We start from the raw sequence: 72,089 nt of genomic DNA, 5'->3' as shown, positions 1-72,089 counted from the left end.
CTTAATGAATTACATGTATAAGGTTGCACTACACTAATATTGTATTACCGTTATGGTATATAGACAAATACTTCATCTTTCCCTTTCTAAGATAAAATGTTAATTATCAAAACAATTCTACTTTATAGAAATACTTAAAAGAGTCTTCTATTGAAAATGTCATGTATTTTAACTAGATCTGAGTATTGAAATCTGTGGATATAAACTGTTATGAAAAATGAACACAACATTAACTGTCAATAAATGATTACATAATTATATCTGTCTTTTAGCACAATGTCTATTCCTTGCGCACAACAAAGTCCTCGAGAGCTTTCGGTGGTCTACAGTCGCGAATCGGACGCAGACTTCGCGGTGGAACCTGCCCGACTGTTTCTGGTTCCTGAGGAACTTCCAAAGGGTCTGGTTCCTCGATCGGATCGGTCGGAACTTCGATTTCGGGTCGTGACGAGTGATACTTTTTCACAAATGTACTGTTCCTCCGGTACCTAACACCTTGGTCACTCTCGACGGTACAACTGTTTCCTTCTTTGCGAACGAGCGTGTATGGAGTCAGTTTGAATGGTGTTGTAAATTTGTCGGTCTGTCTTTGCTTCATTAACACCATATCTCCTAGTTCCAAATCAGATTCTTTCGCACCGCGTTTAGTGTCGACATACAATTTGTTCATATGTTTCATGTACGCATCGCGATCCCGTACTCCTTCGTCCACTCGACTCGAACTCAGTTCCTCAACTTGTGGTAGGTTCGTTCTGAGTTGACGACCAAACATCAATTCCGCTGGTGAAATTCCAGTCGTGCTGTGTGGCGTGGTCCTGTAAGTCAACAAATACGTTTTTCCAATCCTTGGATTCCGCATGTGCTATTTTTATCCGTTTTAGTAACGATCTGTTTTGACGTTCAACTTCACCGTTTGCGGCCGGATGTAGCGGCGTTACACGTCGGTGGTGTATCCCACTGTCTCGCAAGTATTCTTTGAATCGGTCTGAGATGAACTGCGGTCCATTGTCGGACGTTATGGACTGTGGCAACCCGTGCCTACAAAACATGTTTTCAAGGGTTTCGATAATCTTTTCGGTCGAAATATGCTTTGTGATCTCGATTTCGTAGTATCGACTATAATAATCCACTGCGACGAATACATAGTGACCAGATGGGAGCGGACCCATCAGATCAATAGCAAGATCCTGCCAGGGTTTCGTTGGGAGTGGTGTTGGAGATATCGGCTCAGGCCTAGTGGTTCCGTCCACTAGTTGACATCCATGACATGATTTAACATATTTCTCCACATCCCTGTCCATTTTAGGCCACCATACTTTTGTTCTGAGCTGTTGTTTGGTGCCTACCATGCCCAAATGTCCCTGGTGTGCTAAGTCAATACATTTCCCTCTGAGCCCTTCCGGAATAACTAATCGTGTACCGCGTAGTACCAAATATCCCAACTGACTCAGTTCATCTTTCACCGGAAAGAATGCCGTGCTCGTTTTGTCCCATTGCTTCATTTTTAAACATTCACGCACGTCACTCAACTCCTCGTCGATTTTGGAAGCTTCCTCAACCTCACGTGTAGATAGGGCTGACGGAGTAGCCTCCCTTGCAACGAATGTGATGAAATCCTCGGTTTCGCGCTCGAATTTACTCCTGGGTTCTAAATTCCTGGTGTCGACTAGTCGCGATAAGGCATCTGCCTTACCCGGCGCGTACCGAATTGTAAAGTCGTAAGGCATCAGTTTCATGATCCAGCGTTCGATTCTAGCATTCGGTCAAGACTTGGGTCCGTACAGAATCTCTAGTGGTTTGTGGTCGGTCACAAGTTCAAATTTAACACCGTACAAATAGAGTTTAAATTTTTCAGAAGCCCACACGACACCTAACGCTTCCTTCTCTGTTGTAGAGTATCGTCGTTCAACTTGCGATAATGCTCGACTCGCATAACTGATTACCTTCGCATTTCCATCGCGATCTTCCTGGAGTAGAACCGCACCTACCCCAACATTACACGCATCAGTGACCACGATTGTTTTTTCAGCATCTAGTCTGAGGTGACCCAAGGTTTCCGCGTTTGCAAGACACTCTTTCAGCTTTGCGAAGCTCCTTTGTTGTTCGATACCCCATTCAAAAGTTACACCTTTCCTAGTCAGCTTTCGTAATGGCTCCGATAATGCGGCGAGATTCGGTATGTAGCGTGCACTGAAGTTAACCAATCCAAGGAAACTTCTAATCTCGGACGCGTTCTGTGGGGGTGTGACATTGACCATTGCCTCCATTCGCTCTTTTGTCGGTTCAAGTCCGTGTTGAGACACCATATGACCCATGAACACTATTTTGTCCATACAAAAATCACATTTGTTTCGGTTCAGGGTCAGTTTCTTTTGCCGAAGTCTTTCTAGTACTTTTTCAAGACGTTTGTCATGTTCTTTCTAGTCTTTCCCATGTACGACAATGTCATCAGAAATGTTCTGAACTCCTTCACAGTCGTGAAATATTTGCGATATCTCGTGTTGATATTGTTCAGGCGCGGACGTTATACGGAACAAAAGGCGCTTGTATCGGTACAGGCCCTTATGTGTCACGAATGTAGTTATATCTCGCGACGACTCCTCGAGCTCAATCTGATGATATCCGTATCGTAAATCAAGTTTGCTGAACACCGTGCTTCCGTTCACATTGTACATGATCTCATCTACGGTCGGTATTGGATGCCGTTCGCGTTTTATAGCCTCGTTGGCTCGGCGCATATCCACGCACAAACGAATGTCTCCATCCGGTTTATGAACTACGATCACTGGGCTTACCCACGGAGTAGGTTTCTCGACCCTCTCAATAATATCTAGGGGCTCTAGCTTATCAATTTTGTCGTTCACCTTTTGACGAAGACTGTATGGAACCCTGTACATGCTCTGAGCAACCGGATGTACCTGTTCATCAATGTGTAGTTTCAGTTGGTACCCCTCTAGTTTGCCGATTCCTTCAAAACACTCAGAATATTTCCGAATCAAGTCTCTAGTGCCTGTCACATTATAAATATCAATCTTCAAGATTCCTAGCTGAGTAGCAGAAGTTTTCCCCAGCAACACAGGCCCTTTTCCATCCATGACGAAAATCTCTGTCTCATGTTTTTCTCCATTTTCTGGCATGGATACCGTTATCGTGAACTTTCCTACGAGTTTCAAAGGTTCTTCAGATCCATATGTAAAATGTAAATAATTTCTTGTCAGTCTTCTCCGACGCACATTTTATCTTGTTTACCTTTAACTTTTCCCACAAATTTCTGTCAATGATGTTCACTGTTGCACCGCTGTCTATTATGAAGTCTACCATCTGTTCATCTATTTTTAGTTTAACCACATCCGTCTTTGATCCCTGTGTGACTTTAAACGCATATTCATCGTTGTCGTCATCATCCTGATGATCCGTGTCTACAGAGCGTACCTTTCCGTTTCCCCTGAATTTTCTTTCTGTGGGTCTTTGACCATGTTGACGATAACTTTTCGGTCCTCGATTTCTGTACGAGTTATCTCCCTTTACTTTAGTATTGCAGCGTTTTGCGAAGTGACCAGTCTTTCCACATTTCGTGCACTTTTGATCTTTTGCTGGGCATTGTGGATCTCTTCCATAATGTCCCGTGTACTCACATCTGTAACATGTTTTGTCATCTTGTGCCTTAAATTTGTTGCCAGTTGTTACGGTATTTACTGAAGATGGGCTTGTACCTGTAGCTCCTTCCATCCTTTTTGCTTGGATTTCTGACTGTTCCATAACTTGTGCCATGTCACACAATTGATCTAGTGTCAGGGTTTGTCCCTTTTCTAACAGTCTCATTCGAAGTTTATGGGACTTACACTTCTCAATGACTTGATCTTTAATTTTATCATTGCAGTGTGTGAATTCGCACAATTTAGCTTGCTGTCGAAGTCTCATAATAAACTGTCCAACTGTATCCTCATCTTGAGTCATTTTACGGAAATAATACCGTTCCTAGGCCACATTTATTTTGCCTTTGAAGTGCTTGTTTAAAGCATCCAATGTTCGTGCATAACCATCGTCCCCTTCCCCTTCAGGGAGCGTGTAAAAAATGTCCTGCACCTCCTGTCCCGCACAATGAAGTAATAATGCCACCTTCTGATTCGCATTTGTTACCCCTTTTCCCATTGCAAACAGTTTAAAACTTTTAACCCATCGTTCCCAAGTCTAGTGATCACGAGTTGCGTCTCCTCCGGGACCACGTGCTTCAAATTTTGGTAACCCATTCAGTTCAATTTGGGCCATTTCGACTGTTTATCTTACCAATTTACTCTTCTATCTTCTACTCGTTATCTACGAGAATTGATTAAATAGTCATTTATCCTCGTCGCCAATTGTAATGTCTTGTATGGGACGTTTAGCGAATCAAACCAGTCACGAATTCAATCAACATCTTTAAATGGCGGACACCCCGCATCTTCCTTCCCCATCCCCCAAGGGAGATCACTCTTAATGAATTACATGTATCAGGTTGCACTACATTAATATTGTATTACCGTTATGGTATATAGACAAATACTTCAGTGACCGCAATTGTAACATGAATACAGTCCATAAAAACAGTTACAGACTGCTAAACGGTAACATGAATACAGTCCATACAAACAGTTACAGTGACCGCTGTACGGAAACATGAATATAGTCCATAAAAAACAGTTACAGTGACCGCTATACGGTAACATGAATACAGTCCATACAAACAGTTACAGTGACCGCTGTACGGAAACTTGAATATAGTCCATAAAAAACAGTTACAGTGACCGCTATATTGTAGCATGAATACAGTCCATAAAAACAGTAACCGCTATATGTCAGCATGAATTAAAAACAGTTACAGTGACCGCTTTATTGTAACATGAATACAGTCCATACAAACAGTAACCGCTATATGTCAGCATGAATTAAAAACAGTAACAGTGACCGCTGTACGGTAACATAAATGCAGTCCATACAAACAGTTACAGGGACCGCTGTACGGAAACATGAATATAGTCCATAAAAAACAGTTACAGTGACCGCTGTACGGAAACATGAATATAGTCCATAAAAAACAGTTACAGTGACCGCAATACGGTAACATGAATACAGTACATACAAACAGTTAAAGTGACCGCTGTACGGTAACATAAATACAGTCCATAAAAACAGTAACCGCTATACGTCAGCATGAATTAAAAACAGTAACAGTGACCGCTTTATTGTAACATGAATACGCTATATGTCAGCATGAATTAAAAACAGTTACAGTAACCGCTATATTGTAACATGAATACAGTCCATACAATCAGTTACAGTGACCGCTATACGGTAACATGAATACAGTACATACAAACAGTTAAAGTGACCGCTGTACGGTAACATAAATACAGTCCATACAAACAGTTAAAGTGACCACTGTACGTTAACATAAATACAGTCCATACAAACAGTTACAGGGACCGCTGTACGGAAACATGAATATAGTCCATAAAAAACAGTTACAGTGACCGCTATACGGTAACATGATAACAGTCCATCCAAACAGTTACAGTGACCGCTGTACGGAAACATCAATATAGTCCATAAAAAACAGTTACAGTGACCGCTGTACGGAAACATCAATATAGTCCATAAAAAACAGTTACAGTGACCGCTATATTGTAGCATGAATACAATCCATAAAAACAGTAACCGCTATACGTCAGCATGAATTAAAAACAGTTACAGTGACCGCTATATTGTAACATGAAAACAGTCCAATAAAAATAAATTGAAAAAGCAAATTTTAGATCCAAGAAATATAAAACACCTATCGAGAACAACGCCGTGCAAATGTTACTTCTAGTGTTGGTGGGTATTGATGCGGTGTGTGTACCAACAGACAGTGTTACAAATAAAAATAATCTCCTCAAACATTGACAAAGGATAATAAAACTGCTAAATATACACACCATTCTCCTTGTTCAAATAACTATTATCCGAACTAGATCTTTCAAATATATTAAGTCCTTCAAATAATATAATTTAAGAGAACGTGAACCCGACGTCAGCTGGGAAAGAAATCAGACGACCTAGAAGACTGGTAATGTTGTCTAAACATATCTTAGCAGCTCTAGTTACAATCTTGTAATAGTAACAACTAGCATAAGTTCTAGTTGTCGACAGTTCCCTCCGTCACAGCGTCAACAAATAGGGCGTTACGTATTTCAATTGGAACATGCATCATTAGTGGCGAATACAATAAAAGTCATTATCATCTAGACAGCTTCAGTGTCATATTATGTCTATGATGAATGTGTACGTATTAGGCAATGACACACTAACGAACGTTATCTAAGATGTAGGGTTTCGATCCGGTCGTTCCCTTATGCAAATATGATGACGCTAGTATGAACAAAAACAAACCAACCGTTTTAATTTCTTGATATAAAGATCCAGACATATTTTTTCCCGCTCTCAAATGTCTTCGTGTGTAGGCAATGTTTCCCTGTTGTGTTCACTTTGCATTTAAAAGTGAGTTGATGAAGGAATGTCTCCAAACATCTTGGGAATCGGTAAGAACACACTACAGCCTGGAAGAACGATAGCATATCCTACTATTGATTACCAACAAGTACAAAGTTGTCCTTTAAAGATAAGCAAATTGTTTGTCGACAACACCGAACTTCCAAACGTATTTGTAAGCTGGTAATTAATTGGTGTTCATGTGTATTCAGCGAAGACAACAAACCAAACATACATACATAGACATTCTTATCATTTCTATGTATTGAACATATGTTTGGGAACACTCAAGTAAAAATACTATGTTGTTTAACTTTACCTGTTATATTCTGACGTCACTCTAACACATGTTACCTGTAACATTCTGACGTCATGCTTACATATGTTACCAGTTACATTCTGACGTCACTCTAACACGGGTAACCTTTATTGTTCCGACGTCACTGTAACACATGTTACCTGTAACGTTCTGACGTCACTCTAACACATGTTACCTGTATTATTCTAACGTCATTGCTACACGAGTCACCTTTATTGTTCTGACGTCACTATCTTCTGTTCCCAGGGCCCGGGATCATGAAACGGACTTAAGTCTAAGAAAAAATTGAACTTAAGTTTGAAGTTTTGACTTAGCTAAGACCAAAATCTTAAGTGGATCATGAAACGTTAAAGCCTGCTGTTCCAAAGGCTGGATGACAAAGTCACAAAAGAAATGCAGTGTGGCTAACCGCCTGACTACTCGTAAGCTACCTGAAGTGTTCACAAAATTCGCATTGTAAATTTCCCATTTATACAATACCTTTTTCACACGTTTATCAAATTTGCATGTTGTTGATTTAGTTTGTATAAAGTCTCGAGTAAGTTTGTACACGTGTTACACTTTGAGAACTGTACTGTCTCTCTGTGCAATAGTCTACATGGCGAAAAAAGTCCCGAAACGACCCGACACCCCCAAGAGGTTTAAATTTCTTAGGTTTAAAAGCTTTATCATAATCAATGCACAATTCACACTTCCAGTACTACGACGTATTTGACCTTTGTCATACAAGAATTAATTTTGTCTCAAGCTTTCATATAATTCTCAATTGTTTGAAGATGAAGATCAAAGGAACAGAGTACTATTGAATAAATATATATATATTTCTACACTTAGTGTAAGTGGAAGAGGGGAACAGGATCATGGTGATGCTGCACATCAGATATTACAATTCCCTGTCCGACTTGGATCATAAATGTTTACCAAAATTAAAGATTGTGATAAAATGTATTTCTGTAAACAGAAGTTAATATTTGCTTATTTTAGACACTCTAAATAACAATTAAGTTAGGAATTATTTGATAGGGATAGGGTTAATACTATTCGTCTTCTCCCCCACCCTTATTTCGAGTTATAAATTTTGGTGTATAACCATAAATATTATATTATAAATATTGAGGTATATATTTAATTGAAATTGTCAAGAAAAGTTAAACTTGCTTCTATATTTGATATGATTTTTTATGAATTTCACTGTCAATATGAATGCCTGTATCATGCACACTTATCCTCAACCATGCTATTTTTACACAATATTATTTTTGTATTTTCAGTTCCTATCTCAACTTAAATTGTTACCAGTCTGCCATCATAATTGGTACCACATTATAGCAACAGATTCACCAGACGTGAAGGAAATCAAAGAGGAAGCAGTCATAATATCTCTTAGACAGTCAGTTGTCAGAGGACATTTACAGCATAAATAAGGATCCATGGAATCTCATTCCAGAGTGTGTCAAACCAGTCAAAATTGAACTACATCTCCTAAATTCCTGCAAATAGAAAACTCTTCTATGTACACTAAGCTGTGATAGTTACTCAGCAAAATATGTTCAAGGTTATATAACCAACATGTACATATTACCTTGCTGAACACCAGAATGATATTGATTATAATTTGTCGTTTTAGTGGCTAAGTGAGTTTGGATAGGAATATCTGTATCGATTAGCAGTATTTAAAATTATATACCTGGTAACTGGATAGTTTACAGCGCAGTATATACCCTCAGAAAACCCTTTCCAGATGAAATTCACTAGATTTTTATCTAACCTCTGTCATCCATCTGTCTGGCGTCAACGTTATACTTTAAACAACTTCTTCTGAATAACAAAAAGGTCCAGGATGTTGATATTTTGGTGGTAAAAAGTTAAGATGAATGACCTTGACTTATATTCAGGTTGCAATAAACAGGAGGCCTAGGGTGGTGTTATTAAGCAATTAACATGCTAGAATGAGGAGATGTGATATATGTGAAATTGAATGACATTGACTAGCCTTCAAGGTCACACACAGGTCTAATGTGTAAAATCCTTTAAAATAAATGACTATTTCTAAATATCAGGGAAATCTTTGGTAATGATATTTAGCCAATAACATCCTGGGATAAAGGGTTCTAAAATATATTCAAATGCTCTTGAATGACCTTGACTCAATTTTAGAGTATATTTTAAAATTGTTAATTTCAAGGTCATATAATATTATGTTTAAATTTGTTGAAACATTTAATTGACTTCTGAATAATAAAAGGGACTGGCTGAAGTTCATGACATTTTGTGATGTAGGTTAAAGGTTTAAATCAATATGATGTGTTAGAAATGACTAAATGGCGATAACAACCAGCTTAGTTCAGATAAGAAAAAATGTTCAAGTCTTCCAACATAGATTCACAAAGATAAAAAAATGTGTAGAAAAATCAGATTTGCCAAAAAGACCCCAAACATGCATAGTCTGATTTAACAGCTTAAAGACTTTCTTGTACTCTTTTTGATAAACATGTATTTTTTCCAACAGCTTGAAAAATTCAAAATAAAATTCCATGTGATCTCTAGGCAAATTATGTATTTATAAGCTTTCATGTTTTGATATTTCAGATTTTTTTTTTAATATTCCTTAAGTATATATATATATCTTTAGTCAAATTAAAATCGTCCTTAAGTATATATATATATCTTTAGTCAAATTAAAATCGAATATTTTGGCTCAAATTTCCTTACAAATGTGTAATATTACGATTTTTTTTTCATACCATAAGGATATCGCATATTTGTCTTTGAGTTAGTATAGACTCATGTAAATCATACCACAGTTCCTGGAAATAGGTTTTGTTTGTTAGGAAGGGAAGTAAGGGTGAACTGAGGGAGGGGGAGGATAATATAGCGAGGAAGAAGAAAAAGTTAATTAAAGGAGAAGGAAAGTAACTGATGGGAGGATTGGATAAATGAGGGAAAGAGAATGATGAATGATGGATGGATATAAAATGAGGGAAGGAGAAGGGTAAGTGAGAGGGAGAAAGTAGGAGAAGAACAGGTGGTACCTGGAGAGTGTTCAAGTATCTTAATAATGTAAAACAATTATTGAGATTCCCATTCATGAAGGAATGGAATGAAAGGGAGGGGTTAATATCTCTGTCTTTAGGGACCACTTACAGCTCACCACTTCTCCCCTTTTGTACTCATAGGAGGAATGAAAGCCCTCCCCTCTTCTCTGTGTCCTGGGGGAGTGGAAATGGGTTACCAGGGGCTACTGGGCTTTTACGTGAGACAACGCAATGTGATAGCAGACTGTTTGTCCAGGATGACATAAGCTTGATAAATGCACATTCTGGAGCAGATAAAGTTACGACATTGGGTTTCTCTCCGACATTGGGTTTCTCTCCGTTACAGCTGGTATCTAGTTTTAATTTGGGTTACTTTGTTTTTATCACTATGTGTGACGGTACACACACAGACCTGGTGGGTGACGTGTGTATCCGTTGGGTTTTAACGTATCCCTGTTCAAGGGGACGCAACTCTCGCAAATGATAAGCCATTCAAGGGTCTGTGGATACTGAAGAAGTTTTATTTCGCAATCCTTACTTCTACGTAAAACTGAAACATACAAATGAACAGTTTCTTAATAGTATTACATGAAAATACAACCTTCGTTGTTAAACCGACAATATAGTTAAGCATTCGACAATAAATGGAAATCACATTATGACGTCATTCAATCTGCCAGCAACTTTGATAAACACACCGTCAAACGAATATCAGTTCAATTACAGCAAATACACTGTCGCATTTGGGTTATACATACCTCCTTGGGCTTATTATCACGCATACAAGTATGCCGCATCGCATATAAAACCTCGTCAGGTCTTCGCAAGGTGGGGAAAACAGGCGACTTTCCTTCGACCTACCGCCTTGTGTCAATTCCCGCCGCCATGACAAAAGTACCGAAAGAATAGGAGAATTCCATAAAAGGGGCATACTTCCTCTTGCCTTACCTCACTCAGGCTGACTGCAGTTACACTATGATTACTCTGTACAACAGATGTTGTTCATGGCAAAAAATATTTGTAAATAATACTAAGTGCGACATCGATCTAAGTCTTGAGGAAGTATTTGGTTTATATATGAATTTTGAGCCAAAATTCAATAAATAAATTAAATATCTAATAAAGCTATGTAACAGGAAGTTGTTCGTTATGAATAATTAAGGAATGGGTCATCTTCTACAATGCTTTAATATTTTGTTTTAAGTTTCTGTTGGGTTTTTAGCCCACCATCATCTGATGGTGGGCTATTCAAATCACCATGCGTCCGTGGTCCGTCGTCCGTCCTTAAACAATTCTTGTTATCGGTATTTCTCAATAAGGGATCTTTCTCAAATTTTATATGTCGGTTCCCCTTTGTCCTTAGCTGTGCAGGGCAATTTTTGAGACTGATCGGCTAAACAACATGGCCGACGGGCAGCCATCTTTGATTTTGATAGTGAAAGTTTGTTATCGCTATTTCTCGGGAAGTACCCAAGGGATCTTTTTCAAATTTGATATGTAGGTTTCCCTTGGTACTTAACTGTGCAGGGCAACTTTTGAGACTGATCGGATAAACAACATGGCCGACAGGCAGCCATCTTGGATTTTGATAGTGAAAGTTTGTTATCACTATTTCTCGGGAAGTGCCAAAGGGATCTTTCTCAAATTTGATATGTAGGTTTCCCTTTGGGGCAGTACTAAAAATGTACTGAAAATCTGTTTGAAATATATGGTGATTTTTTATTTTGAGTAATTCCATGATGATTTTCAGTTGTTATGTACATGTATTACTTTAGTGCCATATTTTAGACCAATAAAATGTTGAATTATCCTGCAAAATTATGCTAATTTTCTATTCATTTAAAGAGGTTCTACATTGTTTATCATGTTTATCTAACTGCAATTAGTTATTGATATTTATTTTTATCAAAAAGTGAATGAGCTGATAAGAGTTTTTCTTTTTAAAAGTATCTCTATTGAGATAAAGAAACAAAATATGTTGAGGAGTTGTCGAAATTCTTTGTACCATATGTTTTTATGAAACTCGATTGATTTACACTATTTAGCCAACATTAGCAAGTTTCATTCTCTTGTTGAGTGCCATTCCTTCAGTACCTTTTACTATAGCACCTGATATCTTTCCAAAATCTCTTTCAAAAGTCTTGGTCAAATCATTCTTGGATTGAAACTTGACTGCTTATTTTGGTATTCTTCTTATTACAATAACAATAATAAGATGTGGGTGTGTTTTTAATTAGAACTGTAACAGATCATTTGATTTTTTTTATCAAACGTTGATCTGATTATTTTGCTAGCAAACCTTCCCTTTATAAGTATAGGGGTAAATAATAATAACTTATAAAATATCCCGATGATCTCCAAGAATTATGACATGTAAGCCTTTTGAGCAATATTGCCGTGGCTGGTATTACTTATAAATTATAATTTTGAAAATAAAGTAATTGTTTTAGAAGAATATGTTCTGAGATATCCATGGAATAGTGTGCTATGATATATCTGGAAAGATATGCATATCTATGAGATCATGGTTGTTCTTAGACAATCAGTCCTTATGATAATTTTTTTTTTTTTTTTTTCCCCCCAGTTTATACATGTATATTTGATTGTCTGAGCCTCGGTGGGATTATTTGGTTGTCTTACTAACGATTTGACAACTGAAAAAATCACCTATTTGGTTGGAGATTTCTGTGTCTCACCCTCCAGGTAGGGGAATATTCTCTATCATTAATCAACACATCAGATTAGTTTAAAGTCCATAGACAAGAAAATTTTAATAAAAGCTGAAGGCCAGACAAGGTTGATCAGTTTCTTCAAATATTGAAAAGCTGAATGTCTTACAATTCTTTCATTAATCTTAATCCTGCCACGACATGCTGACTGACTATATTCAAATATATATATTGCAAATTCTGGTTAAATATTTAAAGTCTATCACTTTTTTTCTTGTGTAATAATACAACTAGTTACAATTGTACAACTATATAAAAAGAAACCAGCTAGAAAGTAATAATTCTCTAAGCAATGTATGATTATCAAAATAAAGATTTATTCAGGCTAGAATGAACACTACATCTTCGTTTCATCCGCAGTACGGTGATAATTGTGATCTCGCAAATGAGAGCGTTTATTAGTTTTATTACGGTACCGTCGAGGAAGCGGCGCTTTTGCAGAGGTCTATTAGGTCTACACATAAGTATGTTTTTTTATTGGGATGTACACGTCTACAATAAAATGAGACTCAAGATTAACATTTCATCATGTCTTCCTGTGAATGATTCTCGGACAAGCTGAGCCAGCGAGTGTAGATGGTTGGAAAGTTGAATGGTGGGAAACTTCAATGATCTTGTTGGATAACGATGTGGACCGCCTCAAGATGGTCATTTGAATCAATATCACGTTTGTGAAACTCTCCATTAGTCCTGAATTAATTGGAAGTTTTAAAAGTAAATGGTCTAGAAATACTCTGGACGAAATGTCTCTTCCTTTCTCTCAATGGAGCAGACGGGCACCTGAAGCGTACGATATGTCCGCCATATTCAAGATCATTTTTATTTTCATGATCCCCAAGCTAAGTCTGTTTTTAGACTTAAGTCAAAAAACTTTGGACTTAAGTCCAGAATTAGATTTAAGTCCGTTTCATGATCCCGGGCCCTGGACTGTTTGTTGTTGTTACCTCACTTCCTATGAAGTATACACTGTAATTTGCGGTGGGTTGTCTAGCCATGCATTGACATTGAAGTAGTAGGAACCAATTCCATCCATCGCTATGGTTACCTGATGGAAACGAAGATAAAACAAAAAAAATAAGACTTCTATGTTGTGAATCTGAACATCTTTGTATATCTTCTAGTTTTATCTGAAGCACGTATACTTTGATCCAAAACGGAATCAAACATTGGACAGTGTTTGTCTGATTCTTCTGATCACAGACATACTATTATGTGGGTCATTTCAAAATCTTCATTTTACATTTTTTTTCTGAAATTTGTTCACTGGTATATATGCCAACCTAGATTTGTATTAAATGTATAACAGATTCAACAGAAATCAGTATATGACATGGTTGAAAATATTATCAAATGCTGAACGGAAAAGATTCACCTAGTTAAAATTTAATACCATCGTGTCTTGAAGATATTTGATTACCGTTTGCAGCATCCAGCCGGAACCAGGGCCACCATGATCATGCCCTATATCGATTCTGGTGAGTGGTCCGACATCGTTCAAGTTTAACTGAAACAAATTTTGAAAGAAAAGTTTAATGTTCAATTTGTTTACCGAATCGTAACGAGTCATATACACCATATAAGTACAGTATATACCATATAAGTACAGTATATACCATATAAGTACAGTATATACCATATAAGTACAGTATATACCATATAAGTATAGTATATACCATATAAGTACAGTATATACCATATAAGTACAATATATACCATATAAGTACAGTATATACCATATAAGTATAGTATATACCATATAAGTATAGTATATACCATATAACTACAGCATATACCATATAAGTACAGTATATACCATATAAGTATAGTATATACCATATAAGTACAGTATATACCATATAAGTACAGTATATACCATATAAGTACAGTATATACCATATAAGTATAGTATATACCATATAGGTATATATAAGTATAGTATATACCATATAAGTACAGTATATACCATATAAGTACAATATATACCATATAAGTACAGTAAACTCCATATAAGTACAATAAATACCATATAAGTACAGTATATACCATATAAGTATAGTATATACCATTTAAGTATAGTATATACCATATAACTACAGTATATACCATATAAGTACAGTATATACCATATAAGTACAGTATATACCATATAAGTATAGTATCTACCATATAAGTACAGTATGTACCATATAAGTACAGTATATACCATATTAGTACAGTATATACCATATTAGTACAGTATATACCATATAAGTACAGTATATACCATATAAGTACAGTATATATCATATAAGGACAGTATATACCATATAAGTACAGTACATGTATATACCATTTAAGTATAGTATATACCATATAACTACAGTATATACCATATAAGTACAGTATATACCATATAAGTACAATATATACCATATAAGTACAGTTTATATCATATAAGTATAGTATATACCATATAAGTACAGTAGATAAGATATAAGTATAGTATAAACCATATAAGTACAGTATATACCATATAAGTACAGTATATACCATATAAGTACAATATATACCATATAAGTACAGTTTATATCATATAAGTATAGTATATACCATATAAGTACAGTATACACCATATAAGTACAGTATATACCAATGCTTCAATACACAAGTACCGGAACGTCCATACACAAAGTCAAATATACCTACACTATAATACACAAGTACAAAGTATACCGGAACGTCAAACACAAAGTCAAATATACCTACACTTCAATACACAAGTACAATGTATACCTGAACGTCCATACACAAAGTCAAATATACCTACACTTCAATACACAAGTACAAAGTTTACCTGAACGTCGACACACAAAGTCAAATATACTTACACTTCAATACACATGCACAAAGTTTACCTGAACGTCGACACACAAAGTCAAATATACCTACACTTCAATACACATGTACAAAGTTTACCTGAACGTCGACACACAAAGTCAAATATACCTACACTATAATACACAAGTACAAGGTATACCGGAACGTCAATACACAAGGACCAAAGACTATCAAACGGATGAACTATAGCGTCTAAACAAAAGGACAAAAGATATATTATCGTTCACACAGAATATAAGAGAGCTTTAACACACAAGAACAAAATGTACCACAGCGTCAAAGCTAAAGAAAAACATTATACCACAACGTCAACACACAAGGACAAAAAGACCAAAGAATCAACACATAAGGACGAAGTTACCACAGAATCAACACGTAAAGACAAAAAACACCAAAGAATCAATACTCCTTGACAAAATTACCACAGAATCAAACACAATGACAAAATTTCCACAGAATCAACACACAATGACAAAATTACAACAGAATCAACACGCAATGACAAAATTACCATAGAATCAACACATAAAGACAAAATTACCACAGAATCAACACACAAGATCAAAATTACCCCAGAATCAACACACAAGGTCAAGTTAGACAAAACAAAAAGATCCAATAGACCTTTTACAGAGCAACAAGAGGACCCAGACTTTGAAGATATTTCCTCGCAGTCCTTTAGCATATCCATAACGCCATATAATGTATACTATTTTCCGAATAAAATTATGATTGCGGCTTTAGATAATAGTTTATACCCATAGTCATCATCAACTTCAATCCTTGGCAACCTGTGCTATCAATTACTTAAATAATTTATCATGAAATTGTGTCATTTCAAATATACCATTTACCAAGTTTGATTCCGATATTCCTCTCTCAAATAACATATTTGAAGGCATGGTGACTTGTTGCGTCCCGTAGGCCCCGTACATCCGTACCCAGACTATTGCATCTGTGCCGGCGAACAGGACATCAGCAGTTGTCCAGTAGAACGTGTACCGAATAACTATAGGCTTGCCTGTAAACACACGACAGTCACAATGATAATGAAAGTTTATACCAAAAAAAAATTGGCGTAAAGTGATGTGGTGTAGACATAACGTTCCGCATTAATCGGGTATGTTAAACGTAAGCTAGCATCATTTTCCACAAACTTGTGGTATTCTTAAGCCAATGGATTCAAGGAACGAGAAAATTATGTATAATATATATATGATATTTACTTTTCTCTAACTAAAGTAAATAGTAGTTTCGTTCGGTCAGAACGCGTGACGATATAATGTCTCAAACTTAAAAAATGGTACTTTCGTTTGGTCAGAACACTGGACAAGGTTATATCGACTACTTGTCCAATATCTCGTTATGTTTAAGACGCGGCTTTTAACTCTTCAGATCAAATTCATAGATGTTGAAATCTATGACGACGTATATGTATTTCAGTAGTGTATAATTCCAGTAGCTAATTTATAAAGCACATTATATGAATAATTCTTTATCAGAAAGCAATATTACTAAATCCATTAAATGAAGGCGTCATCACTTCTGAACTGATCACGCTAGTGACTTACATATCATGTCGATGACTCCTAGCCACGTGCCTCCTAATTGACAGGTAAGCGTGTCCCCGACTCCTCCCCTGTTTATATAACCCGACAGACAGGTATAGGTGGCGACACCTCCTACTTGCAATGTCGTCACCGTTGGAATACCATTTGCAAGCTCTGCTGGATCCGGGCACGCTGATCAAGAAATAGTCCGAGGTTTCAATGAATGCAGACTTATTTAAGACATTGAGACATATTCTTGAGCTATAAGGAAACTTCGTTGGGACGAGAATCTTCTCGAATTCCATCTTATGTTACCAATACTTCATTATGTAACTAAAAGTAGTAAAATGGCAGAATACCACTATTTTTCACAGGTGCAAAAACATGCACGAGTAGAAATATCAGTATATTCTGACATATGTGTGATATATATATAGTATATATTTATTTATGTGACATTCAGCGAGAAAGCATTAGATGATCTAGTTATTACATTTGAAAACCTCGGAAAAAACCCGAAAACAAAAACGGAAATGTTACTGAATCGAAAACGTTGAGGATATAATAGCAAAATCCTTGGCGCCATGTTTTAATGACGTCATGCTTGTCAACAAGGCTGCACGCCATTTAGAATGGCTTTTCAAAATAATTGACATATTCTGGCTCTTGTTTGGTAAAATTTGTGCTTTCATAAATGATATCAATTGTGTAGGTAGTTAATACATCAGTGTATATAAGCAAAGTTGTACCAAAACAGACACTTATTCTACCATCGCTTCATCCATACCGGAACTCTCTGCAAATCTGCGACTTTTAATGAACTTAGTACAAAGTTCCTTTATGATTGGTCAATACCAAAAGTGTGAAAATGTAATTTTTGATAACTGTCACGTGTAAAAGATATCAATTTTACATAATTTATAGAATTCGGTATTTCACTGGCAAAAGTGAAATGATTTTTTAGATAAAGGGACCTGTAAATATACATCTCAATAACCATATGTTAAGGACGACTTGGATCTATTAAGTTATATGTCATTAACTTTGTTTGATTGATTCAAAATTAATTTACTAGACTCCATAGTGTTGATAGGAATATTAAGTACCCGACAGTTTGTAAACATAACGAAGATTTAATCTATTAAATGATTGCAGGGCGCACATAGAAATTTGTTCAAACCTTGTGAAATACATATATCGAGTCCTACTGCCTCCATTCTCAAAACCTGAGTACCTTTCAGCGTTTAGGTAAAGTAGACAATATCAATCGTAACATACAGAAGAACTATTGAATACAGAATGGTTTTTATTGAAAAATATTAATGACACATATCTTTATGTGTCTGCATGTCCTAGTAACAAAGAAGGGTTCAATCCTATAATCTATATGAATGAAATAAATAAAATATTATCGAATTCACAATCTTTTTCACATTAACGATCCCATTAAAACTTTATTATTATCGCTATTGGAAACACTTTCTTCATTCAAAATTAACTATTAATCAGTCAGAAGATAAAAGTATTTGATGGTGTCCCGTTGAATAATCATATTCATATTTATTGCACTACTATTGCAGAATATCCATATTTTCCACCACTGAAGAGCGAGAGCAAATATAACCGTATAGTGTGCCATAGCAGTGAAATATATATTGTGTTCCACAGACATTTAAGAATTATTATTTTTTATTTTAAAGTGCGACCACGAATATTATTGGCGAAACAAGGTTGCACACGCGATTTTGAGTAAGCTTTCGAACTAAAAAAAATCGTTTTGGACAATTATCTGGTACGATTAAAATGCAATAATGTACTCAATTATTCAGTATTGTTAAATATTTAGAAACAACTATTTGTTCTATCGATACTTATTCTGCAGCTGGAATGGAAAATGAATCTGCATCTTTCGATGCAGTAAATATAATATACGGTTAAGATTTGTCAAAATAAAATCGGCAGTTAATATTATATACAGTTCTGATTGGTCAATATAAATTCGACAGTAAATATTATATACCGTTGTGATTTGTCAATATAAAATCGACAGTAAATATAATATACAGTTATGATTAGTCAATATAAAATCGACAGTAAATATAATATACAGTTCTGATTAGTCAATATAAAATCGACAGTAAATATAATTTACAGTTCTGATTTGTCAATATAAAATCGACATTGAATATTATATTCAGTTCTGATTTGTTAATATAAAATCGACATTGAATATTATATACCGTTCTGATTTGTCAATATAAAATATACAGTAAATATTATATACCGTTCTGATTGGTCAATATAAAATCTACAGTAAATATTATATACCGTTCTGATTGGTCAATATAAAATATACAGTAAATATTATATACCGTTCTGATTTGTCAATATAAAATATACAGTAAATTTTATATACTGTTCTGATTGGTCAATATAAAATCTACAGTAAATATTATTGACCGTTCTGATTGGTCAATATAAAATCTACATTGTATGAATACCGTACATTGTATATTTCGATGCATAGTGAACATGTAACTTTTTTTCACATGTGTAAAAGTTTGTAATCAATGAACATCTTCAAACCAGACATTAAATCCAATATAGCTGTCATAATATGATACCTACGTATTTCAGCACAGGAAAACCCGCTGGGAGCCCAGGTCTCGTTTGCCTGACAGGTTAGGACGTTGTGATCAGTTGCATTGTATCCGAACACACAGTCGTAGGTGGCATTGCACCCCGTGTAGTCAGTAAGAATGGAATGTTCTATAACCCTTGGCACTACACATTCTAGTAACAGAAACATAATATAATATTTCTTAGAAAAGAAAAGTCCGGAAAATATTTTATCAACATGGCAATGCAATACAGCATATCAATATCGCCCAGGATAACAAAAATGAATTTGGAGCTTTTTACAGTACATTATTGATAATTGTTTTACAAGAGTTTCATAAGCATATAAATGGTATCAAAGTATAACTCCATTGCGTGTGGCTGTTCTTCGTCTAAATATAGGGAGACATACAGTTTACACGACTGTTAATGAAAAATAGTGAGCTCCATATCACTAACATCCTTGCTATGGACAAAAGAACTAAAACCAAAACGTCTGCCAAAATTCTAAAAAGCAGACGTGAAAATGTGAGTAAAGCGCCATCATGAATTCGACGAGCGTTTTCGACATTTTGGTGTCCGATGGTTAGCCTATCGACAGGGCGCCTGATACCTCTCCGAAACACGTTTTAATGAGCTTTTAGTGATCGTTAAGTACTGTATTTTGAATATTAGAGTTGTTCAAGTATGTGCTTTGTGCGTGTACATCAGAATGTTGTATTGTAGCCTATATCACGGACCAACACCATGAACTGAGTAGTGTGCCCTAAAAATGTTGTTTGTATTTTGTTTTAATTAACTTACGACGATGCTTACGTATTCTTGTGACCACTCCTTAAAACGATTGACTATAATAATGAGCGATATTAAAGACGGCATTATTTTGTATGAAGATATCAAATACAACACAGGAAGAGTCGATAAAACATCCAGAATACTGTGAATATATGTATTTAACATGTTTGATTATACTCCAACGAAATGGGGACAAGTTCTCATCATTCCTCGGCCCTCTCCGACAATGCAATTTACAATAACCTTCGATAACCCGTGATAACAGAAAGTTTCAACATACAAACATTGACAAAATAGGAAATTCAACAGCACAGCTAATTAATCCACGGAAAACTATGTACGTAAAAAGGCCTCATTTGCTTCTATGTAAAATGCCAATCCTTTTTTCGGATGTTTACCTGTGAGTTTGTTTGCACCTTTTCCGGACCCGCCGCCGCTGCTCACTGTCTTAGTGAACATATAACAGGTACCAGTCGCCCCGTCGTACGTAAAGGACGCGCACTCACACGCACTCGCTACACACAGGGAGGTACATCTCGTCCTGTTCCTGATCAGCTGTTCCTGTCTCGTCCACGTGTCCGTATGGCCAACAACATCAACGTCATTTACGGCTTGAAAATATGTTGAAATGAAATCTTCCGATCGTGTTTCTGAAAACAAATGTTACCATTCATATATTGTTTGAAACGATATATACATATTTATTTATATAATTATACAATTAAAATGTAAAAATAATAATAAAAATCTGCTTCAGTAAATATAATTGAATAAACAAATCCACTTTATAAGTGAAAAAATAATATATATATTTCTACCAAAGCTGAACCTGTTTTATTTTCCCATGCCATCGATTAGACAAAAAATCAGAGATGTTCGTAGAAAACAGTGTAAATCAAATAGTTGATGCACACTGTTCGTCGCCCTTTTGTTTAAACAAAATACCTAGCTATGGAACAGGAACAAACCACTAATCGGTTAATTAATCTGAAAAAGAGTAGACCTTATATAAACTTATATAACCTTTTATCGACACGAAAAAGTTGAGAATGTTAAAATATAAACAAAACTGACCTTAAAAGGGACCTCATAATAGACAGAACAAGAAATTTGACATAAAGAAATATTTATATTGAGATCTTTTGTAAAGTCCAAGGAGAATAAGATTATGTGTTGCAAAAGGTGATGCAGTTTCTGCTTCATTGACAACAATAATTATGTTCATCTAGTTAAGCAAACCGACACGCACCGATCAGTATTTGGTTTCCAATTTGCACCATCCACTACACCAGAAGCTTGGAGTCTTACGTACACTCCTTGACATCAACCGTTGTAACTTCCCCGACTGGTCAATTAACAACGTGAAAAAAGTTTTAATAAAATAAATAAAATAAAAACAGAGACAAGCGAAAGAGACGAGAGCCAAACCAATGCAAAGGTTGGGTCATTATACCCTACGTAAAAGGGACGTCTGAGACTTTAGCCAGTATGATGAGAAAACAATATTCTAGCGACCCGATGAGACCATATGCACACCCATTAGGCAAAAGACAAGACTGGTATTCATAACAAAAACCGGCAGCTATATACCAAATTCAATGCAAGTTTGAAACACGTTTCATAGAAGATCAAAAGGACGTAGAATATTAGCAACACCTATTTTACCAGAAACACACGCAAAACATTTCCCACCAGTACCCAATTCGGCATTAACAGATTACGCTAAACAGCCCGACGGGAGAGGGTGCGAGATCTACATCCAACCTGTGCCTATTCGATAAATTGTGTATACACTCTCTACCGACAGGCGAAACGTTCCGTAGTCGAGTGACATACAGTGTATGTAGTTTACAATTTCATTATTTTAACAATCGGAGAAGTTTAAGTGGAATTTGATCATGCATGTGATGAATTTGTGTGAAGCTATCACTCGTGTTTATATAATATTATCTGAACACTGAAAAATAAATCTTTTCATTAAATACCAAATGCAATCGATGGATATCAAATTTAACTTTTGAATATTACATCAAACCACGGAATACAAAATCATTTCACTAAGTACTAAATTTAATTACTAAATACGAAATCTCTTACCACTCAATATTAAATCTAATCAATCAATATTAAATGTAATCTCTAAAACTAAATTTAATCACGTAATAAAACATGTAAAAATTAAAGCCTCCGCATGTGACAAACAAAAATTCCTTTCTACTAATGAACACTGGTATGACAATGATCACTGGTATGACAATGAACACTGGTATGACAATGTTTATTTATTTGTTTGGTGCATGCCGACTCTTTCAAAAAGTGAAAAGTGTTTAGTTAAATTCCTTCTAAATGGCCAATTTTCAACCAAAGAGCACACAACAGATATTCACGCATTTCATTACGAAATGCGGGTTTATGTCTCTCTTCATAATGGCCATATCTCCTAAACAAGTTTTCGAATGAAGTTGAAATTTCGTAATTGCGTACTTCATTTATTCCAGATTACGAATATATGAATAATTCTAAATCTCTGATGAGGCCAGAAATGGCCCGTTACGCCCTTAGTTCTTTAATCACAGAATAATAAACACAATGTCTGAAAATTAAATCTAATTAGCAAATTTATTAACAAACATTTTATCTAATCACTGAATATTCAATTCACTCAATTAATATAAATATAATAACTGAATATAAAATAGGAGTATTGAATCATATTATGAAATATAAAATGTTAAATCTACTCCATAACCTACAATCAAGCAGTAATATTTTTGATGCTTGTGTGAAAGGAAGGACTAACCTAAATTCACTTTTAAGTATTGGTATTCACCCCAATGGGCTGAACCCTGTATTAAGTTTTAATATTATTAAAAGTGTTGTATATTCAAGTATGTTGTATGGTTGTGAGCTTTGGAATTCATATACTAAGCAAGCTGTAGAAGAGTTGGAACGTACACAGAGATATGCATGTAGACGTTGTATTGGTCTTCCTAAAACTTCCTCCACAGCAGTGACTGCTCAGTGTTTAGGGTCATTTGATATGTGGAGCGAAGTGGAGAGAAGGAAACTATTATTTTGGAACAAATTGTGTTTAGGTGGTGCTAAGTTTTTATGGAAAACACTTTTTATTATTAGACTATGCCAATTTATGTATGGTAGTTCATCAACTACTCAAATAGGATTTCTGCCTGATATATATAACATAATGGTTAAATTTAATATAGAGTCATTTATCAATGACTATGTTCTAAATATATTCGTACCACCGATGTTATGCTGGAAACGTTTCATTAATAGATTTATATATGATTTTTATTATATAAGGTGGACAGATAAACTAAATACACGTGATGAACATAAGAGATATGCTGCTATCCATAGTGATCCGGGAATAAATCCAATATTGCAACTAAGCACTAAACAAATTTCTCAACAACATGTATGGGATCTAGTAGAGTTATTTAAATACTCAATATCTTGTGAGAATGAATTGGTTATATGTAAGATATGTGAGAAAACAAGTAAAGATATTGTGTTGCATTTTATATTAGAATGTCCAGGTTTATACTTAAGCCGTGATAAAATGATGGATGGTGTTGTAAATGCTATAGAAGTATTGTCATATGTACAGTTTTCAGAACTAAGCATTGAAGACCAGTGCAGCTTTTTACTTGGCGATCATTCACATGTATACTTGACTGATATAGAGTGGGAAACACTAATGATAAATATGGCTGGAAATATCAAAGGAATGGTATGTGAGATGGAGAGTTTTCTATAATTAACCTATTGATGTATATATAAGTGTAAACGTATATATGTAAAAGATGTATGAGGAATATATATTGTAGTGAACATTTTGTATTATGAATTATATAATGCAGTTATATGAATGTCCAATACGTCATTATTTAATACATTTACTTCTCAAAACGATGTTTATATATAAATTAAGACACATTTTGTAAAACTGTTTTGACATATGAAATCTCCTAAAGGAGGAAATAAAGAATGTCTGTCTGTATGTAGTTTACAATTTCATTATTTTAACAATCGGAGAAGTTTAAGTGGAATTTGATCATGCATGTGATGAATTTGTGTGAAACTATCACTCGTGTTTATATAATATTATCTGAACACTGAAAAATAAATCTTTTCATTAAATACCAAATGCAATCGATGGATATCAAATTTAACTTCTGAATATTACATCAAACCACGGAATACAAAATCATTTCACTAAGTACTAAATTTAATTACTAAATACGAAATATCTTACCACTCAATATTAAATCTAATCAATCAATATTAAATGAAATCTCTAAAACTAAATTTAAATGTAAATATAATCTTTAAAAACTAAAGGAATTAGGGTGTTATGGGTCAATATCGGCCTCATAAGTTTCAAATTGAATTTATTTACAAATTTCTGTTATAAACATCATATTGGTTAAATGGGGATATCTTTCTTGGTGAGTATTTTTTCTTATGCCCATGCGTAAATTCCCTACCATAGCAAAAAATTGCGTTGCTATGCAAGAATAGACAAAAATATAGTGTTTTTGGAGAGTTAGCATGCAAAAATTAAAGCATCTGCATGTGACAAACAAAAATTGCTTTCTGCTAATGAACACTGGTATGACAATGTTTAAGCATGTCAAATATTAATTTGTTTGGTGCATGCCGACTCTTTAAAAAATGAGGAGTGTTTAGTCAATTTCCTTCTAAATGGCCAATTTTCAACCAAAGAGCACACAACAGATATTCGCGCATTTTATTACGAAAATGCGGGCTTATGTCTCTCTTTGTAATGCCATATCTCCTAAACTAGTGGTCGAATGAATTTGAAATTTCGTAATTGCGTACTTCATTTATTCAAGATTACGAATATATGAATAATTCTAAATCTCTAATGAGGCCAGAAATGGCCCGTTACGCCCCTAGTTCTTTATTCACAGAATAATAAACACAATGTCTGAAAATTAAATCTAATTAGCAAATTTATTAACAAACATTTTATCTAATCACTGAATATTCAATTCACTCAATTAATATAAATATAATAAATGAATATAAAATAGGAGTATTGAATCATATTATGAAATATAAAATGTTAAATCTACTCTTGAGACACAGAATCGAATTGAATAATATTAAATAACGCATTTCTTAATCAAATTCACGTCAATCAAATCGTCTTTTTTTTTTGCGTTTTATTTTAGTTTTGACAAAATATTGAAAAGCCAAACAAAACGAAACCTTTTGTCCATTTTACATGTAACAATGACACAATAATACATGTACTATTGTACTTACCTGTTATCATGACAAGGAACAGTAAAAGAAGGTGGTAGCGAGTTGAAATGCGAACAGTTGTCATTTCTCCTGATCCGGTCGTTATATGAAAACATTAGCCTGTGTTATACATTTATAGAGAAACGACCTGACAATCTCTCATATCGAACAGACACATACTATTGACAAACTGCGGAGCAATTATTTAGTGTCGCTGAAGGAATCGATTTTGTTTTAACCCTAAGCTTACCTAGTGCCATTACATTAAAACATTTGCAGCTACAGTTAATTGAACTAGATGACACATGCCAAATGAGAAGTAAAAAACATCAAAAATGTATTAATATATGTATATACAAAAGAATTAAGCAAAATGTCAGTACGATAGACAGATAGATAGATAGATAGATAGATATTCTTTATTTCCTCTTACATAAGAGATTATACACATAAAGACACATTTCACATATTACAGAATATCGGGAAACATCTACAGAACAGAGTTCATATCTTTCAAGAGGTGTTTAATATTGGTGGCTACTGCTAGCATAAGTTGCTCCCATTCGTCATCTGGTAGTGATACTTTAGTTCGATCTCCAAGAAGGAAGTTTGTTTGGTCGCTTTCTTCCAAAAATGAGAAGTCAGCGTATGAATTCACATTTATACAGTCTACAACTTTCTCTAAAAACATATCTCTACTATAAAATAGGGCTGGACATTCGATGACAAAGTGTGTCACAATATCACTACTTTCTTTCGACCACAGTTTACAAACAACGCCAGTGTTCTCCCAAGTAAATGATAATTTGAGGATATACACTATGTCCCACGTAAACGGTCTATATTTCAAGCTTAGAAGTAATAACGGGCTAGGGCCTCGTGTCGTATGGATCACAGAGTAACGTCGGAGTTCGTGTTTTTCACTCAGTTTTTCTCTCCATTTATTGTAATACCGGTCTGACACAAATTTGTCAAAAAAGCGTTTCCATGCGTATTTTGGTATAGTTATCGGGCTAACGATAAAGTCTCTGAATAGACACTGTATTTTAAATTTCATGAATGTTTTGCAAACGTCTGGAATAAATCCTCGTTGGTTTACCGATGAATATCCATACAAAAAACTGCTCATTCTAACAATAAAAATGAGTTTCCACATAAAATCCATAGTTCCATTACAGAGCTTGTTCCAGAACATCAACTTTTTACTTTCGATTTCCTTTGCTATATCGTATATGCCTAGACATTGAGTTGTAACGGCAGTCGATGAACGTTTTGGTAGCCCTAGACAGTGCCGACAGGCATATCGTTGGGTGCGTTCTAGTAAGTCCGCAGATGTCTGGTTGTAGTCGTTTCATAATTCACATCCGTATGTCATACCAGGTATGATTATGCGCTTTATAATGGTAACACTTGTGAGCGGATTTAGTCCATATGGGTGTAATCCGATACCTAATAGCGAGTTTAAAACTTTCCTTCCTTTAGAACAAGATTCGGAAATGCCGGTATTCGACTGTAGACTTCTGGTGAAGTGTATTCCAGCAAATTTATTACAATCAGACCACGGCAGAATTTTGTCCCTCAGCGTACATGGTATTAGGCAGTTTCTAGCATTGGACCTGCTCTGACTAGTTGTAAATTCCATCACTGAACTTTTTGAATGGTTATAGTTGAGTCTCCATTTGCTAGCATATGAATATACCACATCTATTTGTTTTTGCACTAAACATTTGGACGCTGCAAGCAATAACGTATCATCCGATAAGAAAACGCACGGGATGTGATGACTCCCGAGTTTCAGCCCTTGACTAAGCTCGTCTAGATGAACGATTAAATCGTTTATAACAATTAAAAAACACCACGCGAATAATGTCCTTCCCTGACCTACTCCCTGTAAAATAGGGTATTTATCACTCCTTTTCCTTTCCTATAAGACTGAAGAGTACGCATCTTGAAATAAAACGAAGAGTTACCGCCAACATTTTCCGTTAAAGCCGATATTATATAGCTTGTACATAAGTCCCTCAATCCACACACTGTTGAATGCCTTTTGATTGTCCAGGAAGGCGGCAAAAACTTTCGATCCACGCTCTACGTAGTGAGCAATTGATTCCTGTACTATAAAGGCAGCCGTGATACTACCGCATTGCGGGCGAAATCCCTGCTGGAGGGGGTGAGGAAAGACCATTTCGGAACATACGGATGTTATCCGAAAATATAATATCTTTTCCAGGAGTTTTTGAAGAACCGGTGTTAACGTAATATCTCGGTAGTTATTCACATCAAGTCTGTCCTTCTTACCACCTTTAAACAGAGTTATAACTAATCCGTATCTAAAGTGTGACGGGTAACGTTCTATTTCCAGAATTTTATTAAATAGGGCAACGATAGCGCTCAAACTTTTATCTCCCAGTAACTTTATATGCTCAATAACGATACCATCATGTCCTCCCGCTTTTCCATTGCTCATTTTCGATAGTGCGCTTTTCAGTTCTTTTGTATGTATTAAGTTTTCACATACACCGTCCAAATTATTGTGACTTTCTTTAAACATTTCCTTTACACTCGCGTGTACTTGCTGTCGATGATCTTCATCAAAATGCGGTTGCGTTAACGGTTTTGAGAGATTACTAAAGTGATCTCTCCACGCATTCCTAATAGTATCGCTATCGCGTAAAACATGACCGTCGATACGTAGCTCGTTTGAAGTTGATGTATCCCTTCGCTTTGCTCGCACAGCTTTATAAAATGTTCCCGAATCAATTTCAGCATACGTTTCTAGTTTGCGAAATTGTTCCTGTTCGTATTCATTTCTGGCCCGATCTAGTTCATTTCGAAATTTCCTTTTTGCATTTTTGTAATGTCTGTACGATTCGAATGCGTTACCGCGTGGACGTCCAGTTTCTATCCATTTACATCTTAAGTGCCTCATTTCCGCGTGTAGTAATTTGACAGTTCCATAGTTCCAATATGGCTTTAAATAATGTCTGTACTTTTTATAAGGAAGTGTTGACTCTGCAGCTTTTTCCAATGCTTGCACTATATCACAAGCACGCACATCAATATCGGGTGAGTCGGACACATATATAGAGCCTAGTAACGATTCTGTAACTTGTTGATAGTTTCGGATATGCTCATCGTCTATTGCTTTCAAGTTAACCGAGCGAAGAGGCATATGGTCAGTACATCTTGCTAGTTCAGCGCGAATCACAATTTTAATTGGTAAGTGATCTGACACGTTCAAAAAATGGTCGTCGCATATCGTACATGAGTCGACTAGATCTATTTTTGAGTCACACAAAAGTATATGGTCAATCATACTCGCGGTGTTGCCATCTCCTGAGAGGTAAGTATAGTTCCCGCCAGAGGACCAAGTCTGAGAATTGACAGAGGTAAGTTGTCTCTCTTGCATGAATTTTTTTAATATTTTTCCTTTACTGTTTGATTCGGTATGATTTTTATCACCAAACTGCTGGGAAATTTGAGCATTAAAATCACCCATAACAATTACAGTTCCCTCTTCAACGTATCGATCATACATATCGGATAAAATGTCGAGCGATTCAATATATTTAGCTGTAGACAAGTTTGATGAAGGCATAAGTACACCAAAGACGAAAACGTAGGAGTTAGCTGTTTTAATACGAACACCAATAATCCTGTCACTTCCATCATGCAGTAACGGTGAGACACGTAGTCGTTTATCCACAGTATAGCTACTCCGCCGAAACCCCGACCATTTCTATTCTCTAGTTCCAGGGGTATCCTGTTATCATGTCTACCGAATACTTTAAAATTGGTATCGATTGTGTTCAGAAACCCGATTGTGTTCAGGCATTAACCAATGTTCCATTATAACACAAATAGCCAAGTGTTCTAATGTGTCACACAGATAAGGTGTACCGTACATGACACCACGCATGTTCCACGATTGAATTTTCATACTGACGGTCACCAGTAGAATAAGTATAGTTATTCTAATCGCAGCCATTACCGAAATCGTTCCAGCTAGCTGTGTAATCGCGTTCATTTTGGTTACGCCTGTTTCTACTGCTGTAGCCATCGTATGCATTGTAAATTTCGTTGTATCCTTTTGAATTGTCACTGTATTGGTTTCGCGAATCACGCCTTTCAGTGCGCTCGTACCAATCTCTAACAAGAACGCCTTCCGGCCAGAAGTGATTTTGTATTGCTGTTTCATAATCGCTTTCAAGAACGTGCAGACGTGCTGTATAGTTAGCATCGTCGGTATTCCAGAACTTCAAGATTTTAACATGTGTCACGTTTACACCGTATTGTTCTGCGTATGAGATAATCGAGTCTATCACTTCGTCATTTGAACCATTTCCCTTTATTCTTGACATCAGCAGTCTTTTTGTTCTTTGTTTCCGCGAAACGCCTTTAAAAATGTAGTTCGATCGTGTGGCAGTTAATATTATCCATTGGTCATGTTTTATCCTTTAGAGAACTACCTGTGTCTGATTAAGCCTCCAGAAGTTGAAATTAAAGCTTTCATTTACTACTCCTATTGAGCTTCGTATTTCAACATTTAACAACAATAGCCATCTTATTATAAAAGTCTTTGGCATTTAGTTACAGTAGGACAATAAAATTTACTTTTATACCAAACTCTAGGATATTTAGTAACAGTAAGACAATTTAAGTTACTTTTATACCAAACTCTAGGATATTTAGTTACAGTAGGACAATTAAATTTACTTTTATACCAAACTCGAGGATATTTAGTAACAGTAAGACAATTTAAGTTACTTTTATGCCAAACTCTAGGATATTTAGTTACTGTAGGTCAAGTAAAGTTACATTTATACTAAACTCTAGAATATTTAGCTACAGTAGGACAATTAAAGTTACTTTATACCAAACTCTAGGATATTTCGTTACAGTAGGACAAGTAAAGTTATTTGTATACCAAACTCTAGGATATTTAGTTACAGTAGGACAAGTAAAGTTACATTTATACCAAACTCTAGAATATTTAGTTACAGTAGGACAATTAAAGTTACCTTTATACCAAACTCTAGGATATTTAGTTACAGTGACAAGTAAAGTTACTTTTATATCAAACTCTAGGATATTTGGTTACAGTAGGACAAGTAAAGTTACTTTTATACCAAACTCTAGGATATTTAGTAACAGTAGGACAATTAAAGTTACATTTATACCAAACTCTAGGATATTTAGTTACAGTAGGACAATTAAAGTTACGTTTATGCCAAACTCTAGGATATTTAGCTACAGTAGGACAAGTAAAGTTACTTTTATACCAAACCCTAGGATATTTAGTAACAGTAGGATAATTAAAGTTACTTTTATGCCAAACTCTAGGATATTTAGCTACAGCAAGACAATTAAAGTTACGTTATACCAAACTCTAGAATATTTAGCTACAGTAGGACAATTAAAGTTACTTTATACCAAACTCTAGGATATTTCGTTACAGTAGGACAAGTAAAGTTATTTGTATACCAAACTCTAGGATATTTAGTTACAGTAGGACAAGTAAAGTTACATTTATACCAAACTCTAGAATATTTAGTTACAGTAGGACAATTAAAGTTACCTTTATACCAAACTCTAGGATATTTAGTTACAGTGACAAGTAAAGTTACTTTTATATCAAACTCTAGGATATTTGGTTACAGTAGGACAAGTAAAGTTACTTTTATACCAAACTCTAGGATATTTAGTAACAGTAGGACAATTAAAGTTACATTTATACCAAACTCTAGGATATTTAGTTACAGTAGGACAATTAAAGTTACGTTTATGCCAAACTCTAGGATATTTAGCTACAGTAGGACAAGTAAAGTTACTTTTATACCAAACCCTAGGATATTTAGTAACAGTAGGATAATTAAAGTTACTTTTATGCCAAACTCTAGGATATTTAGCTACAGCAAGACAATTAAAGTTACGTTATACCAAACTCTAGAATATTTAGCTACAGTAGGACAATTAAAGTTACTTTATACCAAACTCTAGGATATTTCGTTACAGTAGGACAAGTAAAGTTATTTGTATACCAAACTCTAGGATATTTAGTTACAGTAGGACAAGTAAAGTTACATTTATACCAAACTCTAGAATATTTAGTTACAGTAGGACAATTAAAGTTACCTTTATACCAAACTCTAGGATATTTAGTTACAGTGACAAGTAAAGTTACTTTTATATCAAACTCTAGGATATTTGGTTACAGTAGGACAAGTAAAGTTACTTTTATACCAAACTCTAGGATATTTAGTAACAGTAGGACAATTAAAGTTACATTTATACCAAACTCTAGGATATTTAGTTACAGTAGGACAATTAAAGTTACGTTTATGCCAAACTCTAGGATATTTAGCTACAGTAGGACAAGTAAAGTTACTTTTATACCAAACCCTAGGATATTTAGTAACAGTAGGATAATTAAAGTTACTTTTATGCCAAACTCTAGGATATTTAGCTACAGCAAGACAATTAAAGTTACGTTATACCAAACTCTAGAATATTTAGCTACAGTAGGACAATTAAAGTTACTTTATACCAAACTCTAGGATATTTCGTTACAGTAGGACAAGTAAAGTTATTTGTATACCAAACTCTAGGATATTTAGTTACAGTAGGACAAGTAAAGTTACATTTATACCAAACTCTAGAATATTTAGTTACAGTAGGACAATTAAAGTTACCTTTATACCAAACTCTAGGATATTTAGTTACAGTGACAAGTAAAGTTACTTTTATATCAAACTCTAGGATATTTGGTTACAGTAGGACAAGTAAAGTTACTTTTATACCAAACTCTAGGATATTTAGTAACAGTAGGACAATTAAAGTTACATTTATACCAAACTCTAGGATATTTAGTTACAGTAGAACAATTAAAGTTACGTTTATGCCAAACTCTAGGATATTTAGCTACAGTAGGACAAGTAAAGTTACTTTTATACCAAACCCTAGGATATTTAGTAACAGTAGGATAATTAAAGTTACTTTTATGCCAAACTCTAGGATATTTAGCTACAGTAAGACAATTAAAGTTACGTTATACCAAACTCTAGGATATTTAGTTACAGTAGGACAATTGAAGTTACTTTTATGCCAAACTCTAGGATATTTAGTAACAGTGGGACAATCAAAGTTACTTTTATGCCAAACTCTAGGATATTTAGTTACATTAGGACAAGTAAAGTTTCTGTTATACCAAACTCTAGGATATTAAGTTACAGTAGGACAAGTAAAGTTACTTTTATATCAAACTCTAGGATATTTAGTTACAGTAGGACAAGTGAAGTTACTTTTATACCAAACTCTAGGACATTTAGTTACAGTAGGACAAGTAAAGTTACTTTTATACCAAACTCTAGGATATTTAGTTACAGTAGGACAAGTAAAGTTACTATTATACCAAACTCTAGGATATTTAGTAAGAGTAGGACAATTAAAGTTACTTTTATACCAAACTCTAGGATATTTAAAGAATGACACTAGTTGTCACCTCATTACGAATCTCTTTATCTGTTGTTTGACAATTAGGTCAAATCCCTACCAAAGTATATGATAATGATATACGGTATGAATATAATGTGGATCTTCAGTAGGCAAATGTTATTGCGTTTTGCAATGAGGTGGCCATTATTGTCACACTGTAGAAAATATCATAGTGCTTGGTTGTGAAGTGACCATAATTATTGTACAGCAGATGAATATGCTAGAGTTTGGTATTGAGGTGACCATTGTTGTCATACTGTAGGAAATATCCTACAGTTTAGTAGTGAGGTGACCATCACAACCAAACCCTATGACAAACGTGTCTTCTTTAACATTCAATTTCGTTACAAAAAAAGGCAGGCTGTTTGAATGGTTTTTTTATTCTTTCCTTGTTGCCGACTTCTTGTTTGCACTTTGACTTCCGATTTCCTCTTTTTTGTTGACACTGCAGAATTGTTTTCCTCAACTTTATATTAATGACAGAAGAAAACAGATGTAGAACAACTTCAGTCGTGTTTTAATTATCAAAAGTGATACAAAATGTGAGTACATACGTTTTTCAAAACATATGCAAAGAGTTCAGTTATGAAAAGAGAGCAGACATTGAGCAAAATGTAATCGGGTATTACACATAAAACTTTATCATTTTGATAAGTTCGTATTCTACTTGTTTAGTCAAAAACATTGTGTAGTAAAGATTTAAAACATCAATAAGGTAACGATACAAAATAGAAGACAATATCCAATCCATTATCACGGACCAATATGTGGTCAGAGCTGAGGTTATTTTAATAAAATAGCATGGTTCATTTAAATAGTTTCTCCCTTATCTAAACCACCTAAAATGCTCATTTTAGTTATCAAAAAGCTACCTCGTCTGTTTCAATGTAAACGTCGTTGTACTTTGTCGGGATCAAATGCTGTTCCGCAAATAAGCAGCTTCTTAGTACAAACATGTGACACTAACATTAAATGACACACGTGAATGCGGTATCTACTATTATATATCAAAATTGGGTTCCTTAGGTTTTGAGACGAACACTGATTTATCTCTTGTCCGTATCATTGTCCATGTACGTAGTTCTTTAACCTGAAAATCGGAGTTGTAATGCTCGACATTGGGTTCTACTATGCAAATGTGATGAGAATGGTGTATAAATCCGCTTCCTACAGACGAATATAAATAACGTACTTTCAAGGGAGGCTGTCAAACAGTGAAGCTGTCAGTTACAAATGGATGCATGACAGAAGTAAAACAAAACTGTTCAAATGTTTATAAAAATTAAATAAAAACATTTTTTTAACTACATGTTTTCTTATTTCTGTTCACTACACGATGCCATAGAGTGTTCAAGATACATTTGTTTATTCCCTGTAAGTGTAAACTTGACTGTCGTGTTGTCTCCTCGGATACGGTATGGTAACCAATAGGAACCGTCAATACATCCGTAGGGAACCGTGTTGTTGTTTGTTCACTTTTTCGCATCAATCCTACACCATAAACAACAGTTAATTGTTTTCGACAGTTTATGTCGAAATAAAGGGGGATGGGGTGGGTGGGTGATATTTAATAAACAATCCATCTATTCCTATCACAGACCATGTCAGCCTTTATGATGACGTCATCCATTGTTGTCACAGACCACGAAGACATTTATGATGACGTCATCCATTGTTGTCACAGACCACGAAACCTTGATGATGACGTCATCCATTTTTGTTGAGGACTATGCAGGCGTTGTTAGTGACATCGTCAATTGCTGTCAAAATACCTCGATCAAAAAATGGTCACCAGAAATGTGAAGCGTTGTCCTTCAGTCAAAGTTTAAGCATCAGGCGACGTACACGGTCCGCTCACGTGAATCCATCCACTTGTGTACAGAAATGTATTGTCCACCATAGGTATCTCTTACGATCTGTATCTGTGATATGTCGAAAATATAGATTCTTTGTTAAAACAGTTCTTGTATCCGTAAAACGTTTAAGTAAAACCATGCGCATTGGCTGCCAGTGAGAAATTACCATTGATTAGGATAAGCAGACTATTCGATAACTAAACAGTTACCAGAACTGTGCACCAGTATATAAACATAACGTATTGTTCGATATAAAAACAAACTAGATATTTGTTTATAAAAGCAATTTAAATTTCAACACAGAAGAATGGCATAACGAATTGACATTTAAAAAACGTTAAGCAGCACTTATATCTATAATTTTATCAATAATTTTCAACATGTTTTACATGGTCCATAACTTTCGCGAATTGACTTCAAAAGGGAAAGAAAATAAATAAATAATGAAATATTAGTGAAATTAGTACATAGTCTGTGACTTTTTAAACCAAACCAAGCAATAAACGATTATACTATGTGAAAACGATCGTAATATTTTTATGAAATAGACCGTTATCATATGTGATATAAATTTCACTCATGAGTGAAAATAGTACTTGTATGTCAATAAACCGTAGTTGCATAAACCGTTCTGATGTGACATTAATCGTACTTATATTATTAACCATATGTAAATGTTAACTGTACTGTTTTATCGAATTAACCGTACATAAATGTGATATTAACTGTACTGATTTATCATATTAACCGTACATAAATGTGATATTAACTGTACCGACATAGCATATTAACCGTACATAAATGTGATATTAACTGTACTGATATAGCATATCAACCGTACATAAATATGATATTAACTGTACTGATTTATCATATTAACCGTACATAAATGTGATATTAACTGTACTGATATAGCATATTAACCGTACATCAATGTGATATTAACTGTACTGATATATCATATCAACCGAACATAAATGTGATATTAACTGTACTGATATAGCATATCAACCGTACATAAATGTGATATTAACTTTCACTTTTAAAAATTATGTATATTATGTTGTTTATAAATGTTTGCTTTGATGAATTAGCCCTCATTACGTAGGACAAAAAAGGCGAAAACTACACTTCATCGAAAATTCCACGATACACAGTATTCTTTTTATAATCTTTAGTTAAAAATCAAAAGAAGATCATACATTGATGATAGTGTGTAATGCGGATGATGATGACAATGACAATATGTTGATATCGATGAGGATGACGATGATGTGATGACGATGATGTAAGATGAGGGTGTATGATGATGATGATGATGATAATATTCTACTGGTTACATTGATGCCTTTTCTGGGTTTGAGTGTGTAGATGACGATACTGATGATGATGATGATGATGATGATGATGATGAAATCAGGTGAAGGATGAGATGATGACTAAGTGTTATTTTGAAATGTGTGGATGATAGTGTGAGAGAATGTGCTATTTTTTTGTACATGTAATATACAATTGTGATTTTTTTTATTAAAAAAATCAAAAATCAAAAAAAACAACATAGGAAGATTGGAATAACATTGCCATTATCAATTTAGATAAGTTAACTGGATTTTAATTGTTTTGAAGCTAATTAAGACATATTATCAGCGTTCAGATTCGAAAAAGGATGCATTTATTTGCACAACAAACTGGATTCCTCTATCGAGCGAAGGAAGATAACCCTTATCACTGTACCTGAAGTAATTTCGTTACAGCTAATTTCATCATTTTAAAGTAAAAATCAATTGGAACACCGGGTTTTCAGCAGAAATGATTCATTTGTCTGTCTTCTATTATTAAATTAATCCTTAGAATACGGAAAAAATAATGCTCACGGAGGAAAGACGCCACGGGGGACTGTTACCGCTATTATGTCCCACCACCACTCGTGTTAGACTCCCGACGTCTGTAAAGGAGCCCTGAACATAAAATAATGTCATTGTATAAAAAATATTTATTCCATACGTGTTCAGGTCTTCCTTGAGAGAAAATCTCTATAACTATCGGAATAACGTTCATACAGTCTAACGCTGTACACGTAATTATAAGGTTATAGGAAGAGAGTCCTAGTGATACGAATACAACTTCAAAAACAATAGCGCTTACAACAATAAAACACAAAATACAATCCATTAAACAGTAAATACTATAGGTCAGCATAAATACAGTCCATACAAACAGGGACAATGACCGCTGTACGGTTACATAAATACAGTCTATAAAACCAGGGACAGTTACCGCTATACGGTAGCATAAATACAGTCCATAAAAACCGTTACAGTGACCGCTATACGGTAGCATAAATACAGTCCATACAGACCGTGACAGTGACCGCTATACGGTAACATGAATACAGTCCATACAAACTGTTACAGTGACCGCTATACGGTAACATGAATACAGTCCATAAAAACAGGAACAGTTACCGCTATACGGTAACATGAATACAGTCCATACAAACTGTTACAGTGACCGCTGTACGGTAACATAAATACAGTCCATACAAACTGCTACAGTGACCGCTATATTGTCACATGAATACAGTCCATACAAACTGTTACAGTGACCGCTGTACGGTAACATAAATACAGTCCATACAAACTGTTACAGTGACCGCTGTACGGTAACATAAATACAGTCCATACAAACTGTTACAGTGACCGCTGTACGGTAACATAAATACAGTCCATACAAACTGTTACAGTGACCGCTATATTGTCACATGAATACAGTACATACAAACAGTAACCGCTATATGTCAGCATGAATTAAAAACAGTTACAGTGACCGCTAAACGGTAACATGTATATAGTCCATATAAACAGTTACAGTGACCTCTATATGGTAACATAAATACAGTCCATACAAACTGATACAGTGACCGCTATATTGTAACATGTATATAGTCCAAACAAACATTTACAGTAACCGCTATATGGTAACATGAATACAGTCCATAAAACAGTAACCGCTATATGTCAGCATGAATTAAAAACAGTTACAGTGACCGCTGATCGGTAACATGTATATAGTCCAAACAAACATTTACAGTGTCTGCTATATGGTAACATAAATACAATACATACAAACATTTACAGTGTCTGCTATACGGTAACATAAATACAATACATACAAACATCTACAGTGACCGCTATATGGTTACATAAATACAATACATACAAACATTTACAGTAACCGCTATATGGTAACATAAATACAGTATGTATATATTTCATTATAAGTGATAGTTACTGTAAATGTTTGTGTTGTTCCGCGTGGAAAGTTGATGTTGAAGTCAATACGTGTGGTTCCGTAACGTCCTGTGAGTACCACATACACATCTCTGCCTTTACCCACGTCCTTCTTATCTGAAGTCCTCACGTTGAATGTGTACATGACTTTGACGGGAAAACCTGGAAATCGGAGGAAATGATATGTTAATCGACATCTTGATGAAATAATATATCAAAAGAAGCAATCTTTATTAAACATAAGTAGAATTATATACAATCACACTGTCTTTATAGTCTTTATTAAACAATTATTTGCAATTTCAAAGGTTAATAACACAAGGAAAATAGAAGACTTCGGTTTTGTTGATTACTAAATGAATGAAATATTATAACAGTTACCTCCCTTCCTATATGATGGAACACGGAATGTTCTTTGATGTAGCTCTATATTATTGATCGATAAAATATGTTGAGATGAAATAATCATAGGTAACAATACAAGGCGAGATGTTGATTCTCCAGAATTATGATACCTAAAGCCCCCAGTCAAATTAACTGATTACATAACCATTGTTGTGTAACTGTCGGTAAATAGTTTTATTCAATATGGCGGCTTATACAAACAGCAGAAGGTAGTCAAATAGTGTCGACTTCAAGACTGAAAATCACGTGTGTAAGAAACGTGATCTGGGAAAGGAAATATACCTTAAATGTACAAAAACTACTAGCTTCCTTCATTTTACCTCATTTTCTATCAGAAATATTTGCATAACTTTCAGAAATGTTGCTGTAGCGTAGCCCGAGGGGAGGCAAGGCGGGACATAAGGTCTAAAGTAGTAAATCGCAGTAAAGGACTCTGTGAACTCCTATGATATTGATGAGTCATTATAATCCAAACTAAGCAATCAAGCTTTCGAAGTCGGTCTTTTGGCTCTGCCAATACAACATCCACGGTACTGAGTTGCCAGTAGCTCAATTGACTCCCCACATTCGCATACTTAGATCGGCAACAAAGCAAGACAAGCAGCATAAACCTCATCGGTCGGGGTATACTTGGCAATCTCATACATCGTACCACCGCATACGACTTTACATATCAAGAAATCTTTTGAAAACGAAAAAAAATATTTCCACCAATGAAAGAGCCTATACCATCTTAGGAATTCTACATGTGGAGGAAGAGTCCTTCCTCACAAAAATCTTTCCCTATTTAGGTGGAGGAAGAGGTCTATAAAATAAGCATTTTCTCTGATGAGCCTTGACCTATTAAGGTATAAGAAGACGTTTTCAAAAGGAGCCTTTCCTTGGAGGAGTTTTTCTCTATTTATAATCATAATACGCTAACAGACCTCCAGGACATGACAATGTAAAGAGGTAAATTTGAACAGTTGTACACGGTTTGTTAAGGTCAGAAACTTGTTGTCATGTTTGATCTTCCTTCTTTTCACCATCTACTGAAAAATCAAAGTTCTCAATGTAGGTGGATACATACTAGACAATGTCATTTAGAGAGGAGGTGGATATATCAACCTCTCGGAATTCCTTCATCAAGAGAGATACAATCTAGGCACATCTCAGTACTCCTTAACCTCGCTAGGTGTCAATGATGTGTAACGACTACCGATGATGTTTCGACTGCTTACCGGTATATACGTTGGTACCAATACAAAAGGAGGCCTAAACATTTCATCAGGTTGTTAAGTATGGTTTATGAAAAGTTCTTTTTACACAACCAATACAATTGTCTATGTGACGTTTCGATGACTAGCACGATATGCACACCGACACCTTCATCAGTAGGTGACAGTGTCACAAACGAAAAATCATCCTTTTTCGGTACGCATATAACAATAATTGTACATACGCTTACAGCGTAGCCGAATCAACACCGATTTTGTGGACAACTCGTTCACATGTTACACCTTTGTGTGCAAACGCTTCACTGGTCATTAGACTGATGAAGGTGACAGTGTACATATCGTACTAGTCATCGAAACGTCACATAGAAAATATTATTGGTTGTGTAAAAAGAACTTTTCATAAAACAACAGGAGGCCGTGAAACATTTTAATAACATTAAAATTGGTCATATTCTTACAAATTCCTGTCCGTATACATATTACGCTAAGCGTGTCGACATCTACTATTATTTTCTGTGAAGAAATTTCGAAGATGCTTGTTCAAAGTATATTACCAGAATCGAATTGAATTGACATATTCACATCGGGAAATCATGTCCGTGTAGGCAAATTGGGTATCTGGCATACGGTTTGCAAATAATACTATATGGTGTATTTAGCATGAATAAAGAAATCTAGTCTACAAAACGCCAAAGGGGTTTTAAATAAATCGCTTTTGATTACGCCACTAAAATGAGACAGATGGTCGTTTGAATCAAATGATAGACGGTTCAAACATTCAATATCGCCATCCCCGGGTTTCTTAATAAGCTATGCCTTTAATTTATTCCTGTACAGATAGACGTTATAGATTCTGTTTTGTTTGTTGTACATGTTTTTCCATAAGCTATTATAAAGGTGTGATATCCGAGGGGGTCACAATAGGTTCGATGACAGCACAGCTTTGTCTAAACCCTCCATAGACAAACCAGTGTTTCTGTTGTTTATATACCTTTATTGGGTACATTTCCTCCGATCACACTTATTTAATGCTCAAAACATATATTATCATATGCGGTATTTGCAAATCGTTTGTCCGATTTGTAGTTGTTTAAGGACGGCCATTCTGTCCCCATGTTTTAATATTGTGTCTTGAAGCTGTGCTCTGTGAACAAGCATGGTCAAATATATTTCGGAGTAAAAGTTTGGTTTACAACTATTCCCGAAAGAAACTGACGGGGAATGAGAGGTGTATGTAACGATAGCATATTTCTAAGTACATATTTTGGTTTTGTCAGATAGGGTTAAAACAACATGCTTTATAGGTTTGAAATGGAAGCTTACCTTTTTGTTGTCTGTTTCATCCGCCATGTATTAAATCGACCATTCCCTGACCAGTACACGACATTAATATCATCATAGAAAGTATGTCGACAATGTCTTCATTTCTGTTACAGAATTTTGTGTATATCTACAATGTCAGAAACTTACAGCTCATGTCAATGTGACCTGACCACGCCCCTCCCAACTTGCACGTCAGTGTGTCCTCCGACCCGCCTCTGTTGATGTAGTCACTGTTACAGGTATAGATAGCGACTCCTCCCACCTGTAATGACGTCACTTCCGAAGTTCCATCCTTTAAAGTTTCCGGAGGTGGACATGCTTTATAAAAAATAAAGCAACAAAATCATCTACAATAACAATGTATTTGAAGCATACTTATTTTTCGAGCTATGGATAAATTAATTCTTGATATCATGTTTCATATTCAACATATCATCTTATTGAATTATATTGAATAGCACGCCATATCTAATTTATCAATTACAAAATGAAATCATATCGAATCTAAATTTACATTACACTGAAAAACACCCAATATTGAATGCATCTCGACAGCCATGTATCATTCTGTTGTAGTTTCGGTAAGGAAGTAATGTTTTTGAGTGTTACGGGCCAACGGAAACATTAGTAATCTATTCATACATGTAGCACCACTTAACTTCACCTTTGATATTACGACCTGAAAAGAAGGAAAATACGATGTGTGAGTGTTATGGGCCCATAGAAGTTGGGCTATTGAGCGGAAACTCTTTTTAAATTATAACTACAGTGACCTTGATTTACCACTGACCATTAATTGTAGCTGAAAAGCAATCTCAGCCAAATAGATCTGGCAACGAAACAGTGTATGAAGTTTACGTGTTTTCAGTCAACGGGAACTTGTTGTTGCTCGTAAACTAATGTTCTACTTACTGTACCAACGACCTTGATCTTTGAATTTTTATTCTAAAAGCAATTCTAAGTAAACAATTGCCGTAAAGCATCAATGTATGGCGTTTTATTTTGATTAGCCTTTGAGAACTAAGTAATTTAGTGGAAACCAAGTTTCTATTTATTGCCGTACTTGGAACCGTAATATGGGGCCGTAAACACACGAACCAATCAGCCACATGACTCAAGCTAAGAACCGTAAACACACGAACCCATCAGTTAAATGACTCAAGCATGGAACCGTACACACACGAACCCATCAGTCAAATGACTCAAGCACGAAACTGTAAACACACGAACCCTTCAGTAAAATAACTCAAGCGTAGCACCGTACACACGAACTCATCAGTCATGAAACTGTGAACAAACGAACCCATCAGTCAAATGACTCAATCATGAAACCGTATACGAACAAGCCCATCAGTAAAATAACTCTAGCATAGAACCGTAAACACACGAACCCATCAGTCGAATGACTCAACCATGAAACCGTATACAAACGAGCCCATCAATAAAATAACTCAAGCATGGAACCGTACACATACAAACCCATCAGCAAATGACTCAAGCATGGAACCGTAAACACACGAACCCATCAGTAAAATAACTTATGCATGGAACCGTACACACACGAACCCATCAGCAAATGACTCAAGCATGAAACCGTATACAAACGAACCCATCAGTCGAATGACTCAAGCATGGAACCGTAAGCACACGAACCAATCAGTCGAATGACTCGAGCATGGAACCGTAAGCACACGAACCCATCAGTCGAATGACTCAAGCATGAAACTGTGAACAAACGAACACATCAGGCAAATGACTCAACAATGAAACTGTGAACAAACGAACCCATCAGTAAAATAACTCAAACATGGAACTGTAAACACACGAACCCATCAGTCAAATGACTCAAGCGTGGAACTGTAATCAGTAAAATAATTCTAGCATGGAACCGTAAACACACGAACCCATCAGTCAAATGACTCAAGCATTGAACCGTAGACACACGAACCCATCAGTCAAATGACTCAAGCGGGGACAGCAGATACAATTGTAGATAGTGTTTTCCCCACTCGTTCAGGCTTCGTTGGCAAGATATATCATCAAACAAAATATCTGTTATGTTAAAAGTATCTTCGTTTAAGGTGATATTTCTCATTTCCGAAAAATATTACCTCCATTATCCTTTTTAAAAGTTGAGTCGTCTTTGTGGTACGTTAAAGGAACAAGATGTTAAGCTAACAAGGCCAAATATTTTCAGAAACAAATATTAGGTTTACATTATCTGCATATCTTACCAAATAAAGAATCTAAAGTGGCATTAAACATGTATCGCGTATCCGTTGATATGACAGAGATGAGATACATATATCAAAAAATAACCAAGGGCAGGTCCACGGCTGTGTATATAAAAGATTTAATTATTAACGAGATCACCTCGATGGTTGGCAGGAAACATAATCAGGATTCAATAAAACAGAGCAATGTAAGAACAGACAGAAAAATGCTGGGGAGGGGGTAAACTTTATTATAGTTTATATATGGAAATCACATTTTGGACCAACATTTGTTTAATTTCCATTGTAAGTAATTCAATTTAGACCCAGATATGGTAGAATAGAATACTCTTCATAGATAGAAGGGTCTTAAGGTGCTTTACCAAAATTGTAAATTTCCCGACCCTGGGGTCTCACGTATCCCCCTGGGGAGGGTGTAAACTTTATTATAGTTTATATAGGGATATTACATTTTGGACCAACATTTGTTTAATTTCATTTGGAAGTAATTCAACTTCGGTTAGCATTATTAGTATTGGATAACAGTTTGATGGTATGCACATAACAGCCCTGACTGATCCCTAGAGGCTGATGGGCATCAAAAAAGTCATCTATAAACTAACGCATTTATGATATATAACCTACATGATAAGCGTGATAAGAGATGCTGTATTGCTCACATTCAAAGGTATTCTTCACCTGTCTAACCCTTATCGGGTACCGAGTACACTCTACAGCACGATGTTATCAGTGATCGCTAATAGGTATTTTATGGAAATTAATTGCCGCCGGCTTAAAAAGACGAGTGTGTCTGGTGAAACGTTTTATGAAGGTTTGTTTTTACCATGGTTGAGGGCGAAGCCCACATATTCGTCTTTATCAGCCAAAAGATCAATCGGATTTACCGAGCTTTGTACAAAAAAAATGACCGTAGATATGCAATATTTCTTGTTAGGTACCCTTGAGTCGAATGCACATGTCCGGTATCTTTCTTATGCTGTTGGGTAAAATTGTCTTTCCTTTAAACTTATTCGAGTTTTTAGACTATTATGGGGAAGTTTGTACATATGGTTGCTAACATGCTGCTTCCCCATCATCCCCAATTCTTGTTTTGTTCAACTAACGTATATTTCCCTGTTTTTGCTTGTTCGTTTGTTGTTGGGTTTTTTTACTCTTCGTCTTGTATGAATTGTTTGGCTTGGTTTATAGACCAATATTTACACTTGCATGGCAATGTCACTATATAGCCTCTTTGAAAGCTGTGTCGTTGATGGGACTTTAATTACCATGCAGCACGAGACATAATTCTTAGCGTATTAATACAACACTGACCGGAACTACAATACCCAATATAAATAAACATGACGGCTGCTGAAATATCGATAGGCATTGTGAGATTTAACAATGTCATTATAAATTTATGGGCAAAATACAAAATAAAATAAAATATACTTTTATTACAACAAAAACAAGACCAAGGTCTGCAATATAGTACAAAATGCACATCGGTTGAAATCACCAATGCCGGCAATGGAAACAATTTTAACGCTCATGAAATTTATCAAAAATATCTTCTGTTACACTGCACTGATCAACAGGGGTTCGTTACAAATGTCTGAAATACACATATTTTATAGACCTACTGACACATATGTTACAGACCTAATGATTTGAGTCACACCACACGTAAACATTTCAGACATTTGAAATGAACCCCTATGCTCTGGCCGCATGATCACTCACTTCAAACGCTATCAGTTTCACGCGTCTCGCAGCAACTGTTTCCTCAGTTTCTGACGACATGTCAAATAACGACGCTGTTATAGAATCTACAGACTGTAGTCAGATTCCCATACAATCAACAAATAAATTAACGACTGGATTCTTCACAAAATGAGCAAAGACAAAAGTTCGAATTAACTTCCAAAAATAACTCCCTCGTGCGCTTAATTTGTTCCGGGGAAAAATCGAAACAATTTCAAATCTAACTTTCAGCTCAGAGTTCTATTGACAAACTTAAATCTCCTTATAGACCTATCATACGCAATTGTATTGATACTGAATTGTGGAATAACATTGAAGTGTTTGTTAAAATTTCAAAGTACTTCCTTGTTTGCCAATCAGCACGCGACAAACACGCTATTCAAACTATTGAACGAAATTGTTAGGACTGTCGATAAGGCGGGCATTTTAAATGTCAAATATGAATTATAAGTTAAAAAAAGAACATAAGAGGCAAAAAAAACCCGTAAATATAAGTATTGAACTGTTTTTGTATGGTATTTATGATCTATTTGAATGACACAGCTTTGCAAGCAAACAGCATAATGCGCGCTAGCGCATTATGAGTTGATTGCTTGCAAAGCTGTGTCATTCAAATAGATCATAAATACCATACAAAAACAGTTCAATGCTTAATTAATCTGGTGACCACATCGCTGAAGTGAGCTTTAATGTGCTCTTTCTGATTGTGCACTTCCTTATGCTATCTTTCTTGTTGAGCAGTGTTTGCACAACGCCAAGCTTCCGATAATTTCCAGATATTATCCCCATACCTTCTCCAAAATATTGGCTGTTCTACAACTCGGCCAGTGTGGCAAAACCTTATCGACAGGATTTTGTGCTCATTCTATAAAGATTGACTATGAAACAAGATGGTTTTGAAATGCAACAGCAAAATGTTAAACCTATTGTGAAGAAATACATAAATAACATTTTATTTATTTGATAAAATTGTGATACTAACAAGGCATCATATTTACATTTGTGTTCTTTGAATTACATTATTCTTAATCTTTGATAGATCCAATTATTTTTTTCTGAACATTTCTCCCTTTTTTTGTTATAAAAATATTTTATATTTATTTGTTTCTTTAAGAAAGCTACATATATATTTCAGAATTGAATGGTTCACTGTATTTGGCGTGAAGATTTAGTAATACTACTAACCTATCTCTGATGTAACACTGTACTTGACGTGATGGATGATTTAGTAATACTACTTGCCTATCTCTGATGTAACACTGTATTTGGCGTGATGAATGATTTAGTAATACTATACTAACCTATCTCTGATGTAACACTGTATCTGGCGTGATGGATGATTTAGTAATACTACTAACCTATCTCTGATGTAACACTGTATTTGGCTTAATGGATGATTTAGTAATACTATACTAACCTATCTCTGATGAAACACTATATTTGGCGTGATGATTTAGTAATACTATTAACCTATCTCTGATGTAACACTGTATTTGGCGTAATGGATGATTTAGTAATACTATACTAACCTATCTCTGATGAAAAATATATTTGGCGTGACGATTTAGTAATACTACTAACCTATCTCTGATGTAACACTGTATTTGACGTAATACTAACCTATCTCTGATGTAACACTGTATTTGGCGTGATGATTAAGTAATACTACTAACCTATCTCTGATGTAACACTGTATTTGGCGTGATGATTTAGTAATCTCTGATGTAACACTGTATTTGGTGTGACGATTTAGTATTACTACTGTCCTATCTCTGATGTAACACTGTATCTGGTGTGACGATTTAGTAATACTACTGACCTATCTCTGATGTAACACTGCATTTGGCGTGATGATTAAGTAATACTACTAACCTCTCTCTGATGTAACACTGTATACTACTAACCTATCTCTCATGCAACACTGTATTTGGCGTGACGATTTAGTAATACTATTAACCTATCCCTGATGTAACACTATATTTGGGGTGATGGATGATTTAGTAATACTACTAACCTATCTCTGATGCAACACTGTATTTGGCGTGATGATTTAGTAATCCTATTAACCTATCTCTGATGTAACACTGTATTTGGCGTAATGATATAGTAATACTTCCAACCTATCTCTGATGTAACACTGTATTTGGTTTGACGATTTAGTAATACTACTAACCTATCCCTGATGCAACACTGTATTTGGTGTGACGATTTAGTATTACTACTGACCTATCTCTGATGTAACACTGTATTTGGCGTAATGATATAATACTTCAAACCTATCTCTGATGTAACACTGTATTTGGCGTGAAGATTTAGTAATACTACTAACCTATCCCTGATGTAACACTGTATTTGGCGTGATGGATGATTTAGTAATACTACTAACCTATCCCTGATGCAACGCTGTATTTGGTGTGACGATTTAGTATTACTACTGACCTATTTCTGATGTAACACTGTATTTGGCGTAATGATATAATACTTCAAACCTATCTCTGATGTAACACTGCATTTGGCGTGAAGATTTAGTAATACTACTAACCTATCCCTAATGCAACACTGTATTTGGTGTGACGATTTAGTATTACTACTGACCTATTTCTGATGTAACACTGTATTTGGCGTAATGATATAATACTTCAAACCTATCTCTGATGTAACACTGCATTTGGCGTGAAGATTTAGTAATACTACTAACCTATCCCTGATGTAACACTATATTTGGGGTGACGATTTAGTTATACTACTAACCTATCTCTGATGCAACACTATATTTGGCGTGACGATTTAGTAATACTACTAACCTATACCTGATGTAACACTGTATTTGGCGTGATGATTTAGTAATACTACTAACCTATCTCTGATGTAACACTGTATTTGACGTGATGTATGATTTAGTAATACTACTAACCTATCCCTGATGTAACACTATATTTGGGGTGAAGATTTATCTATACTACTAACCTATCTCTGATGCAACACTATATTTGGCGTGACGATTTAGTAATACTACTAACCTATCCCTGATGTAACACTGTATTTGGCGTGATGGATGATTTAGTAATACTACTAACCTATCTCTGATGTAACACTGCATTTGACGTGATGGATGATTTAGTAATACTCCTAACCTATCCCTGATGTAACACTATATTTGGGGTGAAGATTTATCTATACTAATAACCTATCTCTGATGCAACACTATATTGGGCGTGACGATTTAGTAATACTACTAACCTATACCTGATGTAACACTGTATTTGGCGTGATGGACGATTTAGTAATACTACTAACCTCTCCCTGATGTAACACTGTATTTGGTGGGACGATTTAGTATTACTACTGACCTATCTCTGATGTAACACTGTATTTGGCGAATGATATAGTAATACTTCCAACCTATCTCTGATGTAACACTGTATTTGGCGTGTTGATTTAGTAATACTACCAACCTATCTCTGATGTAACACTGTATTTGGCGTGACGATTTAGTAATACTATTAACCTATCTCTGATGCAACACTGTAATTGGCGTGATGATTTAGTAATACTATTAACCTATCTCTGATGTAACACTGTATTTGGCGTGATGGATGATTTAGTAATACTACTAATCAATCTCTGATGTAACACTGTATTTGGCGTGATGATTTAGTAATACTATTAACCTATCTCTGATGAAACACTGTATTTTGCGTAATGATATAGTAATACTACCAACCTATCTCTGATGTAACACTGTATTTGGTGTGACGATTTAGTATAACAATGTTTTACACTGTTACCATATATTTGCTGCCAACGTTTAATAAAAGCGCGTCTTACTTTTTTGCTATGTACCCATCGAAACTGACGGCACTAAACCTTTTTTTGGCTACGTACGTATTTCCACGCATGCGTAGTCGCTTGGACCCCAAGTTTCGTTTGTTTGACAGATGAGCTTTCCTGGGTCTTTGGACGCTTCAGATGTGTACCCAAATTCACAGTCATATGTAGCAGTACACCCCGTGTAGTCCAGCAGGATAGCATTCGATAGAGCTTTGGGTAGGACGCATTCTGAAAAATATAGAGATGAATAATGAAAGTACCTTGTTTTATTTTCCCACAAAACTTTCAAAACAAAACACATGCGCCAAACACAAAGTTTTGGCTTGCGTAAGTGTATAGGTCTTAGTCTATCCTTAATATAACTAACAAGCCCATATCTCGTGTAGTCCATCATTGTGCTGCAAATATACAAAAGGCTTGCAAATGATATTTTTTGTAACAATCACGGGAAAAGTTACATGATTTGCTTACCTGTGCTCTTGTTGGCCCCATTGATGTTTCCTGATCCACTGCTCAGAGTCTTGGAGAACATATAACAAATTCCACCACTCGGACCGTCATATAGGAATGAGCCACAACTACATCCGAGCTCCATACAGGCAGACGCACATCTCAGTTTGGTTTTGATGCCAGTTTTCTGTGCCCACAGCAGGTCTATGTTTGCGGACACAGAAACAGCGAAGATATTTTGAAAGTTCCTTAAAACCATGTCTTCCTTTGGCCCGGTTGCTTCTGTAATGAAATATTTATATATATACATATAAAATGTACAAAATTGAGCAGATAAAGAGGATAAAACTGTCGTTCTTTAAAGCTTTAAAAAGCGCATCACCAAACGCTGATGGTCTAAAAACAAAAACATCTGGGCCCGTATTCATGAAACCGTTCTCATGCTCAAGTATGGAATTTGTGCTTAAGCCGAATTTCTTGTTCCCGTTATAAACTCATAAAAAATTGGGTTTTTTCAATGATTTCGGCCGAAACATTGAAGAGACTTAAAGTTTAAAACTGTTTTCAAAGTTTACATTTGACTTTTTGATCGTTTGTCAAGATTTAAGCGAGTTACAAGAAAGTAAGTTTGAGCACAGAATCCATGCTTGAGCATGAGAACGGTTTCATGATTACGGGCCCTAGTACTGCCGAAAGACATTGCTATGAGTAGGACAACACCAGGTTCTGCCAAAAGATAATGTATTGGATGGCAGGCTTGTATCAGGCAATGACATGGAGGAATGTGCATTTTCTATTCGTTACTAAGCTCAACATTTTATTTCAGATACAAGTCGGTTTGTTTTCATTTTACTTGGGTTTCATATCCACTCAATTCGTTCACGTAACACAAGCAACCATACCCTATATATTCCAAACATAGTCCAAAAATTGGATAGCTGACTCCCTAGCATCTTTTAGTTTATTCATAGATAAACTTTCTGCATAGAGAAACTGTTTTTGTCAAAAGGTCTTACGTTAGTTCGTATTCCTAGAATTATTTTCTTAAGAGTTGCACTTTGTTCCAGTCGCTTTCAAAAAAGTCGAACTCAGATGATTACGTATGCAATTACATGTTTTCTAGTGGTATTTAGCACAACCATCAGACACTACACCTAGAAAACTATTAATGATGTTCAATTATCTAAATCCCTCCTGTGTACGACGAAAACGCAGTAGTGCCAGCTACACATAATTTCTGATTTTTTTTTTTTTATTTTGAAAATATTTTAAGAGTGTGAGCTTACTCTCAAATGCAAACCAAAACTAGAGGGGGAGAAAGAACTTATATGATGAAGGTTGTGACGACGGTTATTGGTGTCAGTTGATGAAAAATAATCACGAAAGTTTAATTTAATAAATTAAAAGTACATACCAACTGATATCGACGCTGCTGCTATCCATAAAAACGTGATGGAGAATCTCGCCATGATGGATTTCTTGTCACCTGGGCACGAAGCACGACCCGGTTTGCGTACTAGATACGAGATGTGGTCCAGGGAAGAGCTTGTAGGGAGACTGCACGCAGTGTTTAATGTGCATCCAATGGAAAGGTTAGTAAAAACATGAAGCATAAAGCGCTTGTATTATTTCATCGGGAGTATGTTCACATCAGCTCCGAAGCTAATTTGTGATAGCTCCCTTCAAACATTTTTAAATTAAGAAGGGGTGAAATGCTGTTTGATTTTTCAGTTTTCAAAAAATGATACTATTTAAAAGAATGTATGACTTTTTAAGCATAGAAATCCCCTTGTTGCAATCCCGTTAAATGTTAAACAATAATAAGATGACGAAGCGTAATAGAAACATTGTGTATGAACTAAATCTTATGGTAGCGCCTTTGAAGGATATCTTGTAATAAGAAGAGCAGAAAACTATCCTGTTCAAGGAGTAGAATTGGTGAAAATTAAAAGGTTTTATGAAATATTTGCTGACATATAACTTTAAAAGAAAAGCGAAATACAAATTCTTTAAACTCCAAACTAATTTTAAAGATATAATGAGACATTGCACAATTATATGATATTACCTTGAAATGGACAAAACACGCAAGGAAATTATTAACATTAGGTAACAAGATAAGGAAATCAATAAAATAAAACATACACAACGATCACAAGCAGAAATTCCAGTTAATGTTGATTTGAATTCCTAAAATCAAAACACAATCCGCAAAAATCTTATACGACAGTCATACGCTAGATTTTACACATAGAACAAACCAATCTTCTGCGTTCATGTCAAAGTATATAGTATTGCTATGTTAGGAAATAAATAAATGTGAAGGTATTGATAAACAGTTATCTATTCGTTTATTATTACATACTGATCGTATGTTCAATGTATCTTAAATTATTAAGTAGTCGATATATGGATGACTAGGAAACAGTTGTACTACCTCGACAATTAACGCGTAGGACGCAAGGTGGTGGAATAGTCATGTTTGTACGCAATACCATAGCCTAGTTTGTTGATGTAGGTGAGGCTTTGTTTGGTACCATTATTCCGGTAACAGTTGTTGGTATTTACATATATTCCACCCAGCTCTTCTAATTATTACCAGTTATATGAAAGTGATATTTTCCAAGTTCTAGAAAATATGTTAATGGAATTTTCTGTACATAAAAATATGAGGGTGATTGGCGATTTCAATAGTCGTACTCGTACTTCTAATGATTTCAGTTCTTTGGATAATTTACATGAGCGGATTCGTTTACATATTGAATCTGTGTCAAATTATACTAGCGATAGTGATGAGGAAAGCCTGTTACCAGTTAGAAAAAAAACTGACCCAGGAGCTAACGAATTTGGCACTAGGTTACTTAATCTTTGTAAGTCCTCGGGTCTTAAAATTTTGAACGGGAGAGATGCTCAAATGGAATGAGTATAATCGATTACCTTTTAATACCCTTCTGTCTTTTACACATTGTTAGAAAATCTAAAGTGTGCAATTTTACTGAATTCTCTGACCACGCACCTTTACATGTGAAAATATATTCCATTACTCTTTCTAAGGGATCAGAATTAGACGAGCAAGACTTGGAGTGTAGCCCATTATTTAAATGGAGGGATGAATATAAATATCAGTTTATGGAATCTGTAAGAGTTCATTCAGATAGTTTAAAGGGCTCTGTTGTTATTACTGAAGAATTAAATCAAGACTCTATTGATACCTGTGTTGATACTTTTACAAAGTATTATGGAACCTTTTTTCTAAAGAAATCACCTGATATTCGTATGGCCAACGCCACGTCCACTGGTAATGTAAATTACACTGTTGCCAGTAGTGAAAATAAACCCTGGTTTAATGATCGTGTACAATTTTTGGGTAAGCAATATTTGGATGCCTTGGAGAGTTTTAATAGTAACATATGTTATACTACTCATGCTGTTCTTATTAGTAAGAAAAAGGAATATACAAAATGGAAGCTAAGTTTAAGAGGCAATACTCAAGTACTGAAGGTGATATGCTGGAACATATGAGAAAACACAACCCTAGGTATTTTTACAGAAAGTTAGCTAAGAAAAAAAGGTAATTAGCCATTATTGACAGGCGAGCAACTATATGATCATTTTAAAAATGTGTCAAAACGATGATGCCTCAATTCAACAGGACAACATTTTCATTGATAAAGATATTGTGTATTATGAACTAGATGCACCGATTCTTTTTTCATGAAGTAAGATCTGCTATTCGAAATCTGAAATGTTGCAAAGCGGATGGACTGTGTGGTTTGTTAAATGAATGCTTTATTAACTGTGAAGAATTACTCCTTCCCATTTTATGCATGTTCTTTATCAATATCTTCGAAGCCGGGTGTTTTCCTGCAAATTGGTCATCTGCTATTATTATTCCTGTTCATAAGAAAGGTATACGTAATGACCCTAATAACTTTCGAGACATAAGTTTAATAAGCTGTCTTAGTAAACTTTTTACTTCTTTACTTAATAAACGTATTTTAGATGTTTGTACAAGATATGATATTTTAACAGATGCTCAATTCTGAGTACGAAAGATGCTATATTTGCATTACATACTATTATAATAAAAACATTGTCATCTAGGAAAAGATTGTATGGTTGTTTTGTAAATTTCCGCAAAGCGTTTGATTTTGTCGACAGGTTAAGCTTATGGCGCAAGTTGACTAGGCTTGGTTTTCGAGGGAAAATGTTGTCTGTTATTAAGTCCTTTTATAAATCAGTCAAATCCTGTGTTTCAATTAATGGGAATGGCTGTAACTTTTCTGAAAACAATGTCGGTTTATTGCGAGGGGAAATTTTGTCACCATTACTGTTTTCATTTTTTATCAATAATTTTGAAACGTCCCTTATTGAAAACGGTGCAACAGATTACGACTTCGGTGAGTTAAGTTTGTTTCCGGGGTTTTTCGGAATCTGTTCAGAGCCTGTGCACAGACTCTTCTTGATAGCCTTTTTGAATACTCTACAAAATGGAAGTTAACATAAACTCAGAAAAAACAAAGATAGTTGCTATAGTTGTTTTCAGAAATGGAGGTCGTATTTAGGACTGTGAAACATGGACACATAATAATAATAAAATTGAAATTGTAGACTAATTCAGCTATTTAGGCGGAAAACTTAGATTCAATTATAAATGTAATCTTACTCAGAAGCAGCTTGCTGACCAAAGTCGTAAGGCTAGGTTTGCTCTGTTTTCTAACTGGTCTAACTTAAGCCTCATTTTTAAAACTTGACTACTTTTATTTGATACTTACGTTTGTAGTATACTGAGTTATGGCTGTAAAGTTTGGGGGTTTTCAAAGGGTTTGGATATCGAAAAGGAGCACTTATATTTTTTTAAGAGTATTCTGAAAGTTAGGAAATCTACGTGTAATGCAATGGTGTGTTTTTAATTGGGACGCTACCCATTAGAATGTTTCAGGAAGTATAGAATGATAAAAGACTGGTTAAAATTAATAAACACAAAAAACTGTATTCTGAGCACCTCGTATCCTGTTTTAAGTAATAGTAGAACAGGTGATTGTTTTAACTGGGTAAATAACGTAAAACACAATCTATTTTCTCTTGGCTTTGGTGATTTTTAGACAAGACCCTGTACTTATAATCATAGAAGTATATTGTTCCTAATAAAGCAAAGAACTGTTGATCAAAGTCAACAATACTTAACTGGTTCACTTGAGTTTTCAACGAAATATATTCTATATATGCATTTGGTAATCGCTTTTGCAGTATTATTTGACACATTATATGCCTAATAAATATCGAATTGGTTTATCGAAATTACGCTTGTCCGCTCATAAATAAGCTATTGAGACAGGGCGTTATAATAATATAGCGAGAGAACAATTTGTACAACTTTTATGTGTGGACAATATGAAAATTCTTCGTAAATTAGGCAGATATGTTATTGAGGCAAATAAAAGAAGGAGTTTAGAGTAAATAGTAATTCTTGCTAAACTACTTATGATCATGTATAGTCTGCTGTAATGTATCATTCGTGAATGTTAAAAACCATTGCATGCATAATGATAATAGCAAAATAACTAACAAATTACCTTGATAATGTGCATTGTGTTATGTTACTGTATGATGATGCTGATACACGTTTGTTGTTGATGATGATGATGATGATGATGATGATGATGATATGATGATGATGATGATATGATGATGATGATGATATGATGATGAGGTTGATGAGGATGATGATATGATGATGATGATGTTGATGATGATGATGATGATGATGATGATGATGATGATATGATGATGATGATGATGAAATAATGATGTGGGTTGATGATATGATGATGATGATGATGATGATGATGATGATGATGATGATGATGATGATATGATGATGATGATGATGATGATGATGATGATGATGATGAGATGATGATGATGATGATGATGATAAACGGGAATTATGTTGATGATGTTGATTGTGACAAATTATTAAACTATAGGGTGTACTGTGCGCATTTTTATAACTAGTATATGATTGATGTATTTAATATGCCCATCTTTGTAATATACATTTTATTCTACACCAATAAGCTGTAAAATTTACGGAATAAAATAAACTGTGGTTCCAAAAAAACCACTAATTCCTTTCATATAAAAAAAACATAAGCTTGATTAAGGTGATTAAATTGATATCTTGGACGATTATATCAGATTAGCAGTAATTGTGATACAGTCTTGATGATGTCATGCAGGTGAGAAGATGAAAATCACAAACGATATCGATGTTGTATGTTAAAAACGACAAATAACAAATATAAAAGACAATGGAATCCATAACGATTCATTGAAATATATTACCTTACATAGCAGATGATTTCATGTTTTTACCTTGCATTGTTAGAACAAGAGGCCAAGAGGGCCTGTATAGCTCACCTGGATAATAAAACAACCATGGGAAATTATTCGTATTACATAAAATCTCTCCAATGGTACAGAAGAAGAAAGATTTAAACCTCGAATTTCCCTATTAGACGCCGCAACTTTCAGCACCCAGAGAGTCCTCACCCTACGTTTATACAAAATTTAGTCACCATGCTCCAGGCTAAATTGGAAAAAATCCCGTAATTCCTATGGTAGAAGAAGGATTTCAAAGGATTTTACCTCTATTTTTCCTATTGGGCCCTGTAACTCTGCCCACGGGGGTCTAATTCCAACGTTTATACAAAACTGAGTCCCATTTGCCCCAGAAGTATGGTCTAGACAAAATTGGGATGAAATCCCTTAATCCCTATTGTAGAAGAAGGATTTCAAAGGTTTTTTTACCTCTCTTTCCCCTATTGGGTCCGGCCCCTCTGCCCCTGGGAGATCCACACCAACCATTTATAAAAAAATTGAGTCCCCTTGATCCAAGCATGCTCCAGATAAAATTGGGTTGAAATCCCTTAACCCCTATGGAAGAAGAAGGATTTCAAAGGTTTACCGCTATTTACCCCATTCGGCCCCACTCCTCTGCCACCAGGGGAGCGACACCCACTGATTATACAAACTTGAGTCCCCTTGGCCCAAGGATGCTGCAGACCAAATTAGGATAAAATCCCCTAATCCATACGGTAGAAGAATTATTTTAAAGGTGTTACCTCAATTTCCCCTATTAAGCCCCGCTCCCAAGGGATCCACACCCACCATTTATGCAAAATTGAGATCCCTTGGCCCTAGGATACCCCAGACCAAATTTAATCGAGATCTGCTGGGCAGTTCAGGACAAGTAGTGTTTAAAGGAAAAATTATTGACAGGCGGTCGGACAACGGAAGATGGGCGCTGCGCCATGGCATAACATGACATAATATAATGTAGTTGATACTTACCGAATGATTTCTTGTACGCGTCTATATGTATAAAGTTGACAAAAGGAAAAAAAATCAACAGACCTTCAGCTTGGAAACACATTTCCTCCACTTCTATTTTTTATCCTTTTTGGTGGTTGTGTCCATTGAGAGCAGTGAATCAGCAAGTGAGAGACCGTGTTGATTTGTGTTCATTCTCAGAATCTGAAAAATCTACGAAGACCAGAATTAGCAGCTTGAAATACGAAAAGAAAGCCAAAACACAAAGAAGCATTAACTCCGCTGTCCTAGTCAAACCCTTCGATCTGTATGATAATCGTGTACCTTGTCGGCAGACAAAGCAACTCATAACGTTATCCTTGTCTGCCAATATTATCACATATTCAGCTTGCAAAAAAGAATTACCTTTGTCGTATAACCTAGGAAACCATTATTTCAAAGTTTTCTAAAGACGAAGTACTAGCTAACCATGCTGTTGTATTGTAATCTTTCCGAATACTGGTTAATGACAAAGAGAAGACATGCTCCGTTTGTATTGGATTCAAACACTTCAGAGGAATCATTATAAATATTGCTTTCTGCCCACTGTCTCTGCAATAATTTCTCAAACAAACTGTTATCGATTTCTAACTAGCAACCTTAGTACCGTTAAATCAGGGTTACAGACTTTTGTGACATGGTATATTTACACAAACACGTAATTTGAACTTAAAATCAACGAAACTAGAGCAGAATATGAACGAAAGAAAATACACATGTATACTATAACTGGCGGTAGAAAGTTTTGATAATGCCTTGGTTGAAAGATTTCTGGGGTTTCGGAATCCAGCACTAACGATATCAGTCCGTGTTCTTATTCCATACAATAGCTTGATTGGCATTTCGTCTATATCGTCTCGAAAATTGTATAATTTGTAAACATGGTTAGCTTAGATATCAAGCAAGACTAGTTAATTTTGCAACCATTCTATAAGAACGTATTAGCAGACAATGATACAGTAATTACAGATGACTTGACTAACGACACCACACTGATAACACAGATCGTTGAGTGTGGTTTGGACATATCCAGGTTATAAAAATACAGATTTCCGTTTGGCTCGCATCATCTTTGATTTCAATTTGATAATTCTTTATTAAGAATGATCTACCTGGTAGACTTAACTCATTTTAAAAGTGAATTCGATTCATACTGTGGTTGATTTGTGCCGTTTCGTTGTTTCTAACATTTTCGCCACAAAAAGACGAGATCTAGATTGTATTCCTCGTTGTTTCGTCTTAAGGGAGTGAAAATACGAACGAACGAGAAGTTAATTCGTTCATTCTCGTCTTTTCGCCCTGAAAAACGGAAAGAAAATAGAACACGTCAGCCACCGTAGATTCAGCATACACTCCCTTTGCCCATTGTCTGACTTAGCTTTCCATAGAATCCATTAAAGTAGTGTTTAAAGGAAAATTGACAGGCGGGCGGACAACGGACGACGGGCGCTGCGCCATGGCATAACATGACATAATATAATGTAGTTGATACTTACCGAATGGTTTCTTGTACGTGTCTATTTTCTATTTTTTATCTTTTTGGTGGTGTGTCCATTTAGAGCAGTGAATCAGCAGGTGAGAGACCGTGTTGATTTGTGTTCATTCTCAGAATCTGAAAAATCTACGAAGACCAGAATTAGCAGCTTGAAATACGAAAAGAAAGCCAAAACACAAAGATGTATTTGTGAAACTCCGCTGTCCTAGCCAAACTCTTCGATCTGTATGATAATTGTGTACCTTGTCGGCAGACAAAGCAGCTCATAACGTTATCCTTGTCTGCCAATATTATCACATATTCAGCTTGCAAAAAAGAATTACCTTTGTCGTATAACCTAGGAAACCATTATTTCAAAGTTTTCTGAAGACGAAATACTAGCTAACCATGCTGTTGTATTGTAATCTTCCTGATTACTGGTTAATGACAAAGAGAAGACATGCTTCGTTTGTATTGGATTCAAACACTACACAGGAATCATTATAAATATTGCTTTCTCCCCACTGTCTCTGCAATAATTTCTCAAACAAGCTATTATCCATGTCTAACTAGCAACCTTAGTACCGTTAAATCAGGGTTACAGACTTTTGTGACATGGTATATTTACACAAACACGTAATTTGAACTTAAAATCAACGAAACTAGAGCAGAATATGAACAAAAGAAAATACGCACGTATACTATAACTGGCGGTAGGAAGTTTTGATAATGCCTTGGTTGAAAGATTTCTGAGGTTTCGGAATCCAGCACTAACGATATCAGTCCGTGTTCTTATTCCATACAGTAGCGTGATTGGCATTTCGTCTATATCGTCTCGAAAATTGTATAATTTGTGAACATGGTTAGCTTAGATATCAAGCAAGACTAGTTAATTTTGCAACCATTCTATAGGAACGTATAAGCAGACAATGATACAGTAATTACAGATGACTTGACTAACGACACCACACTGATAACACAGATCGTTGAGTGTGGTTTGGACATATCCAGGTTATAAAAATACAGATTTCCGTTTGACTCGCATCTTTGATTTCAATTTGATAATTCTTTATTAAGAATGATCTACCTGGTAGACTTAACTCATTTTAAAAGTGAATTCGATTCATACTGTGGTTGACTTGTGCCGTTTCGTTGTTTCTAACATTTTCGCCACAAATAGACGAGATCTAGATTGTATTCCTCGTTATTTCGTCTTAAGGGAGTGAAAATACGAACGAACGAGAAGTTAATTCGTTCATTCTCGTCTTTTCGCCCTGAAAAACGGAAAGAAAATTGAACACGTCAGCCAACGTAGATTCAGCATACACTCCCTTTGCCCATTGTCTGACTTACCTTTCCACGGAATCCATTAGTGTGTTGAAATCCTTCCGTTTGATGGTAGAGCCTGTAGCTGGAATTTATCTATCAGCGTTCACTTAGTTAGTATAAAATATATTTCATAGTCCATAGTTGTAATCGTGTAACGTCATAAAGGACTCCACATGCGCCCTTTACTTTTCCGCTACATTCTACGTCTGTTTAGGACACTTTTGACATGGGTTTGACTACTTTGAACCTCAATTGCAGGAGTCCACACTTCGTTTGGCTTTCTGTGTCTAAAAAGAAAACAATTCAGGGAGGTGTTTTCTTAATTAGTATTTTTTGCTTATCATTATAAGTCTCTCGATATTTTATACCCTTCATGAAAAGATTTCGGAGCTTTACCTTATACATGGTCGGTTTGGCCATAGTTGAAGTGAGACGGGGAACAATGATGTAGGAGTTATTCTATTGTCAGTTAAATTCGCAGCGTTTGCTTGTAGTTGAAATAATAAGACATGGGGGGAATATAACAAAAAGTTACAACACGTTAGTTAGATCGAGCATAGCGGTCACCTTATAAGTACCAACGTAAGTGCAAAGTGGAATATTGACAAAAGGGCTTAAAATAAGTCCACCTAATCACTGCCGACGTGTATTTGTCTGCGTGTTTGGGGGCACTGAATGACACTATTAAAGTATCATTTAACAAGTTAGCGAATTTCCTGACACTATTTTGATTTTAAATTATGTAGAGCTAACATGTTGTCATGGTAAGCAAAGAATTGCAAGTGTAAGTGGAAACGATTGTGAAGAACCGGGTGATATAGGAACACCAACTCTACTCTACAACATACAAAGTGATCCCGATGTGTCCAAAGTCAGTGCGGGTCATTAGAACCCCAATAAGTGGAATTCATGTTAGTTAAAAAAAAAAATGCTGATAAAGAAACCTTAATGACACCTCGTGTTGATTAATCAAAATGTGATGACTCTCAGCAGGAGTGTTATCGGTTATTATGACGTCATAGAAGCATATACATTATAAAAAATTATAATTTCGGAAGTGATAATTATTCTGAACCCTTATTTTCCAGTCACAAACGGCCAACTCTTCTACACTGGTTACTACTATTCAGAATGTTAAACAATTTTTTGGATCTGCATTCGTTCATAACACTCTAGGTCTACTAATTAATTGATATCACCAGACATTTAAAAGTTTAGGCCCAAACACCCTAGCAGGTAAGAAATCGATTTTAAAAAGGAATACGAGACAAATTTGTAAACATATTGGGGTTCTTGTTTTTGGTTTCAATTCATACATATTCAGTTTTCATGCAGTCACTGCCACCAAGAACAAGAAGCGATCCATGAGCGTCTGCAGGACTGGAGCTTTATCAGTAGGGTAAGCATACTATTTACAAACAAGATGAGCGTAACCACTGAATGTTGATCAAACGTATTCCTTTATGCTAACATGATAACAGTTATACACTAAGCAGCATACCAACATGATAACTGTTATACACTAAGCAGCATACCAACATGATAACAGTTATACACCCTGCAGCATACCGACATGATATCTGTTATACACTCTGCAGCATACCAACATGATAACTGTTCTACACTAAGCAGCATACCAACATGATAACTGTTATACACTCAGCAGCATACCAACATGATAACAGTTATACACCCTGCAGCATACCAACATGATAACTGTTATACACTCTGCAGCATACCAACATGATAACTGTTATACACTCAGCAGCATACCAACATGATAACTGTTATACACTCAGCAGCATAATGTCTTGAACTTGCTACTTCTTGATTTCAAAATGGTGTTGAAGGTTTTTAACATATTTGACATATAAAGGTGACCTAGAAAATAGGTAAAGGCCAATTGTTTGAGGAAACTTGATTGCATTCCGCCCCAAGTAGCCACTTGCATAAGATCCTGACATTAGGGATTCTGGAACTCGACGCTTTAAGAACTATTTTTTAACAGTTATAGCTTTATTGACCTTTGACCCTACCCAGCTCTCAAATTTAACCTTTGACTATAGCACAATGTATCAGAAAAAAAGATGATATGTCTAGTCTTTATAGTATTACAACCTTATTAACATAGTCAACATCTGGAAAACTTTGGAAGTAGGATAAGGTCATTTATTTGAGGAAACTTTATATCATTCCATCCTTAGAAGCTATCTAAAAATAGAAAACGTCTGAAGATACATTTTACCCCTACTGCCACATAAAATCAGTTTCATTGCCTGACAATAGATAGTAGTATTCACGTGGGTATTCTCATACTTAACCTCTGTATGAAGTTTCTGTAAGAAATGGAGTCACTAGAGTGATTACACTGAAAACGGACGTGACATGACAGACATGGGAAACAAATTAGTTTGAGGCTCCCTACCCCTCTACAATGGCGAGTGTATTAAAGCTGACAGACTGACAACAGACGTCACATCATACTATAAACAAAAAGAAACTTCGTGCCAGGTGAGCTTAATTACTTGAGTGATAAAACAAACACTGTCAAAATAAGCTGTATACAATTTTATTACAGTTGTATACATCTTCATCCATCAATTATCTGTCCTTTCTACCAAGAACATTCAACTTCATATTAAATAAAACGTAAAAATGTCTAAACTATAATGAATAATGAATAAATACAAATGAAAATGAACATTTTATCTACTTTAATTTTACCATAATAAAATAGTAAAATAAATCCTTACACATATGAAAAATGCTACACATGAGAATTCTAGTGTTTGACTTTAGTTTGTCCTTAACACAATGCTTTACTTCACACTTAAAACTTCCCAATATATAATGTATAGCGTAACATCTCTAAACCGAAACTTGTAGAATATACACCTGGTATAAATCAGACCTACTATGTATAAACCAGATCTCCAATGTATAAACCTGACATTCCATGAAGGGCCAATACATTCATTTCGTTGTTCAGCTGTAATGTTAAACCCTGTAAATATCGTAACATTCCACCGTGTGTCTACATCTACTGTATGTGTGACACATTCATTATATTTAGATATTTTTAGTGGTTGAAGTCAATATTCGTACAGTGAATATGAACACTTTAACGGTTCGTACAGTGAATATGAACACTTTAACGGTTCGTACAGTGAATATGAACACTTTAACGGTTCGTACAGTGAATATGAACACTTTAACGGTTCGTACAGTGAATATGAACACTTTAACGGTTCGTACAGTGAATATGAACACTTTAACGGTTCGTACAGTGAATATGAACACTTTAACGGTTCGTACAGTGAATATGAACACTTTAACGGTTCGTACAGTGAATATGAACACTTTAACGGTTCGTACAGTGAATATGAACACTTTAACGGATTCAGGTTCAACAAACTAGTTTTATAAAAGAAATCATAAACGTAAAACTGAAATTTACAGCTTTGAGTTTGTTAACACTTTATCAGTACCTTTATCTTTTTATAACCAATAGGTGCCTCTAGTTTACAGAGTCACATTTTGTAAATAAAATGCATTTTTTTGTAATTTAATTTCTTCTGCCCAATGCATTTCTACTTGTTAACAAAAAGTGTTAAGCCAGTTTCACAATTGGAGAACTGCTTTTTAGTTGAAACCTTAGCATTATGTAACACGTTTTAGTTACCCTAAACTTAATGACAAATAAATCTGGTATCTTATACAATTATCAACAGAGAAAACCTTTGAAACATAAAACAAATTGCTGCCATTTATAAATATCTCACATGAGGAAACATACAGGAAGATGTAATTAAGACATATCTTCACCTGATCAGGCTTCTAAACAGGTACATGCAATTAATCCAAACTTACATCTTCTTTCATACCAGACAAATGCTATTCGGATAGATAAATATCATCCCCTAGCTATTACATAACTATGGAAACCTATGGAAACCTTACAACCATAGTGACAGTAAGTTACTATGGAAACCTTACAACCATACAGACAGTTACTATGAAAACCTTACAATCACAGTGACAGTTACTATGGAAACCTTAGTCATAGTTACAGTTACTATGGAAACCTTGCAACCATAGTGACAGTTACTATGGAAACCTTAGTCACAGTGACAGTAACTATGGAAACCTTAGTCATAGTTACAGTTACTATGGATACTTTACAACCACAGTAACAGTTACTATGAAAATCTTACAACCATAGTGACAGTTACTGTGGAAACTTTACAACCACAGTAACAGTTACTATGGAAATCTTACAACCACAGTGACAGTTACTATGGAAACCTTAGTCACAGTGACAGTTACTATGGAAACCTTAGTCATAGTTACAGTTACTATGGAAACTTTACAACCACAGTAACAGTTACTATGGAAACCTTACAACCACAGTGACACTCTGAGTGAAGCTCTTCTCTGCGATTATAACTAATGCTGTGGTACAATTTACCTGAAGTTGTTTTAACATAAATTATCTCTTATAAAACACCTCATAATAATTTATGTACTCTAGATCTGTTTCATACAATTATATTCAATATAGCCAAATCATTAAAACAAGAGTTTCCAATCTACCTGTAACGTACACAAACAATAGTGGAACACAACAGAATCTAAACACAGAGCAGTGTTTCCTCAGAACTCTCCTTCCTGCTCTACTCCAAAAAACTGTTCAGATTTGTAATTCAGCCCGGACTTATTGCTTTAGTATCCGTCTGAACAGCAAAAAATATATAGTCATTTGTTTTGTAATACACATTAGTCTTTCAAAGATTTTTTCCTGCCTCTGCCTCGGCCCCTACCCCGTCCACCCCCACGCCCACGTTTGGATGGTTTCCTCGCCGGGGCTAAACACTTGTTGCAGTACCAGCTATCCTCCTCAGGTTCTTTATTTATCCCTATACATTCCCTACAAAACAAGAAACATGTATCAAAATAAGAATTTGCATGAACAAATATTTTTCAGACATCAAAACAAAATCTAGAATGAGTTTAACAGACAATTTTTAATAAAGTTTTCAAAAGAAGGGTATCAGATAAGGTTTTATTCAGTAAGTATTTTTCACAGCAATATTTTGTATATAACCGTTAACGTTAGTTTTATTTAATCATGATTAATATATTTATACCATCTATGTACCTACATACAGGAATATTGTCACACCTCTATACCACATGGTTTGTATCTACATATAGCAATATTATCATATCAACTGAAATGAACGTCTCTTACCAATGATACCAATCATCGCAGATGTCACAGCCAACCATGGGGCTGCCGTCATCCTGACGTTTACAAGCAGGGCAGATCCAGATCTTCTCCCCAGACGAGGTATCCTGAAACAAAACAGGCAGTGTTGCATGTTAGCTTCAATGATTAACTCCAACTAAAATACATTTCCTAAGTCTCTCTATATAATTATTGTCAGCAAGTCCAAACATCAACCAAGTACGTATGACGATATACTCAGGGTTGGTTATGTAGCAGTGCATAAGAGAAATAATCTGATCAACAGCTGCAAAATATGTAAATATGTATTAATTACTATTTACACCAACTACTACCATATCAAACACAGCTAACAAGCAAATTCGTGGAATTTATATCCCCCGCTTGCAGGACATATTGTAGGTTAACATTATTGAAGTTAGGTTTAAACATGTGAGTATCGTGCTTTTGAGATATAATGTATAGCTTGAAACTTGAAGAAAAAAAAGCCCTATACCTCATTGATTATCCGTAAATATGCACAAATCACATCGGTTAGCAAACTTAGCATGAGCTGGATGTGCATAAGGTTGAAACATCTTAACAATATCTACACTACAGCAACAAGTACTGATTGTAATGGGGGAGCACCATAGTCGCAAAGATGCATCAGAAAAGAATCGCATTGCCCTAGTACGCCTAAAATGTATATACGTACATACTAAATTTGAGTGAAATTGAGCAATTTCTAAATTGCAACCAATCAGAATCCTCTGTGTAATTGCTATGGCAATGGAACGAATGCGATTGAATTTTCAGTCCCCTAATACCCCGATATACCAATTTTCATCAAAATCAAACAATATCTAAATTGCGATCAATAAGAAGCCTCCATGTGGTTGCTATGCCAACAAAACATATGCAGTTGAATTTGCAGTCGCCTTATATCCCTTTATAACGATTTTCTTCAAAATCGAACAATATCTGAATTTCCACCAAGAAGAAGCCTGCTTGTGGTTGCTATGGCAATGAAACCTATGTGGTTGAATTATCAGTCCCCTAATATCCCTATATACCAACTTTCATCAAAATCTAACAATATCTAAATTTCAACCAATCAGAAGCCTCCGTGTGGTAGTTATGGCAACGAAACCAATGCGGCTGAAATCGCAATTCCCTAATATCCCTATATACCAATTGTCATCAAAATCGAACCAAGTTTGAAGAAAATCGGTTAACATTTGTTATAATTATTGCACAGAAACAAAGCGCGGCAGATAATGACCTTTTTCATTATTCAAGGGGACATAACTCTGCCAAAAGGGGGTCTGCCGAAAGTGGTCATCAAACTTGGCCGACCCCTTAAGGCATTTAACCCTGTGACCAAGTTTGAAGAAAATTCGTTAATATCTGTTGTAGTTATTGCATGGAAACGAAGCGTGACAGACAGACAGACAGACAGACAGACAGACAGACACCCAAATTAATATCCACTGTTTCAGTGAAAGTGGAGGATAATTACTACCATATCTAACCGATATAATTACAACCAAAAAAAAAGGTTTTCGTAAAAGGAAAATAGTAAAAACATGGTCCATTTTAACATTAACCTTCTTGTAATCAGGATCAAAGTCAAAGAATATTTAAATTTCTTTTATGGTTACTTGACTAAGTGACTAGTTACAAACTCGTTTCTTTACATTACTAGTAAAATTACTCACTAAAAAGCTCCCGATAGTCTCGGAGGTAACGGTTCTCTGGAGGGCTGTCTTGGCAGTCGCTGCAGCTTGTAATGCACTACTAATGGAGGGTGGTGGCATAGGTGGAATGTCAGATGCTTCTTTTATAACGAGGGGGCCAGGAGAGGGAGAGTGAGCAGGTGTTGGGGTTGGGGAAGGTGTAGGGGGCTTCGTAGGTGTAGGAGAAGGGGTAGGGGATGGATGGTGGATGGGTGTGGGGGGAAGTGAAGGGATGGGAGAGGGTGTACGGGTGCGAGAAGGTGAAGGTGTTTTTACTGGAGATGATGACATTGACTTAGAGGTAAATGCTGAAGGAGGTGGAGAGTTGACTCGGACAGGTGAAGGGGAGTATACAGGCATGGGTGACGGGGGATGTTTAGGGCTAGGGACAGGAGAAGGAGCAGGTTTGATAGGAACCCTGGGTGGGGTTCTATTCCTGGGGGGTGGAGGTGTTGGAGTCTTGTGGCAAGGGGAAGGTTGTGGTGTCAGCACTGGTGGCTCGTCAATCATTTCCATTTTGAGAATGGGTGGTTTATCATGGGAACTTTGGTCTGGTGATTCTGACCCTGTAAACTTTGGCACGGGGGTCACAGACTTGGGCGGAGGCACTGGAGTCATAGGCTTGGGCGGAGGCACAGATGAGGGTTCATGTTTTACTGGAACAGGTGAAGGTGTTTTCTTCATTGGGGAGGGTGTTTTTGCTGTTGGAGCTGGGGATGGTGTCCTAGGTACTGGTGGTGGTGTAGTGGGGAGTTTTTCTGGGAAAATTTCCTTCTTCACGACAATATGGCCGACATCCTTTTTAGATTTACTCTCCTTTTTACTGGATTTAGCACTGCTAGATGATGTCTTGGGTGAGTCAGATCCCCTTTCCTGACTAGAGGGCAGCGGAGGCATTGGTTTGATGACCCTATAGAACATACAGCTTGATTAAATGGCTAGCCAAATGAAAGAATTTTATTTCAACATTACATTTCAAACATGACCTACGAACCCAATTTAATATAGTACATGTAGCATATTTTTATCACAACCATCCATCCCTACAAAATGTGTGGGCAATTGCACAATACAACTTTCTTTATATTTTCACAGTATCAATAGGTAAAATTGAAAGTCCCTGTACCACTGCTAAAACTGTATTGTAAACTGTTTTTCTTGTAGCTATAGCTTTAATATAACATTTCTGAAAAAAACCCACTCATTGTGGAACTTTTATACAAATAATGATAAAGATGAATCACAGAAGGATCCATATCCATGCCCCGAGTGTAAAAATGCAATGAAGCCAGACCCGAACCTCAGATCATTATACTCTTGATCTACAAGGTGAGCTACCTGCTGTTAACGGAAGTAACCAGGTCCAGTCATCCTAGTTATATCCAAAATAAAATTAAGGGGAGATAACTGTATGTACGAACAAGAGGTCCAGTGGGCCTGCATCGCTCACCTGGTATTAATCTCACACTTGTAATCTTAAAAGTGGACTAAAATACAGCTACAGGCAAAAAATCAGTGTTTCATTCATAAGAACCTATTAAAAGATTTAAACATATGACATCTGTGACCTTGAATGTCGAACAAGGACATTATATTATTAGGTTGAACAAAGTTTAGTCTTCCAACCCAGCATGCTTCTGGAAAAATATCATTACCCTGGACCTTTTGGTTATACAGAACAAATCATTTAAGATTGAAACATATATTGACCACTGTGACCTTGAATATGGACGAAGGTCATTCACTTGGTAGTCCTTCTTCCCAGCATGTTAATGGCCAAATATCATCACCCTTGGCCTTTTGCTTATTAAGAAGTCATTCAATGGTTTTAAACACATTTGACCCCTGTGCCAGCTTGTTACTGGCATTATCTTAGGCCTCTAGGTTATTCAGAAGAAATTAGGTTTAGAACATATTTGACCCCGTGACCTTGAAAAAAGATGAAGGTCATTCATTTGAACAAACTTTATAGCCCTTCATCCCAGCATGCTATTAGCCAAATAACCTCACCCTAGGCCATTGGTTATTCAGAAGAAGTTGCTTAAATGTTTAAAACATATTTCCCCTTTGTGACCTTGAATATAAGTCAAGGTCATTTATTTGAACAAACTTGGTAGCCCTTCATCCCAGCATATTACTGCCCAAATATCATCACCCTAGGCCTCTCGGTTATTCAGAAAAAGTTGTTTTAAGATTTTAAACATATTTGACCCCTGTGACCTTGAAAGTGGGTCAATGTCATTATTTTAACAAACTTGGTAGCCCTTCATCCCAGCATGTTACTGGCCAACTATCATCACCCTAGGCCTCTTGGTTATTCAGAAGAAATTGTTTAAATGTTTTTAACATTTTTGACCCCTGTGACCTTGAATATAAGTCAAGGTCATTTATTTGAAAAATCCTGGCAGCCCTTCATCCCAGCATGTTACTGGCCAAATATTATCACCCTAGGCATCTCGGTTATTCAGAAGAAGTTGTTTAAAGATGTTAACATATTTGACCCCTGTGACCTTGAAAATTTATGAAGGTAATTTATTTGAACAAACTTGGTAGCCCTTCATCCAAGCATGCTTCTGGCCAAATATCATCACCCTAGGCCTTTTGGTTACTGAGAAGAAGTTGTTTAAAGTAAAAAATTGAAGCCGGCTGGACGACGGACGTCGCACCATGGATGTACATGTATGTACATGTAGTAATGCCTAGAAATATCAACTTTCTCTCATTAAACATTTTTGGTGGATATGTTGGTTTTTTTCCTCAAATTTACTACACATACTTAAATCTTAAATGAGGCATATCTCATTTAGTTTGATCAGTGGCCGGAGATTCACTCACAGTTTTGGTATCTCCGGCCTCTGGGCTGGAGACCCTGATGGAGACTGCTCCTTGGCCTTGGAACTGTAAGTCACAGTCGATGAGAAGGGAGAACTGCCCAGTCGAATCTTCAGCTTCGTCAAACCAGTAGGGAAAGTACCAGGTGACTGAAAATGATATAACTATCAAAGTTTAAAAATCACACACAAAATAGGTTTAAAATGACAAAGTTAAGATTGGCAGGGGGGGGAATATGCTTGTTTTTGGTAAATAGTTACTGGAAAGTTAGATGCATAGAGGAAAGGATGTATTTTCTCTTTATCAAAAAGCTGAAGTTAAGTAAGGGGAATTTAAAATAGCTTTTTCCATATTCACAACAAGAGTACCGCAGGGCGGAACAATATACGCCCGTCGAATGCCATATAGTGTTATATACTTTCTTACATTGAAAAAGGACCTGCATCATTCTAAGAGTGGTTAGCTGACACTCACCTTTCACAACTAGGTTAATGTTTAACTTTTTAATTTAAATGTGAAAAGGCATGGAAAACCTATCTCTGGATTTTCTAGTTTTCTATAACATTACACTTGAGAACCCCTCTGTGCTATTTATATCTTTTGCAATAATCAATGAATCAAAATTATTTTAAGGCAGACACAACTTCATATCATGATTATAATGTATACAAAGTTTCAAAGAGATCCGTTGAAAAATGTAGGAGGAGATTGCCGTACAAAAATCAAATACTGAAATAAACAAAGGGGATAACTTTTGCAAAAATTGTCGAAATCAAAATTCTTTTCATGGAAACAAAACAATATATCATGATTATTTAACCTTTTAAGTTTCAAAGAAATTCGTCAAAAAATGTAGGAGGAGATATCTCCGGACAAAAATCAAATACTGAAACGAACAAAGGGGAATAACCTTTGCAAAGATTGTCGAATCAAAATTCTTTTCAGGGAAACACAACTTCATGTCATGATTATAATGTATACCGATTATAATGTATACCAAGTTTCAAAGAGATCGGTCAAAAAATGTAGGATGAGATTGCTGGACAAATAAAAGTTTACGCCGGACGGACGACGCCATACCATAATGCTCCTGTCAAAGGTGACGGGCATATAAAAAGGCTAGTATCAAGAAGATTTCCTCTGGTCATCCAAAAGCAAAAAAAACCTTGGTCACTACTGGTCATCTAAACTCAAACTAACTCGGTCACAACTGGTCATCTAAAACCATCCTAACCTTGTCACAATTGGTCATCTAAAACAAACTTACCTTGCTACTCTTGTCTTTGTGTTTGCTTCTCTCTTTGTCCCGGTCTTTATCTTTGTTTTTCTTTTTCTTTTCTTTGTCCTTTTTCTTCTCTTTCTTTTCCTTTTTATGCTCCTGTAACATAAATTATGCATTCCAACAATGACCTACTGTCTGATGTATTAGTTTTAGAAATAAGTTTAAGCCCCCTCACATGTATACTTATAGTATACAGGGAAGTGTCAGGTGCTTTTTTTAGCTCCCTTTCAGATTCAAACCCCTTGACTTAACAAAGTTATTTTTGTATACAGGCAGGTACCCAGTTCCTGTTTTAGCACCCGTACATGCTTTTTATATAGACAGGATATATACATATATAGCAGGCTAAAACATGTAGAAAGTAACAATATGTGAAGATCACAATACCGGTCCTAAAGGGTTCAGTATCTTTTATTTTCCAAACAGTGCTACTACATTGTTAAACAGTAAAAGTGTTGGATCCTTTATCTGATACATGTAGCATTGTTCAATAGTAGGAGTACTAGTGTTGGATTGTCCTGTTGGGGAACTGTTGATCACCCAAGCGTGACTGTTGGTAGCAATGAATGGGGCTGTGCATGGGGCTATGATTGACAGGTTTGGGAAACTTTCAGTGGACAAGGGGAAATTTCAGCGGAATGGGGAAATTTTAGTGGATGGGGGGAATTTAACTGAAATTGGGGAAATATAACTGTTCGTGGAGATTTTCTTCAGAAATAGGGTAATTATTACCCAATTTGTGATGAAATTTCCCAAGTGTATTTCCTAGTGATAGTTTTTATCGTTCTAATAATTGGGCTTGAGAGATATCTTTATAATGGATAAAAAATCATCAATGCATTTCATCGATCATTTTCCTCTGAAAGTATTGAAAGAAACACAGATATCAAAACTCCACCTAACCATAAGTTTGACACTCACCTTAGATTTGTGCTTCTCCTTATCCTTGCTGTGACTTTTTTCTGCTATAGGTGCTACAGGAGCACTCTCATCCACCTTAATGTTAATGGGTGGTTCCTCCATCACAGGTGGGGGTAGTTCCTCCACCACAACCGGTGGCACTTCTTCCACAGGTTCAGGACTGGGACTTCGGGGAGCAGTTGGTGCTTGAGCAGGTGGGGCAGGGGCAGGGGCAGGGGCAGGGGCAGGAAAGCTGGGTTTAGGAGTGGATCTCATTGGTGGACTCTCGGGAAAGTCAAACACAGCAAACTTCTCATCTTTTGGAGACTTGGGTTCCATAATAGGTGGTGGTTCTACAACAGA

At 35.6% G+C, this 72,089-nt stretch overlaps 3 protein-coding genes across 8 annotated transcripts in view; all 3 read right to left on the bottom strand.

Moving 5' to 3' along the window:
* Window positions 1–15,650: 15,650 nt before the first annotated feature.
* Window positions 15,651–25,881, bottom strand: LOC110452620 (sushi, von Willebrand factor type A, EGF and pentraxin domain-containing protein 1-like). Its single transcript, XM_021501252.1, has 6 exons — window positions 25,748–25,881; window positions 20,830–21,081; window positions 19,646–19,810; window positions 17,039–17,209; window positions 16,322–16,488; window positions 15,651–15,659 (listed from the first exon to the last, which is right to left on the bottom strand). Exons 1-6 carry the CDS (start codon window positions 25,809–25,811, stop codon window positions 15,651–15,653), a joined length of 828 nt encoding a protein of 275 aa, XP_021356927.1. The 5' UTR covers window positions 25,812–25,881.
* Window positions 25,882–36,923: 11,042 nt separating this feature from the next.
* LOC110452619 (sushi, von Willebrand factor type A, EGF and pentraxin domain-containing protein 1-like) lies at window positions 36,924–51,038 on the bottom strand. The gene is made up of 6 exons (XM_021501250.1): window positions 50,984–51,038; window positions 49,591–49,851; window positions 49,174–49,347; window positions 41,459–41,629; window positions 38,368–38,528; window positions 36,924–37,034 (listed from the first exon to the last, which is right to left on the bottom strand). The coding sequence occupies exons 1-6, from the start codon at window positions 51,036–51,038 to the stop codon at window positions 36,924–36,926; spliced, it is 933 nt and encodes a 310-aa protein (XP_021356925.1).
* Window positions 51,039–62,287: 11,249 nt separating this feature from the next.
* The window catches only part of LOC110452645 (transcription initiation factor TFIID subunit 3-like), a 14,039-nt gene continuing 4,237 nt past the window's right edge, over window positions 62,288–72,089 (bottom strand). For 4 of the 6 annotated variants that reach the window (XM_021501282.1, XM_021501286.1, XM_021501284.1 and 1 more), the window contains exons 5-10: window positions 71,748–72,089; window positions 70,812–70,922; window positions 69,548–69,693; window positions 66,695–67,622; window positions 64,998–65,101; window positions 62,288–64,673 (exon numbers count right to left, since the gene is read on the bottom strand). The exon at window positions 71,748–72,089 is cut by the window's right edge and continues 1,144 nt beyond it. In XM_021501282.1, the coding sequence (XP_021356957.1) occupies window positions 64,523–64,673; window positions 64,998–65,101; window positions 66,695–67,622; window positions 69,548–69,693; window positions 70,812–70,922; window positions 71,748–72,089 (1,782 nt within the window). In that variant the 3' untranslated portion in view covers window positions 62,288–64,522. The remainder of the gene's footprint in view (window positions 64,674–64,997; window positions 65,102–66,694; window positions 67,623–69,547; window positions 69,694–70,811; window positions 70,923–71,747) is intronic. The other 2 variants (XR_002463207.1, XR_002463208.1) reach the window with 2 other exon arrangements.

This window comes from Mizuhopecten yessoensis, unplaced genomic scaffold (assembly GCF_002113885.1).
Source record: "Mizuhopecten yessoensis strain PY_sf001 unplaced genomic scaffold, ASM211388v2 scaffold6779, whole genome shotgun sequence".
NCBI classification, from domain to species: Eukaryota; Metazoa; Mollusca; class Bivalvia; order Pectinida; family Pectinidae; genus Mizuhopecten; species Mizuhopecten yessoensis.
The sequence above is the reverse complement of the archived record's forward strand: the minus strand, read 5'-3'. Positions and strand labels throughout refer to the sequence as shown.

Bases quoted from the DNA above. Each gene is read 5' to 3' on its own strand.
- LOC110452620 (XM_021501252.1), bottom strand. From the start codon at position 25,811: ATGACAACTGTTCGCATTTCAACTCGCTACCACCTTCTTTTACTGTTC. The intron at 19,811-20,829 runs GTAAACATCCGA...TTCTGTTACTAG, and splicing joins AGGTGCAAACAAACTCACAG to AATGTGTAGTGCCAAGGGTT. The intron at 17,210-19,645 runs GTAGGTATCATA...TTTCTTGATCAG, and splicing joins GTTTTCCTGTGCTGAAATAC to CGTGCCCGGATCCAGCAGAG.
- LOC110452619 (XM_021501250.1), bottom strand. From the start codon at position 51,038: ATGGCGAGATTCTCCATCACGTTTTTATGGATAGCAGCAGCGTCGATA. The intron at 49,852-50,983 runs GTATGTACTTTT...ATTTCATTACAG, and splicing joins AGCAGCGTCGATATCAGTTG to AAGCAACCGGGCCAAAGGAA. The intron at 41,630-49,173 runs GTACGTAGCCAA...TTTTTTATAAAG, and splicing joins CTACGCATGCGTGGAAATAC to CATGTCCACCTCCGGAAACT.